General features: G+C 50.8%; 1 protein-coding gene across 1 annotated transcript; it reads left to right on the forward strand.

Moving 5' to 3' along the window:
- Positions 1–12233: 12233 nt before the first annotated feature.
- ANKEF1 (ankyrin repeat and EF-hand domain containing 1) lies at positions 12234–47178 on the forward strand. The gene is made up of 10 exons (XM_048510488.1): positions 12234–12340; positions 15976–16363; positions 17783–17982; positions 20006–20155; positions 23714–23837; positions 26592–27414; positions 32802–33028; positions 39915–40126; positions 44059–44208; positions 46112–47178. Exons 2-10 carry the CDS (start codon positions 16018–16020, stop codon positions 46271–46273), a joined length of 2394 nt encoding a protein of 797 aa, XP_048366445.1. The 5' UTR covers positions 12234–12340; positions 15976–16017; the 3' UTR covers positions 46274–47178.
- The last annotated feature ends 23819 nt before the right edge of the window (positions 47179–70997 follow it).

The raw sequence follows: 70997 nt of genomic DNA on the forward strand, positions 1-70997 counted from the left end.
AGGGGAATCTAACTTGGTTCTCTAGATTAGAATCCACCACTCTAAACTACTACACCACGCTTGGTCAAAGACACTCCATGCCTGAGCTCTACTCTGTATTATGGTGAGGACCACAGGGAGGCAATGGCTGGAGCTGGCTTTTGCAGCTGAATTGGCACCTTTGGTTGCCACACTGGGGATTGGGGAGAAGTTTTTTTGCCAAATTAGAGACCTACACCACATCACTGGGCCTTTCCCCACTCACCGTTTGCTGTGCGCTACTCTTGCCAAGTAGCGTGGGGTCCAGCGGCACTCCCCACTACAGGGGCGGCGACAACGCAGTCGCCCCGACTCTGCCGCTCTCGCGCCCCCTCAGCGCGCGTCATTCCTGGCACTCCTCAAAACAGCGCCTTTTGATGACCCCGCGCAAAGCGCGGGGCAGTGGGGAAGCCGGGGAACACAATCCCCGCACTGAAAAGGTCCATGCCGGATGAAACTGTCGTCATTTTTAAAAGTGGGGAAATGGCCACTTTTAGGCCCCTTCCGCACATGCAGAATAACACACTCTCAATCCACTTTGAAGCGGGATTTTACTGTGTGGAATAGCAAAATCCACTTGCAAACATTTGTGAAAGTGGACTGATAGTGCGGAAGAGACCTTATACATCGACCAGGTGGAGACTGGGGAGTGTTTGGGGAGAAGAACCTCAGTAACATAATACAGATGAAGTCCACCTTCCAAAGCCACCAATTTCTCTGGGAAAAGTACAATAAATCCATTGTTTCCCTCAAGTAACACCAGATACCAGCTTCATTCCTGCCTCTCTGTAGGAGCCCTCTATAGGAACCCCTCCTACAGATATATCTGGCTTGCGTTTTTTTCACCAGGTGAAGTCTTAACTACCTAGCGAATCCCCTGGTAGTTTTCCTGGTTTTTCTGTGGCTTCCCCAAGCTCTATCTGAGGTCATGATGCACTTTCTCCTCTCCTAACTCCACTGTATCCTGCAGAAGGCGCACAGCCTCTCAATGGCTGAAGCCTTCAAGTGTCTTTTCTCCGCCCCCACAGTGTTTTGCTGTAAGGCTGGGAGGGTGGAACTAAAGGAGAAGAAGAGTTTTGGATGTATATCCCCCCCTTTCTCTCCTGTAAGGAGACTCAAAGGGGCTGACAATCTCCTTTCCCATCCACCCACCACCACCACAAGCACCCTGTGAGGTAGGTGGTGCTGAGAGAGCTCCGAAGAACTGTGGCCACACCCAGCTGACATGTGTTGCAGTGCACAAGCTAATCTGGTTCACCAGATAAGCCTCCACAGCTCAAGTGGCAGAGCAGGGAATCAAACCCGGTTCTCCAGATTAGAGTACACCTGCTCTTAACGACTACAACATACTGACTCTCCATCCATCACACCCTGATACAACCAAGTGTGAACCACAGGTGTCCTTTTGAGGCATCAGGTTGACAAGAAGTTGTTTTCTGGTGGCTGCTCCAAGCTACTAGAGGAGGTATGATCAATGCATGCTACTTTAAGCCTTTGGGGGCTGAAGAATCTACAGATACAGGAAGTAGCTTGCGAGCTGCAGCCAGATAATCTGTTCTGCTATTTTTGAATGTTTTTAATTATTGAAACTGGCTCAGGGGGTTGGCTGGGCTGCCTTGAACACAGATCAAAGTAGCAAGCAAGCAAGCTGTTGTGTTGCAACCTCTTAGCTACTGACTGCGTAATTCACTATTTAGCAACCATACTTTTTGGATGGCAGCCAGCCTTCTTCTGCAAGCCTCAGAAGAGGTCCATTTCAAACCTCAGGAGACTGTTCCAGGCAATAAAGAAAGTCTGATATATATATATATACACACACACCCACACACATACTTTTACATATACATACATATACATCTACATATATATATAAGCACTTTTACATATACATACATATACACATATACACATATACACACACATATATATACATGCATACATAAATATATATATATATACACATACATATATATATACACACACATATATACACACACACACATACACACACACACATATATACACACACACACACACACACACACACATATATAAGTGGCACTTCACAATGTGGATCACAATCCAAAGTTAGTAGCCCAGAGTCCCTTTTCCATGTAAACACAGCAATAACCTGCCAACTGCTTTCAGAAAGGGATGTGAGACCCTCTTCCCAGTTTGGAGAAACTTTATAAAAATGGCATGTATGAAAAGGTGGGGGTGAGAAGGATTTCTCGTGTTTGAAGGAAGGTTACGTCTGCTGATGTTCCTCAGTTTGCCGCTGGTTCCTTCTTTCAGAGAGCTGCCCTTTATTCTTTATTTGCTGGTTCCTTTTCAAGATTGCGACATAATTAAAAATGAAAGGATGGTATACTGACATCTGTTCCTGGTAAATTAGTAGAATCTATCATTAAAGATAAAATTATTAAACATGTAGAAAAGTAGGACCTGCTGAGGAAGAGTCAGCATGGCTTTTGCAGAGGCAAGTCCTGTCTTACAAACTTACTAGGGTTCTTTGAGGGTGTAAACAGGCATGTGGATAAGGGGGAACCAGTGGACATTGTCTACTTGGATTTCCAAAAGGCTTTTGACAAAGTTCCTCACCAGAGACTGTTGAGAAAACTCAGCAATGAAGGAATAAGAGGGGAAGTCCTCCTATGGATTAAAAACTGGTTGAGGAACAGGAAACAAAGAGTGGGTGTAAATGGGAAGTTCTCACAATGGAGAGATGTCGGGAGTGGTGTCCCCCAAGGATCTGTTTTGGGATCAGTGCTCTTTAACCTATTCATAAATGACCTGGAAGTAGGAGTGGGTAGCGTGGTGGCTAAGTTTGCGGATGATACCAAATTATGTAGTGTGGTGAGAACCACAAAGGATTGTGAAGAGCTCCAAACGGACCTTGATAAATTAGGTGAGTGGGCTAAGAAATGGAAAATGCAGTTCAATGTTGATCCTCCTTGATCTGAGATTGCAAATGCCTTAGCAGACCAGGTGCTCAGGAGCAGCAGCAGCAGCAGCAGCAGCAGCAGGCCATTGCTTTCACATCCTGCATGTGAGCTCCCAAAGGCACCTGGTGGGCCACTGCGAGTAGCAGAGAGCTGGACTAGATGGACTCTGGTCCGATCCAGCAGGCTCTTTCTTATGTTCTCATGTTCTTAATTAAGTCAAGCATCTAGCTTGTGAAATTGGTATGTTACGGTGTCACTAGGTATTCCTTACCGTGGCAATCCTTTCTGCCACCATTTTCACGTTGTTTGACAAGGTCTGTTATCTCACTCGGATTGCTTGTAGAAAGTCCTGATTGGATTCCTCTTCATATTTCAGATGGCAGAAACTACAGAAGACCTTTATCAGTCTGAGGTCCCTTCTGCACATGCAGAATAATGCACTTTCAATCCACTTTCACAACTCTTTGAAAGTGGATTTTGCTGTTCCACACAGGAAAATCCAGCTTCAAAGTGCAGGAAACACCCTTTTCAGTTTTGTCAGTCTGCTCTGAAATTCAGGGGTCCCTTTTGAGCCGGGATTAATCGGGCATCATCACAACAGGCTTGAATTTGTATGTCATTTCCACTGGGAGAGGGGCCATCTTGTGGAGAAAGATGGGAGCATTTCTCAAAATTGGATTAGCCGTCCAAAGGCACCCTCAGCAGGACTCTGGTGGAGGAAAGGACTACCAAGTCACAGCTGTCTTTTAAAAATAATTTCATTTGCGAAATTTCATAGGATTACAATTGAGAGAGAGAGAAAACTTGTTTACCATTTTAAATTGTCTCTTACATAATTACACCTTTACAGGCTCATTGTTATTTATTTATTTATTTCAATATTATGAAAATCTAATTATCCTGTTGTTTTAATTAGTAATTTTCCAGAGCCCGAGGAGTAGATATATCCTTTTAGCAAATAGCACTAAATCGGGAAGTGCCAGATATTTCCTGGCGTTGGATCTCAACTATAGTCATGTGGTATCTGTTTTACAAATTTGTCTTAGAATGGAATGGCTAATTTGTCTTAGAATGGAATGGCTAAAAATTGTCTTAGAATGGAATGGCTAAAATTTTTTTAATCTATTTTATATCTTGATAAATGAACTGCAAAAACCATAGATGTCATATATGATTTTAAGTTTAATAATTTAACAATAGTGGATAACCACTGTCTAATACCTAATGCCAATAAAGGTTATTGTGATTGTGATTGAATTACACCTTTACATTTCCCTCTATCCCACTAAATTTATTAAGTAAGAATTCAAAATACCCTTTTCCCTCCATTCCCTCCCCTCCCTTCCCTTCCCCCTAACCACCCCCCTTTCTTGTACTGTATGGATACTTTCCCTTCAGAAAAAAAGAGAGAATCCTCTACCTCGTTACTGGTCTGTAGGGTTTTCGCAGCAAGAGACGTTCAGGGGTGATTTGCTGTTGCCTTCCTCTGCGCAGCCACCCTGGACTTCTTGGGTGGTCTCCCATCCAAATATTAACCAGGGCTGACCCTGCTTAGCTTCTGAGATCTAATGTTTTTGAGCTAGCCTGGGCCATCGAAGTCAGGGCCAACAAAATTCTTGTAGTATCTTAATGACAAGCAAAATTGTCGTGTGGACAAATACTTGAGTCAATACAACAACCTTTAGTAGGCATATTAAAATAGGCTCCAGAGCATTACAGACATTTCTGATGTACAAATCAAAAGTACATTCAAAACACAGTCAGATAAACTGTTATCTAGCACTGGACGTTACTTAGAAAATTCTGTCACTTGTAAAAGAAATTTTGCTACTTTTTCCAAGAGCATGGCCTCTCTGTTATTTAACAAAAGCTCCACAACAGAGTTGTCAGAGTCTCTTTCAGATTTGTCTAAGACCCGCCCAGGAGAGAAATTCCAAAAACCCACATATCTCGGACAGTCAAGTATAATGTGAGCAAGAGTCTCCACTTGGTTTTTACAGTGTGGACAGACCCGATCCTGGAGAGGGATAGATAGGTAGCGACCCTTTGTAATGGCCGATGGGAAAGTATTGCATCTGGCCCTTGTAATAATCCATCTCTGTTGGGGTTCAGTTAATAGTTCAAGATATTTGGCTATTTGCCCCTGTTCTGGTACTATTCCGACAGAAAGGGGTGAGAATGATTTATTTGCTTGGCCCAACAAGATATGACAAATACTTAATTAGCAGAGTTAATGCAATACTGAGGCAGAGACCAGTTGCTTTACTGAAATAAAGTTTACTTACTACAGGGAAGGGAAACTTGGAAGAAAAACAATAAACATCTTTCTCACTAGCTAGCACCAACAGCCAGCTTGCTGCTTAGACTATTACATGGCTACTAAGCTATGGATAGAGGGAACTGACCTGAACACGTGCAGAGTGCAACACAAAGAACATATATCTAAAGCCTACGTGCAGACCTGCATGTAGCCCACCCAACCAATAGGTATCAATTACCTGGTCACTGACTTCTGACCTCACTAACTAATTAGCATGCAACAATTAACTCCTTCATTACTGGATTGTGTTACTGGCACTTGCCAAATCCCATCAAAAATGTATTCCAGTACGTTTGTGAGTCGGCGTTCGCTTCTTCAGACACACGTGAGTGTCCGCCCTCTGCAACTGAGGAAGAAAACTCTGCCCCACAAAAGCTGATCTTGGAATAAATTTTGTTAGTCCTTAAAGGAGCTGTTGGACTGTCTCATCTTGCCACAACAGATTTACCACAGTTACTCCTATGGTATTATCAGAATGGATGGATTCCAAAAAGGTAGCCATGCCGTTTTGTTATGGCCATAAAGACGGGTTATTTGTTGAAACAACTAACACTTAATGGAGCATAAATATTTTAAGGACCTCCCACATCAACTAAGGGGTATAAATGGGGTGGGGGGTGGGGTATATAGGAAGGGAAAAAAGAGGTAACCGCATGACCATGAAATGCAAGAGGTTCTCTCTGGCTAAAGATAACCTATGTGGGCAAAATGCTGGCCCTTTCGACACACACCCTTCAAAATGTGACGTTCTGCACTGTTTTTCCCCTCTTCCCTTCTGGAATTTTTTTCTCCCTAGCCTGGAAATATTTTTTTCTGAAAACCCTTTTGCAACTTCCGTGTGAAATGTTTTCAAAGCATCTTCCCTTGCTGTGCGGGCATATTTAAAACATTTTATCTTTCCCACTGTGTTTTTCCATGCTTCTGAAATGTCCTTGAATTTTTCCTTCGCTGCCATTTTCATTGCACGTCTGAACTCATTCCGTTCCCCCTCATCTCTTTATTTTTGTGTATTCTGGTCGATTATCCATCAGTGCTCTGGAGCACAGTGGGACCAGAAAAGCATCAGGACAAGAAATCTTGTCCCGGTGCATTTTCTCTTGTCCTGCGCATGCTTCTCGCTTTCCTCAGCGAAAGCGAGAGCACTTCTGGTGCAACTTTTCGTTCCAGAGAGAGGCAAAGGTAGGGATCAGCTGGCAGTGAGTAATTGGTCCTGTGTATTTTTTTAAAAAATTGGTTACACTTTTGAAGTATCAATTACACACAGCAACAGTCTTCAAATAATCGATTCTACAAATAGCCAAGAGAGAGAGAGAGAGAGAGAGAGAGAGAGAGAGAGAGAGAACCCCTCATGGCAGCGATGGAACATTTTGAGGGGGTGAGGGTGAACAAACGGCAGGGGGATTGAAAATGTTCTGCAAACATTTTGGGTGACTTGTGCAGAAAGAGTCTCTCTTAGGCCGCTTCCATGTTTTCGTCAGCTTCGCCCATCGCCGGGCGCAGAGTTCCACAAGGCGTAGCTTACAGCCCGCTCTCGCGATGAACGGGTTTTAGCAGAGGCCGCCAGACGTCGGGCGGTTCTCCATTAACGGAAGCCGCCTTCTTTTCCCACTTACGATGTCCCCGGTCGCCGCCTGCTGCCCGTGGAAGCCCCTCGCCCATGCTGTCCTCCGACCCCTGTGGAGGTCGGAGGACAGCGGGCGGGGCTTCCACGGGCAGCAGGCTTAAATGCACCGGGGACAACGTAAGTGGAAGGAGAAGGGAGATAGCTGCCTTTCCTCGCTGCGCTGATTCGCGACCGGGGCCAAGTTGAAGACGCTTCTTCCCAAAAAAAACAACAACCCTTTAAAGGAAAGTTGTTTAGGGCGGCCGACGCCGCCTCTGGGGGGAGGGAAGCGGAGTCAGGTCGCCTGTATGTAACGGGCGGCCTGGGGGCGCTGGGCGCTTTTACCGCCCCCAGGCCAGCCAGATATGGGCCGTATGGAAACGGCCCTAGTCTTTGATATAGGTACATTTTCAGGCTCCCTCCAGACTGCTACAGTTTTTATCATCCCCTGCCAGCATAATGCTGGCAGGGGATGATGGGAACTGTAGTCCAAAACATCTGGAGGGCCGCAAGTTTGACACCTGTGGGCTTGAAGATGGAAGACATGACAGAGACAATGGAGAGGAGGTAATCGGTGGGGTCCTACAACCAGTCTGAAATCAACAGGCTGAGACTGCAGTAACTTTGAATCGGACAGCCTTGAAGGAGATCTAAAACAGGTTTCACCTACCTAGAAATACAGTCAGCTAGAACTCTGAATCTGTTATTTGTAATGGCAGCTGGGGGAGGTGACAGGAGCTTTTATTTGCTTTTTAAAGAATCATTTTAATGAACTATCTAAGCGCGACTCTAATGCTCTAGATCGCTGAGGTCAAGAGCTGCCTCAAAATAAGAGAACAAATGCCGCCAGGGTTGCTCTGGGAGACCTGATTGTCAAGCAGAGTAACCAACAAAGGCCCCTTCCGCACCTGCAGAATAATGCACTTTCAATCCACTTTGCAGCTGGATTTTACTGCGCAGAATAGCAAAATCCAGTTGCCAACAATTATGAAACAGGATTGAAAGTGCATTATTCTGCAGGTGCGGAAGGGGCCTGAGATTCTCACTCTGCATATAAGACTTAGGGCCAGAAACTAATATTTTTCAAATCCAGAGGACCCGACGGATAGACCGATTGTTCTAATGTCATAAAAGTATATCAATGTCAAGTGCCAATTCTTAACCCCCCCACCCATGCCCATGCTAGGGAGAAATGGCCACCGTGGGGCATTAGGGGCAGGAAAATAGCATGGGTAGGGCTGGGAGGGTGCAGATATTATTGCCCACATAGCGTTGCTGCAGTCTTTTCCAAAACTTTGCACCAAAGGAGGTTCAGGAAGGATTTCAGGAAAGATGAGGAAAATCTGGGGTGCCAGTTATGTACAGGAGCATCATGATGCTATTGGAAGTGATGTATTCCAGTAGTATCTAAACTGGGGCAAAACACCCATGTCTACCCTGTTTCCCTGAATATAAGACATCCCCTAAAAATAAGACATAGTAGAGGTTTTGCTGAAGTACGAAATATAAGGCATCCCCTGAAAGTAAGACGTAGCAAAGTTTTTGTTCGGAAGAATGCCCGACGAACAGAACACAGAAAAATTAGACATCCCCTGAAAATAAGACATAGCACATCTTTGGGAGCAAAAATTAATATAAGACACTGTCTTATATTCGGGGAAACACGGTAAGATTATGTCCGAGACCCTCAGAATGTGACGGAGGTCCAACCATCATGTGCTGTTATGAGAAAACAGGGCAAGATCTGGTGTGCAAAGCAGAAGCAAGAGTTTGAAAAGGGTCCCGTTTTATCGGCAGAAAGGTTTTACACACTGTCTGGCAAGCTACTTTATTCACCCTGTTGGATTTACAACGTTTTCCGCCGTATTAAACTGAACCATAAATCTACTGAGATTGGCATTTAAAAAAAACGCTTACTTAATTTTAAGGTTCTGAATGAAGACATTGTACATATCGTATTTATTTTGTATGTAATCATGGCTTCCTACTGATTTTGTATTGCATCAGAATTTGAAACCCTTTACTTCATTGCTATGGGGAAAAAACAACTCTTATTTGAAACAGGTTTTGTTTTGTTTTTTTGCAAATCCAAACATCATGGCCCTAACCTGGAATAACGCCAAATGAGTAAGTGATCTTTTGCCTGCATTATGTGAACGTTAAATAAAACCCAGCTACTAGGCTACCACGCTATTTGAATTAGAAACGGCGTCATTAGCACGTTCGGGAATTGCAGGGGTCTTATGCATTTAGTGCGTTGAATATTCTGAAACCTCTCTGGAGACAGAGAACAACTGGAGGGAATTTGTAGACAAACTAACACAAATAGCTGCCCAACAGTCTTTATCCATTACTTATGCCTGCCTGTTCTTTATTCATGCTTTTCTTTCTTTCATGACAAGAGCTCCCAGCCTGCTGACGTGCAGAGCCAGCCAAAATGGGAACAGAGCATCCATAATGTTGGCTGATTTACATTAGATAGCAGATGTCAAGGACCCAGATACCGGCGAGGTGCTAAATAATGTTTCACTAGCTAAAGGAAGGGTAAACATGGAAGAAAACAAACTCTATGCTATACTGTTACATACTGCATGGTGCTGCATGGTCTGGCTGGAATACGGTCTCACCGGCTCAGAGGAAAGGAGCTAAGGCTCATTCCGCACATGCAGAATAATGCACTTTCAAACTGCTTTCAGTGCTTTTTGAAGCTGTGTGGAATAGCAAAATCCACTTGCAAACAGTTGTGAAAGTGGTTTGAAAACACATTATTTTTTTGTGTGTGCGGAAGGGGCCCTAAGTTAACTTTGTAACCTCAGATGTACGTCGTGCGAAACATGTAAGCCGTAGCCACTGCCTAATCAACAGGTCAGCATATTAGAATATGACCTCAACATCTTGTTTACAAACAGATAGTACTTTCATGACTTGTTGCAACATACACATGCAATTCCCAACAGTTTTCCTTCTTTATATCTGCTTTACCACAATGGTTGTAAATATTAAGATTATACCAGCAAGAGTAAGTGTTTCTGTCGAAAATAATGTTTTAAATCAAGTGTTGCTGATTAGTGATTTGATTTTGAGCTTCTCCTATGAGATCACTGAGCATTCTTTTATCAATTCCAAAAGATCTGGCTACACAAACAGCCCAACAGAATGTTTCAGTGCATCACTAAGTACAGAAGGTTCAAACCAATTGTGTTTAAAGCGAACAGATCAGGGTCGGCCAACTCTGGCGCTTCGGATTGGCCATGCCAGCAGGGGCTGATGGGAATTGTAGTCCATGAACATCTGAAGCGCCAGAGCTGGACACCCTTGTAATAGATAAAAACAAGTTTCTTCTTAGTTAATTAGATCGGTTGGAATTCAAAACACAAAAGGAGCTTGAATCCAAAAGGCCATGAACGCAGATTACTCATGGGATGGAATGTTCTTGTCTTGGTTCTTAACACTGCAACCCGTTTCACCTCCCAAAACATAACTACTGCAGAACTCAGGATTTCTGAACTCCATAGAGGAAGGGTGGGATTCAAATGTCCCCAACAAACAAACAAACAAAACCTACACCATAAAGAAGCTTCTATTCTTACCTGAGGAGCCACGTGGCATAGTGGTTAAGTGCTTGCACTACCACTCACACGGTCAGGAGTTCAAGCCCCCTGTGGGTCAGATATCCTGGCTGCTGGCTCATGGTCAACTCAGCCATCCATTTCTTGGTCAGTAAATGAGTACCTAGCTCATAGCTAGGGGGTAAAGAATAGCCGGGGAAAGCAATGGCAAATTACCCCACAAAAACGGCTTGCCTATAATATCACTGCTCGCAGTGGTACCCTAGGGTCGGACAGGACTGAAGGGGAAACTTTACCTTTACTTTATTCTTACCTACCATTTATCTTCGCATAAGAGCCTTTCTTCACTACAGCGTATCATTGATTCAGGGGCATTCACGAACAAGCTCTAAAGTTTTGCTCAGAAGGAGCTGTTGTACATCAAGAAGAAAAGCTAGTTTCACCTTTTAAAAAGGGAAACAAGAAGGGGAAACAGCAATTAGGCCCCTTCCGCACCTGCAGAATAATGCGCTTTCAACGCACTTTGCAGCTGGATTTCACTGTGCTGAATAGCATAATCCACTTGCAAATAATTGTGAAAGTGGTTTGAAGGTGCATTATTCTGCATGTGCGGAAGGGGCCTTGGGATAATTTACCTGTCAGTCTTAGCTTTCTTATGGGGCAATAACGCCATCAGATAACTACATCAACAGAAGGAAGACATATCATTACTCCTCGGGGTCCTTTAGAGTCCTAAATAGTTGACTGAAATCCCTGCTGGGAATTTTCAAGAAGGGAAAACACAACATGTGACATTAAACAGAGCTTCTGCCTGTATCGTTGGAAAAAAAAACCTGTTAGAGTGATGTACGACGTCTCTCCTTGACATTTTGTGGTTGGCTCCAGCTCCGATGGCCGCCTGGGGCCTCATCCCACAACAGCTGTTCTGCAGTTGCAGCTTCCTGGTTCCAGATTTCCAAAGATGCCCACAGGCTCAAAATGTTTGGGGATCCCAGCCTCCTCTGACTAGAATTGCTCTCGAGAAGGTTTTTTGCATCACCTACTTCTTTTCAGACCCAGGTTTTAGCAAAATTTGGAGTGTTGGGGAGGCAGGAGATCAGAGCCCACAATTTTTAAGCTCTACCCCTGCAGGCACCATGCTGGGACCTCTGCAGTAGCCATTACAGATATTCACCAGCCGATTGACTCAAGGTAAGGTAGCTTCTTCGCATGGTGGGCCGGGAATAACCGTATGACAGGACCTGTTTTGCACATAACAGGTCCTGGGTTCGATTCCCGGCATCTACAGTTAAAAAGATCAGGTCACAGGGGATGTGGAAGACCTCAGCCCAATACCCCAAGCAGAGTCACCAATTCTGGACTGGGAAATCCCTGAAGATCTGCAGGTGGAGCCTGGTGAAAGGACGGTTTAAGAAGGAGAGGGGGGCTTAGAAGCGTCCAAAGCCCTTCAAAGCAACCATATCCCCCCGGGAGGACCGAGGCGCATGAGCGGTAGTCCTTGGCGCTCTCCAGGCTCAATCCCAGTCCATGGAGGGCTGCTGCCACTCAGAGCAGGCAATGCCAGAAAAGGGTGAGGGTAGCGGGACCGGCCAGCGTGGAAACTCGGAGCTCTGGCCGCAGTTTGCACAGCACGCGCGCGCTCCTCCCTTTGCATCCCGGGCAAAGGCGCGCGCCATTGTTACGCACGCGCCTGCCGGCCCCAGTTGCTATAGGAGCCTCCAAGCCAACAATGCCCGCCCCCACCCCCCGCCTGTCACTCAGCCTCGGCCGCCGCCCCAGCCCCCAGTCCCGGCTGGCCGCCCCGGCCGCGGGAATAGGCATGCGCTCTGCAGAGGCCGCCCTCGCCTCGCCTCTGGCTCTCCAGGAGCGCTGGCTGCGCGCGGAGGTGAGTTACCTGCCCGGGTGGTCGCCCAGCCGCAGGAGGAGGGACTTCAAGGCGCGCCTTGAGGACTAGCAGCTTGGTGGGGCGGCGGGGCGCATGCGCTGCAGCCCCCTTGGGCGGGGTAGCCCACGCCAGGGTGGGACTCGGTGTAGATTTGCTCGGGATGCCTGGGGAAGGCGCATGCCGTGTCCAGTCTAGAGAGTGGCTGTAGCTCCAGCGGATCTGATGCCTGAGAAGTGGATCAATACAAAGGATTCACCCGATAGATGTCTGTGAAATAGATCCAATGCAGGGGATCCGATAGATGTCTGGGAAGTGATTAATGTAGGAGATCCGGTAGATGTCCGAGAAGTCTGCTAGATGTCTGTTAAACTGGATTAAATGCACCTTTGATTGCACTGTGCTTGACTCTTGTCATTAGAAAACTTGGTAGGGAATAGGTCTCCCGGACCCGCCGGGAGCTTGGCAAACCCTGCTTGCCCACATACACGTGTTGTCAAGTGTGGTGGTGTTATTTTTAAGCAATTTTTTTTAATTGATTTTCTCAAAGAAGGTTCACAAACATAAAAAGGAAATGTAAACAAGAAAAACGGGTGAGGGGAGAAGAGATTCAGCTACCCATAAATTGTGTACATTGGATCCTCACATTGTAATGCTAATATTTAGAGAGAACATGCTATAATTTTAAGATTCATTGCCTTCTAACCGTTAGGTCCGAAACAGCAATAAGCATCTGATAAGCAATTCCCTATATTTTAATTATTTGCCAATTAATAATCTTACTATTATTATTAATCTTACATAACCGATTGAGCCTCAAATAGAAATTGCAGTTCCTATTTCTCATCGAACTCTTGTGTTGTGTGTGGTGCTGTTTTGGTTATGAAAGACTCAACCACAACGTCTGTTGTCTCCCCCCCCCCCCCCTTACCGATGCAAGGTGTTGGGGCAGAGGGGAAGCTCTGCCCTCCATCTAGACCCCTGAAGGCTGCTTTATGCGCCATGTGGATTTGCCAACTGCATGCCCAAACACGGCTCGTGTGGGGCCTTGACTTTGTTTACCTGCATTCCAGACCTCGGCGTGTCAATGAAATGGCCTTGTTTGCCTGCAAAAGGTACCCCATTTCTTTGGCAGCAAATTCTATTCAAACCGAGCCCTTTTCAGCCAATTGGTTTTGCACTGAAACTGTAAAGTGCGCACAGGATGCGTGAACTTCCCGATGGGCACCGTTGCCATTTTGTATGGATGGTATGTTTTCCCGTGCGCCTGCAGCTTTGGTAGGCATGGACAGAATTCCAGATTTTTAAGGGAGCTTTTCTGCTGCACACCGGAGGTGTACGTGATTGGGAAATATACGCATTGCCCCAGTCACACAAAACAGTGCACAGGGCAGTCAGACACATTCTCTCCCCCCCTCCCTTTTCAAATTTTCTCGATGTACACAAGAACAAAAACCAAAAAATAAATAAACTCGTTCACACCACCACCACATCAATACAAAACTAGAACATGAAATGCAAAAAGGAAAAATAACCAAAGAATGACTTCCTACGATCTCATTATTGCATTCTAATCCATTCTAGGTTCGTGCATCAATTTTAAATGCAGCAGTTTATCAGTTACACCCTTTATCATTTCTAATATTCTATTTCAGTCTGCTGTTTTCTTTTCGATCTCAAACCCCACAATTATTTCTCTTCTACCATAGTTTTTCAATAGGTAGTCCAGTTTTCTACAAACATTTCTGCATTACTGTCCTTTAATAAGGACACATTGGTCCCTTCCGCACATGCAGAATAATGCGCTTTCAATCCACTTTCAGTGCACTTTGCAGCTGGATTTTACTGTGCGGAATAGCAAAATCCACATGCAAACAACTGTGAAAGTGGATTGAAAATGCATTATTCTGCTTGTGCGGAAGGGGCCATTAGGACACATTTTTATTGCTTACCACTGACCAAACTTTGGCCGCACCTTTCCCTGAAAATCCCGGAGGACAAACCGTTTCTGTCTTTGGTTCTAGCTGCTGAGTGTTAGAAGCTCCAGAGACTGGATGTATTTCATGTATTTCCATCCTGCTGTCCTTCCAAGGAGATCACTGCGACATGCATTGTTCTGTATTCCTCTATTTTATCCTGACAACAACTCTATGAAGTCGATTCTGCCAGTGGGAGTGAATAGGCCAGTATCCCCTAGCAGACCTCACGGCAAGGATTTGAACACGGTCTCCAAATCTAAATCCTTTTAACTATTACCAATAGCAAACACTGAAATATCTGGTTGGACGGGAAACACTGGATATGTTTTAAAAGGGGAAACTATCTAATTCGGTTGCTGTTGCGTCTGTTGGCATTACTAATTAATCTTATGGGAAAATCTGTTTTTTTGAACTGGAGAGTTTACTGTGGAAAAAAAAATACTAGTGGGAAGTATTTCCCATAACAGATTTTTTTCTACCCCATGTCATAATCTCTTTCTTGGTACATTTCTGGCAGACAGCCTGCAACTTGGCACATATCAAGTGGGCGAAGCCTTTCAGACATTTACGAAAGGGAAGTGGGCGTAAATTTAAAAATCCCTCTAGCTTTGGTTTGGTGGTCCCCTAGGAATGTTTAACTGTTTATCTATTGGACCTAGACAGCATTACAACAGTATATGTTTTTTTAATCGTCCGCCGGTGGAGTTCTTGTTTTTCTTGTTTTTCTTAATGTTCTTTTGTGGTTATTTTTATGGTTTTGATATTTTGGTACTATTTAAGCTCATTTTGGGGGGGGGGGGACGCAACATGACATGATTCCCAGTGTAATGCACATTGGATGTGCTTCTCGGTGCCCACTTACTTCCCCCACCCCTCCCAAAGTAATGAGTCAGCCTGGGCTTTTCTGCATCTCACTGGAGTACAAAGAGCTTCAGAAGATCCCAGGAGGCATAATCTTTGGTTTGCAAGAAGCCCCAATTTAGAAACTACTGCCTTCATAACAGAAGAAGATGTTACATTTATCCCCTCTTTTCCTCTCCTGTAAGGACACTCAAAGGGTCTTACAAACTCCTTTCTCTTCCCTGCAACAGATACCTTGTGAGGTAGGTGAGGCTGAGAGAGTTCTAAGAGAACAGTGACTAGCCCAAGGTCATCCAGCGGGCATCGTGTGTAGGAACAGGGAAACAAATCCAGTTCACCTGATAAGAGTCCGCCGCTCTTTTGGAGGAGTGGGGGATCAAACTTGGTTCTCCAGATCAGAGTCCATCTGCTCCTCACCACTACACCGTGTTGGCTCTCAGGAGGATGTTTGGCTTGAAACTTGCCAACCTTTTGTGATTCGTCCCAGTCCCCATGGCAGCCATTTTGTGATTAATGCCAGTCCCCATGGCAGCCATTTTGTGATTGGTCCCAGTCCCCACAGCAGACATTTTATCAGTCCTGCCTCCCATGATGCTTATTTTGTAGAGGTGGCCCCCAACCCTTTCCCATATTTCCAGTAGCACCTGCAGGCTCAACAGGGTCGAGAAGTCCTATTGTCTTTGGAAGCTGAGAGGCAAATAACTGGAACAGAAAGACAGACAATCAGAAGGGTTTGTTGGTTCAATTGCTTTGTGAAGGGTAATAGCTGACTCTGCTCTGCTCCATTCTATTGTGCAGAAACCATCTCTATGGGAGGAGCCCTTCTTCAGTTGATTGACAATGTCTTTGGCTGATAAAAGGCTTGAAAACCTACAGATCTACAAAGTCCTCCAGTGCGTCCGCCAGAAGGACAAGAAACAGATCGAAAAGCTCACCAAACTTGGCTACCCTGAGCTCATCAACTTCACCGAGCCCGTCAATGGAGACAGCGCCCTCCACTTGGCTTGCGTCGCCAACGACATTGACATGGTCCATTTCCTTTTGGAGCTCGGAGCTCATCCAGACGTCCAGGATCGGATGGGGCGCACTCCGGCCATGAAAGCTGCTGAGCTCGGCCACGACTTAGCCTTAGATGTGCTGGTGCAGGCGGAGGCCGACATGACGATCGTCGACGAGGAAGGAAAAGGTAAGAAGGATCTGGACTGATTGGTGAAAAAAAGGGAGGCGTTGCTTTCTTGAACAGTTAGCCAGCTGTATCTTGAGCCAGACTGTTGCTTTGTCAAGGTCAGAATTGCCTGCTCTGACTGGCAGTAGCTCTCTAGGCTGTGGTCTTTCATGTCAATGACTACCTGATCCTTTTAACTGAAGATGTGGAGGATAGAACCTGCATGCTGAGCAGGTGCTCTACCACTGAGCCATGGCCACTCCCCAAAAGAAAGAACACATGAAGCAGCTTTATACTGAATCAGACCATTATAGCATAAGCATTTATTGTCATTGTGCACGCACAACGAAAATTTACAGCAGCATTCCTCGATGCACACAATTTCAGACTCACTTTCCCCATCCTCACTTTCCCCTTCCTCCACCCATCCCTACACAGCCCCAAACACATCAACACAAAGCCCCAGAGTTCAGCATCGCCACAGCTCTAGAGTAGAAGCTGTCTCTAAGTCTCTTTGTCCTAGTTTTTATAGACCTGTATCGTCTGCTTGCTCTGACTGGCAGCAGCTCTCCGGCTGAAGTTCTTCACATCGTCTATGGGCGATTCCGCACATGAGTAAAATAGGTTCGACCCAGTTCCCTGAGAAGGGTACTGACGTAGGTCAAAGCCATTGTTGTTCCCCACTGCAACCAGCTTGATCCCAGCTCGGAGGGCGGAATCATCCTGTGCCTCTTCGCCGCTCTGTTCCGATTGGCTACTGTTCTACGGCCATGTTCCGTCTATCCCCACACACATTATAAAAAAAACTGCCACAGGAATGGAGGGACGAAGGTGGCGTTTTTTGATTGGCCAGCTGTACGCATGCCCAAAACACTCAGCTGTGATTGGCTGAGTGGGGGACTCCTGGCACCAGAGATTCCGCACTTTACTGGAATCGAGCTGAGTTTGAGCGTGGTTCCCTGAAAAAGTAGTAGTTCCCAAGTGGAGTCGGAAATTTGACCGTTACACGGGGCCAAGCTGGTACAAAACCACGTCAATCCCAGTGGTTGTGCGGAGCACTTAGGTCGAACGCAGCTCGAACTTAGGTCGATAACTCAAGTGCGGAATCGACCTATGACCGACTTCTTTAATTGCACATGCAGGGATTGAACCTGGCTTCACCCTGAATACATGAAACTGAACATAGGCTTGGTGAATCAGACCATTGGTCTATTCAAGCCAGTATTGCCTGCTCTGACTGGCAGCAGCTCTCCAGGACCTCAGCTAGAGACTGCTACCTGATCCTCCCACTTGTGGATGTTGTGGATTGGACTTGGGATTCTTCTGCGTTCAAAATAGATGCGACGCCACTCAGCCACAGCTTGTTCTTCAATGGTTGGTTGAGCCATTCTGTAGTGCAGATGTTTCCTTGGCAAGCCATGCTTCTGCTCTTCCACGCAGGTATTCTGTTCTATTGCATTTTGCCTACCAAGCGTCACTTCCGCTGTGTGAACATGGTGCTGGAGTATGGGGCGGATGTGAATAACGTGACGTTTGATGGGAAGCCGGTGTTCTTGCAAGCCTGTGAGCAAGCCCACGAGATGAAAGACACGTGCATGATCTTCTTGGAAAGCGGAGCGGACCCCAATGCGGTGAACCTAGTAAGGATGTCCTTGCCATTTTATACAGGGGGACAGGCAGGGCCGCTAAGGGGGCCGAGAAGGACCAGGGCAACACATAACCTTGTGGCACCTCCACTCCCCCAAACAGTACTATGTTGTGTATGTGTAAAGTGCCATCCAGTCATAGCCAACCTATGGTGACCCTGTAGGGCACAGGTGTCGAACTCGTGGCCCTCTAGATGTTATGGACTACAGTTCCCATCATGCCCTGCCAGCATCATGCTGGCAGGGCTGATGGGAACTGTAGTCCATAACATCTGGAGGGCTACGAGTTTGACACCTATGCTGTAGGGTTTTCAAGGCAAGAGACTAACAGAGGTGGTTTGCCATTGCCTTCCTCTGTATAATGACTCTTGTCTTCCACAGTGGTCTCCCTTCTGCCTAGGCCAGTGGTGGCAAACCTATGGCACTCCAGATGTTCATAACCTACAATTCCCATCAGCCCCTCCCAGCATGGCCATGCTGGAAGGGGCTGATGGGAATTGTAGTCCATGAACATCTGGAGTGCCATAGGTTCGCCACCACGGGCCTAGGCCCTAGAGCGTAGATCAGAGTTGACATGCAGCTATTTTTTTCCATATAAGATATTATGAGGGAAGTCAGTATGACTGAATGCAGGGGTCCCCAACTATTCTGAACCTATGAGCTCCTTTGGAATGTTGGCATAGTGTTGTGGGTGCAGCCATAGGCGGAGCCGGCCACAAAATGGCTGCTACAGCTTCCTTTCAGCCACACAGTGAAGATTCTTCCACTGTGGTGGCAACTACTGCCAAAGCAATGAATTAAAAATCTGCACAGCCAATCAAATCCCTTGTGGCCTATCATAGTGATAGCGAACCTTTTCGAGACCGAGTGCCCAAATTGCAACCCAAACCCCACATATTTATCGCAAAGTGCCAACCCGGCAATTTTCACCTGAATGCTGAGGTTTTCGTTTAGAAAAAAACTGGTTGGCTCCCTCTTCCCTCGCCCCAGCCACTCAAGCAGGGGCCAGCCTGCTCTAGCCTCCAGCAAGTCCCACGTGCACCACTCTGTGCCTCTCTAGCATCTCTGCCTCCTCTGTGCCCCCCCACCTCGGGCAGCAGCCACCCGTAGCACAAGCACCAGGCTCGACAGCCGAGTCCTCCCTGCTCACCACGGTGCGCACACGTCATGCTCAGTGGCCCAGGCCAGCCTAGGCATGTGTGTGTGTGTGTGGGGGGGGGAATCACCCCCCCCACACACACATACACACATGCCTAGGCTGGCCTGGGCCACTGAGCATGACGAACTCTGTGTGTGCTTGCCCACAGAGAGGGCTCCGAGTGCCACCTCTGGCACCCATGCCATAGGTTCGCCATCACTGGGCTATCAGAAGCCTTACTTGGCTAAAACCCTATCTGGCTCCACCCACTTCCTGAAAACACCCAGCGTGCTCCAGGAGAGTGGACTGCAAGGTGCCACAGATTCCATCTTGAAGACCCTTGGTGTACTGATTACTGGACTCTGAAAGTCCCAACCTCAGTTCCCCACTCTGTCATGAAGCTTGCAGTTCTTCTCTCTGACCCTAATCTTCCTCAAAGATTTTTTGGGGAGATAAAATGAAGGACCACAGATTGTGAACACCATACCAAGCTCCTTGGCCAAAAGCTGTGATTAAAAAAAGAGATAAATAGGAAGTAATTGGGAATTTTTCCTCCAACTGTGTGCACAAATTCTTGTTGGAACTGGACCATCTGTTCGCAGTATCCTGAAAACATGTAATGGATTCAAGGTGCAGGAAAAGAGATTCCACTTAAACATTAGGAAGAACTTCCTGACCGTCAGGGCTGTTCGGAAGTGGAATTCACTGCCTCAGAGAGTGATGGAGTCTCCTTGTTTGGAGGTTTTTAAACAGAGGTTGGATGAACATATGTTAGGAGTGCTTTCATTGTGTGTTCCTGCATGGCAAGGGGTTGGACTTGATGGTCCTTGTGGTAACTCTATGATTCTATGTTTGCAATTGGGTTTCTCTCATTTCCAGGCGACTGGCCGCACTGCCCTGATGGAAGCGTCGAGAGAAGGCGTTTTGGAAGTTGTCCGTGGCATCCTCGAGAGAGGCGGGGACGTCAACATATTTGACAATGAAAGACACCATGCTGCACATTTTGCAGCCCAAGGAGGTTTTTTTGAGGTATTCTTGGTTGTATCCAGAAGGTACCTAGTTGTGGGAAGAGGGGTGCTCAGGTTTATGTCTTGTAGCAGTGGCGTAGGGGGGCAGCAGTGGCGTAGGAGCTTAAGAGCTTGTGTATCTAATCTGGAGGAACCGGGTTTGATTCCCAGCTCTGCCGCCTGGGCTGTGGAGGCTTATCTGGGGGACTCAGATTAGCCTGTACGCTCCCACACATGCCAGCTGGGTGACCTTGGGCTAGTCACAGCTTCTCGGAGCTCTCTCAGCCCCACCTACCTCACAGGGTGTTTGTTGTGAGGGGGGAAGGGCAAGGAGATTAGGCCCTGTTGGAGGGGTCTCCCCTGCAGGAGAGAAAGGGGGTTATAAATCCAAACCTCCTCCTCCTCCTCTCTTCTTCTTCTTCTTCTTCTTCTTCTTCTTCTTCTTCTTCTTCTTCTTCTTCTTCTTCTTCTTCTTCTTCTTCTTCTTCTTCTTCTTCTTCTTCTAAAACAGCACCATTCAGCCTTGCTGTTTCTGTTCACCAATGAAAAGGAGTCCAGAATCATTTTAGCATAGTTAGACCTAGAAATATCAAGAGGCAAGGGGGGAAAAGAAAAATATTGGAGGGAAAAGGGTCCTTCCCTACTTGAGGGGCTTCCATCTGGTTTTCCTGATGGAAATGTTGCGGAAGCACTTAAAAAAATCTTATAGAATATATTTTGCTTCACCCTGGCTGAAATGCTTATAAAGACAAGGTTTTATTAACTCAAAATGCACAGATTAAAGCTGAATGACTCTCCTTCTTCCCAGTTTTCCCTTTTAATGTATTTTTTTAATTTTCTCAGCGTAGAAAAACAAAACATACATACTTTCACGCCACCACCACATCAATACAACACAAAAATATGAAATACAGAAAAAACACACAAAACAATTAAAGCAACTAAACCATACCCCCTAACCCCAAATAAATGACTTCCCACTATCTCACTGTTGAATTCTAATCCAATCTAGGTTTTACGCATCTATTTAAAATGAAACAATTTATCAGTCGCACACTATCATTTCTGCTATTCTCTTTCAATCTGCTGTTTGCTTTTAAATCTCAAATCCTGCCATTATTTCTCTTCTACCATATTTTTTTCAGTAGATTGTAAAAGATTTCCAGTTCTACAAACTTCTCTATATTACTGTCCGTTAATAAACTTATTAATTTTGCTATTTCTGAGTATTCTGTGCCATTCTGTATACCAGTGACGGCGAACCTTTTCGAGACCGAGTGCCCAAATTGCAACCCAAAGCCCACTTGTTTATCGCAAAGTGCCAACACGGCAATTTAACCTGAATACGGAGGTTTTAGTTTAGAAAAAAACGGTTGGCTCTGAGGCGTGCGTTACTCAGGAGTAAGCTTGGTGGTAGTCGTTGGCTCTGCTTTGAAGCAACCGTGCAACTCTTCCAGCGGGTGAATCACAACCCTAGGAGGGTTTACTCACAAGCCTGATTTCCAGCAACCGAGCTTACTCCCAGGTAAAGGATGGCACTTTAGTTCTTCGCATGAAAATCAGTGGGTTATCAGGGTTACCTACACTGCTTCCCCAAAACTAGGTTTAATCCTAATTAGGTTTAATGCTAATAATCGAGCCCAGCAGCCCAGGCCAGCCTAGATGTGGGGGGTGGGGGGTGGGGGCGGGGGTGACTCTGTTTGCATGTGCCCACAGAGAGGGCTCTGAGTGCCACCTCTGGCACCCGTGCCATAGGTTCGCCACCACTGCTGTATACAATCTTCTTTTGTTGAGATTTCCGTGCATACAATGTCCTTGCAGCAGTAGACAAATACATGAAGAGCAGTCTGTTTTTGTTTGGGATGTCATTTTCCATTAATCCCAATAGAAAAAAAATGCACAAAGACAGCGCATTAAAATGAATGATAATTCTCATATTTCTTCGGGATTATATTATAATGTGGAAGCACATAATTTTCTCAATTGCTGTACCTCCACTGACCAAACTAACATCTCTATGTGAAACATAGCGTATAGTAGAAGGAGAAGAAGAGTTTGGATTTATACCCCACTTTCTCTCCTGCAAGGAGATTCAAGGTGGCTTACAAGCTCCTTTCCCCTCCTCTCCCCACAACAGTCACCTTGTGAGATAGGTGGGGCTGAGGGAGTTCCAAAGAACTGTGACTAGCCCAAGGTCACCTATCAGGAATGTAGGAGTGCGGAAATACACCTTGTTCACCAGATAAGCCTCTGCCACTCAGGTGGAGGAGTGGGGAATCAAACCGGTTCTCCAGATTAGAGTCCACCTGCTCTTAACCACTACACCACGCTGGTACTAATTGATCTTCTGCTGAAGACATTGAAAGAGGTTCTTATACGGAAAACTCATTGGTTTATCCTTGATTTTTGTTATATAATTGAGAGAGATCTTTTGCAATTGGAGACTTGCAGGTGGTGGAAAATAGGCTTGATCAATACCCTAGAAATTCGGTAAAATTCGGATTCAGATTTATTCAAACGTAAAATTATCTGTATGCCCGAATAAGACAAATAACATATTTGGATGTACCCGAATATTTGAGTATACCCAAAAAATTCGGGTCCATCTGATTTTGTGTTGTTTTGCATTTAGGCCTGCAGGGGGCACATTTTTAAAGCTAGTGGCACCACAATTTCTGGGTATCATCCATTGATGCTCCAAATGATACCAACGGAATTTGGTGAAGTTTGGTTCAGGGGGTCCAAAGTTATGGACTCCCAAAGTGGGTGCCCCATCCCCCATTGTTTCCAATGGGAGCTAACAGGAGATGGGGGCTACCACTTTGAGGATCTATCTATCTATCTATCTATCTATCTATCTATCTATCTATCTATCTATCTATCTATCTATCTATCTATCTATCTATCTATCTATCTATCTATCTATCTATCTATCTATCTATCTATCTATCTATCTATCTATCTATCTATCTATCTATCTATCTATCTATTATATTTGTATACCGCCCTCCCTGAAGGCTCAGGGCGGTTTCCAACAACATAAAAATTTAAAACATCATATATATAAATTAATTAAAATACATTAAATATTAAACTAGAGATATAGAGATCTATAATTTTGGGGCCCCCGAACCAAATTTCAGCAAACTCAGGTGGTATCATCAGGACAGTCTTTGGATGAGACTTTGAAATGTTGGTGCTAGTAGCTTTAAAAATGTGCCCCTGACAGGCACCCGAAGAAGTTTCCCAAGATTCTCTGCTCTGCAGTGCCTTGGCATCATTGTAGCCAATGGGGAATTTCTGAGTGTGTAAGCAGGCTGCACATTTTTGAAGGTATTTATTAAAGTTATTTTGATTATGGCATCTACCTTGACCATGCCAGCTTCTAATCTAATTCAGATGTTAGATACATACTTGGGCAGTTGCAAGTGACCTTAGAAATTTGGCTTGAACTTTCTCAAGGGGGCTTGAGGGAGAGGAGCCCAGGGGGAGGAGCCCAGGAGAGGGGGAGGAGCCCAGGGGGTGCATGATCTGTTTTTTCAATGTAACAATGTAACAAAATTGACTTGGCTTTCCTTAGATCCTGAAGATTATTTCTGCTTACGATGGAGATGTGGGCCTCATCGCCATGAATGGAAACACCCCTCTTCACTATGCGGCTGCAGGGGGATTCACAGAATGTTGCAAATTTATAGGGCAAAGAGGTGAAAATATATTGTGGTATTCTCTCTCTCTTTCTCTCTTTCTCACCTCCTTTCACTCCTCCCCCTGACCTGGAGAACAAGGCACAATTGTACCTTGAGAACACTTTAAGAAATTCTTATCTATTTATTATTTACATTTATCCCTTCCACATTGCGGGGGTTAAGGATGCAGCGCTCCCGCAATATGGAAAATCCGTGTAAACAATTTTGGCTCTCCCTTCATTTCAGAGAATTCTGAATTTTTTCTTTTCCTTTTAACTTCAAAAGAATTGTGTACATTTACAGTACTAAAAGATAAAATATGTCGATGTTATACATGCATTTTATTCATTTCTGAGTTTCTAAACTTTTTCTGTGCCAAAGTGGGGATGGGGCACCCACTTTGGGAGTCCATAACTTTGGACCCCCTGAACCAAACTTCACCAAACGCCGTCGGTATCATCTGGAGAGTCTATGGATGATACCCTGAAATTGGGGTGCCACTAGCCACGTGTCATCTGCAGCTTCCACAACCCCCCCCCCCCCAATTTAATTTCTCATCCCAACTTGCGTCCAACCAGGAAGGTTTTATTAAATTGTAATATAGTGCCAAAATGTATTTTAATTGTTGGGGATGTTGTTGTTTACATATCAAATATATATTTTTGTATTTGTATTGTATTTGTTTTGTAAGCTGCTCTGGCCCAATCCTTGGGGAGGAAAGAGTGGGATGTAAATCAAATCAAATAAAATAAATAAAAGTAAGGATTGCAGGCAACAGCCGTGCATTTAGATTCTGCCCTTTCAATGGCCTAAATTTCCATGAGGGAGATTCTCGTTGCTCATGAGAACATAAGAACAAGCCAGCTGGATCAGACCAGAATCCATCTAGTCCAGCTCTCTGCTACTCGCAGTGGCCCACCAGGTGCCTTTGGGAGCTCACATGCAGGATGTGAAAGCAATGGCCTCATAGAAGCTTTACTCTGTGACTTCCCAACGCTGCGGTAGATCCTTGTCATCCACTGAGCAAAGGTTGACACCTTTCTTCTGCTTAAAACACCTTCCTATAAATGAGGGATGTAATAGTACCTCTCTGTTCTGCTTTGGTCAGACCTCAATTCTGGGCACCGTGATTCAAGAAGGATATTGACAAGCTGGAACAGGTCCAGAGGAGGGAGTCTTAAATGGTAAAAACTCTGGATTCCAAGCCCTATGAGGAACAGTTTAGGGAGTTAAGTATGTTTAATTTGGAGAAGAGAATGTTGAGGGGTGACAGGATAGCCGTGTTTAAACATTTGAAGGGATGTCACGTTGAAGATGGAGCAATCTTGTTTTCTGCTGCTCCAGACCAAGCTGTGAGGGTCTGTTACTCCAGTCAATAATTGGGACTCAGGAAAAGTTCAAGAGCTTCATAGAACTGTGTCAGGAGCTTAGCTGTAGAAAGCCAGGGCTGAGGGCTCCAGCTTTCCAGCTATCATATATCTCCAAACCTTTCCCGCTTCTAGCCTTCCCCCTCTCACCGGTCCCCACAATAGAATCATAGAATCATAGAGTTGGAAGAGACCATCATAGAGAATCATAGAATCATAGAATTGGAAGGGCCATCATGTCCAACCCCCTGCAATGCAGGAACACACAATCAAAGCTCTCCTGACAGATGCTGATCCAGCCTTTGTTTAAAAACCTCCAAAGAAGGAGACTCCTCCACATAAGAAAAGAACAGTGTGAAACCAGTATTGTTATGTGTTTCAGAATTCAAGGACAGCAGTAGCCACAATCCTGCCTCGGGGGAGGGAGGACTGAGGAAGGCCTATTTCAGTAGTTACAGGCACAGTAATTGAAACAAGAGGAGCCATTAACAGACAGATAATGGCAATGCAGGTGTGGGCACCGCTCTGGAGATGCTAGGCCAGGAGTAATGGATTCAAAGTGCAGAAAAAGAGATTCCATCTAAACATCAGGAAGAACTGTCAGGGCTACCAATCTACCAATCTTGGCTACCAATTTTAATCCTCCTTGATGTGAGATTGCAAATGCCTTAGCAGACCAGGTGCTCAGGAGCAGCAGCAGCAGCAGCAGGCCATTGCTTTCACATCCTGCATGTGAGCTCCCAAAGGCACCTGGTGGGCCACTGCGAGTAGCAGAGTGCTGGACTAGATGGACTCTGGTCTGATCCAGCAGGCTCTTTCTTATGTTCTTATGTTCTATGCCAGGGGTCTTCAAACTATGGCCCTCCAGATGTTCATAGACTACAATTCCCATGAGCCCTACCACTTGGCCATGCTGGCGGAAGCTGATGGGAATTGTAGTCCGTGAACATCTGGAGGGCCATAGTTTGAAGACCCCTGTTCTATGCTGTTTGACAGTGGAATATGCTGTCTTGGAGTGTGGTGGAGGTTTTTAAACAGTGCTTTGGAGGTTTTTAAACAGAGGCTGGATGGCCATCTATCAGGAGTGCTTTGATTGTGTGGCAGGGGGTTTGAACTGATAACCCTTCCAACACTATGATTCTATGATTTTTATATAAATGTCCACCTAATGGGGGTTCACCCCATGCATCTATAGAAATAGATTCTAGTCCGTGAAAACTGATTCTGGAATGAACATATTGTACCAATGTAAGATGCCACTTAACTCTGGTTTTGTAAGAGGTCCAAGAGTAATAGTGTCGAACAATCTATCCACTTTTACGGCAGAATCCCATGCATAAAAACGTTCCTTTTTCCATTAAAAAACTATTGTTTTTGGTGAAATGTATTTTGTTGGACAATTTAGGCACTGACCCAACGTGGAGGAATCTGGAAAAAAAGGTGCCCAGAGCCGTTGCCAAAGATGCTGGATTTAAAGCGGCGGTCAAGGAGATCCGTAAAATCGAGCGGCGTTTTGCCAGATACTCCAAGCCTAAACCTGGGGTCAAGAACCCCAACCCCCCCTGGGCCATTCGACTGCACGACTGGTCTGTGGAGCACCAGGCAAGCCTTCGGGAGGCGTTCGAGCTGATGGATCGAGGTGACGGGACGGTCGCCAAAGAAGATTTCATTGCCGTCATTGAGGAGAGGTGTTCCTTTGTGAACACCGAACAGCTCCCTGCCATTGCTCAGGCTCATGAGAAGACCCGCGCTGGAGGCGTGAACATTGAGGATTTTTTGAAGGGCAACCGGTATTTGCAGAAAGCGTTCCTCCTGTCCTCTTATGGCCCCAAAAAGAAGAAAGGCAAGAAGGCGAAAGGCAAGCCCAAGTTTGCCATCCCCCTACCCATCTGTGTCATCCCAGAAAGCTCGTGGCCACGACGCCCCGATGGCGGACCCCCCAATTACATGGTCCAGACCTATCAGAACGTCACCGACTGCGGCCGGTTCAATCGCGACCACCCCCCTGAGCACCCCATACAGGACGATTCCTGGTGGTACATCGACGACCCGGCGAAGAACTTTTCCAACATCAACTACCTCACGAAGGCTGGAGACCTTTCGTCTTTGAAGAAAGCTTTCGAGTCGGGGGTACCGGTGGATGTGAGAGACCATTTCTACAAAACGCCGTTGATGGCCGCTTGTGCGAGCGGCAATATGGAAGCGGTGAAGTTCCTTTTAGAAAAAGGGTAAGCCGTTTCTTCTCTAAAGACTCAGGGTCTGTACCTGTAAGGCTCTCTTACTCCAGCCAATGATTGACACTGAGGAATATTTCGAGAGCTTTATTGAACTATGCCAGATCTGGCAGCTACCTTTTGCAGGCAGTATAGATCTTCAAACATTCAAGCGTGGCCCATTCAGATGTTTTCCCCTCCCACTGATTCCCACAATAGCCCACATAAGAAAGGATAGTGTGAATACAGTATTGTTATGAGTTAGCCAAAGGCCGCGACAGACATACTCCCTTCTCCAACAACAACACAAGCCTTTATTGGCATACAAAACAGGACAAAATTTTAAAACAAAACAAGGTTAAGAAATGCAGTTAAAATTACTAATTTCCACTATAAAATTTGCAACAGTTTTCACAAAAGAGCACATCAGAGCTGTTCAGGAGATTGGGTATCTTGTAACACTCATGCCACTGGGAACATTGCAAGAAAATGGAATTCATGTATTTCATGCGTATCTTATTGTATTTAGGGCATGGAAACAGAGAATGGTCAAGTGCTTCAACCGTAGTCGTATCACATGAACAAACTCTTTTAGAACGTTCCATATTCTTAAATCTTCCTTCCAGCAGAGCTGATGGCAGCACATTACATCTTGCAGTAGCCGAGGCTCTCCTCTGGGTGGGATTAATCCAGCAGATCGAAGAACAATGCTGCCATAATTCCACGCTCGCATGGGATTAATAATGTAGTTGGAGAACAGGTTGTCTTGGCAGCAAGAGTCAAATAATGAAAATCAAGATCCAAGAGCCTATTCTTAACTAGTCTGAAGGCTTCCACCTTTGTGAGCATAAGGAGTGATTCCAAAGGGAAACCAATAGCTTCAACCTTTCTAAAGATCAAAGTGTACCATTCTGAAATAAAGTGATCTGATAACAGAGAGTGAATATAGCTATTGGATCCCACTAGAAAATGTATATGCAGGCAATATTTTATGACCCTTATCCATGCCAAGGTTTCTAGAGTTGTTTCTAGGCCCATCTCTATGCACAACGCAGCACATCTCTAGGCCCATCTTGATGCACAACGCAGCACATCTCTAGGCCCATCTCTATGCACACTCTATGCACATCTCTAGGTCCATCTCTATGCACACTCTATGCACATCTCTAGGCCCATCTCTATGCACAACGCAGCACATCTCTAGGCCCATCTCTATGCACAACGCAGCACATCTCTAGGCCCATCTCTATGCACACTCTGTGCACATCTCTAGGCCCATCTCTATGCACACTCTATGCACATCTCTAGGCCCATCTCTATGCACAGTGCAGCACATCTCTAGGCCCATCTCTATGCACACTCTATGCACATCTCTAGGCCCATCTCTATGCACAATGCAGCACATCTCTAGGCCCATCTCTATCCACACTCTATGCACATCTCTAGGCCCATCTCTATGCACAACGCAGCACATCTCTAGGCCCATCTCTATGCACACTCTATGCACATCTCTAGGTCCATCTCTATGCACACTCTATGCACATCTCTAGGCCCATCTCTATGCACAACTCAGCACATCTCTAGGCCCATCTCTATGCACACTATGCACATCTCTAGGTCCATCTCTATGCACACTCTATGCACATCTCTAGGCCCATCTCTATGCACACTCTATGCACATCTCTAGGCCCATCTCTATGCACAATGCAGCACATCTCTAGGCCCATCTCTATGCACATCTCTAGGCCCATCTCTATGCACAACGCAGCATAAGGCACACATCTAGGGAGCCCCATTAGTTTCTGAAGGAATTTTATTCCCTTTTCCAGTTAATGGGAGATGGGGGAAGGTTTGCATATTTCACTAGTTACGAGCGAACCTCAAAGAGATGGAACAGAAAGACCCTCGGGCCACAGGTAACAACAAGTACAGGTGGGGCCTTGGCTCCAGCCCTGTGGTGCCAGGCCTGGCAATACCACATGAGGAAATGATTTCCTTGGATTTATGAAAGGTGGCTTCAGATTTTTTACAAGGCAGATTTGGGTGTCGACCGCTGCGTGTGTCTGTCACCTGTTCAGCCCGTGTTTTCTTCACACCGCTCAGAATGGCTGATGCGGCTCTCTGTCTTCTGTTATGTCCTTACACCAACCCTGCGAGTGAGGCTGGGCTGAGAGACAGCGAGAAAGTGATTGGCCTAACGTCCAAATTTCTGGCAGAGCAGGAATTGAACCCAGATCCAAGTCCAATTCCCAAGCTACTGTAGCACACTGACTCAAAGGTTTCCTGGATTTAGCATTCCAATCGCTGTGCCATACTGATTCTCCAGATGCATCTGTTCTGTGTGTGTGTGTGTGTGTGTGTGGGTTGGGTGGGTGGGCGTGTTGGTAGGGCAGGAGATCCGCTGGTCAGCCCTTATAACAGTGGTGGCGAACCTATGGCACGGGTGCCAGAGGTGGCACTCAGAGCCCTCTCTGTGGGCACGCGCAAACAGAGTGCCCCCCCACATCTAGGCTGGCCCCCCCACATCTAGGCTGCGCTCGATTATTAGCATTAAACCTAAGACCTAGTTTTGGGGGGCCAGTAAAGGACCTAGTCCTTTACTGTTCACCCTTTATACATATGACTGTACTCCTGTCTATCATAGTAACACCATTATCAAATTTGCTGATGACACAACGGTGGTGGGGCTCATCTCTGGAGGGGATGAGTCTGCCTATCGGAATGAAGTGGACCGACTGCTCTCATGGTGCAGGGAAAATAACCTGGTTCTTAACACTAACAAGACAAAGGAGCTCATAGTGGACTATAGAAGGAATAGCTCAGAAATTCAGCCCTTGACTATAAATGGAGATCAAGTGGAATGGAAGAAGTTTTGAAATTCTACAAGCGTTAGGATTAAATATACTTGACCTGGGGCGCATAGACTGTCAAGGTGGTTAAGAAAAAGCCCAGCAAAGACTGGGTACTTTCTGAGACTTTTAAGGAAGCAAATAAATCAGATGGAAAACTTCTGGTGTCCTTTTTACCGCTGTGCTATAGAGAGAGTGTCCTAAAACTCTACTGCATCTTTTGTGTGTATACCCTCCAGTTGCACAGTGCATGGCTAATAGGAAGGCGCCTCCAAAGGGTGATCACTACTGCACAAAGGATTATCGGGCTGCCCTCTTCCCTCCTTGGAAGAAATCTATGGGCCCCGCTTCCTAAACAAAGTTTCTCCAAAATATCTTGAGGGACCCGGGTCTCCTCATCCAGCACACTCTCTTTTTAAACTGTTACCATCTGGCGGTGACGACACAGGGCCCTCAGAATCCAGGGGACAAAGAGGCTTAGAGACAGCTTCTACTCTAGAGCTGTGGCTATGCTAAACTCCGCTGCTTCATATTGATGTATTTGGGGCTGTGTAGGGATGGGTGGAGGAAGGGGAAAGTGAGGATGATGTATGAGTCTGAAATTGTGTGCATCAAGGACTGCTGCTGTAAATTTCGTTGTGCGTGCACAATGACAATAAAATGCTTATGCTTATGCTTATGCTTATGCTTATGGGAAGCCGTGTGGGTAATCCTGTCAAGCGCAGTTAAACCCCACTGATTTTCATGCAAAGAACTAAAGCATGATCCTTTACCTGGGAGTAAGCTTGGTTGCTGGCAATGGGGCTTGCTTCTGAGTAAACCCTCCTAGGGTCGTAAGTTGGAAGTAAAGCCACCGACTACCACCAAGCTTACTCCCGAGTAACACATGCCTCGGAGCCAATCGTTTTTTCGAAACTAAAACCTCAGTATTCAGGTTAAATTGCCGTGTTGGCACTTTGCAATAAATAAGTGGGTTTTGGGTTGCAGTTTGGGCACTCGGTCTCAAAAAGGTTCGCCATCACTGCCTTATAAAGTAGGCATGGTGGAGATTTTCAAGTGTACCCTTTGGGGGGGGGGAAGGTAGCTGAACTCCTCTGCTTCCCCCAGCCTCTGCACTCCTTCTCCTTGACAGAGTTTGCTTCCAGTCTTTGAGACATAGGAGGAGAAAAATGGCTTTTTAATGGCCGGTGATAGTGTTACTGACTATAAAGTACCTCTGTTTTATTGTCATTGTGCAGCGGTAGACTGACTGAGTCCACAACTCTTGTAAAACATGGCTGTCCTGTAGACTGAAATGCAGGCCAGTCATGTTTTGAATAAATAAAATTTGCCTTTTATTCATAGTTTGGGTGGGCAGGCAGACTACAGGAGCAGAAGTGGCAGAGTGGTTAAGAGCAGGTGCGCTCTAATCTGGAGAACCGGGTTTAATTCCCTGCTTCCACTTGAGTTGTGGAGGTTTATCTGGGGAACTAATTAGCCTATGCACTCCAACACACTGGGTGACTTTGGGTGAGTCACTGCTCTACGGAGCTCTCTTGGCCCCACCCACCTCTCAGGGTGTTTGTTGTTGGTGGGGCAGGGGAACAGAAAGGAGATTGTAAGCCCCTTTGAGTCTCCTACACGAGAGAGAGGAGGGTATAAATCCAAACTCTTCTTCTCTTCTTCTTCATCTTGGGCAGAAATAGGGATGAAACTTTGTTACTTTTCCTGGTCCTGGGGAAAAAATGTGGGAGCAGCAGTGGCGTAGTGGCTAAGAGCAGTGGCTAAGAGCAGGTGCACTCTGATCTGGAGGAACTGGGTTTGATTCCGCTAGCTCTGCCGCTATCCCATGCATAATTTTATAGACTTCAATCATATCCCCCCAACAGGGAAGTTGTGAGGTGCAGGGAAGAAAGAAGGAGAGTTTGGATGTATACCCCGCTTTTCTCAATCCTAAGAAGACTCAAAGTGCCTTACAAACTCCTTCCCTTCCCCGTAGCAGACACCTGGTGAGGTAGGTTAGGCTGAGAGAGTTCAGAGAGAACTGTGACTGGCCCAAGGCCACACTGAAGGCTTCATGTGTAGGAGTGGGGAAACAAACGTGGTTCACCAAAGGAGAGTCCACCCACCAGAGAAGATCCACCATTATGTTCTTATGTTCATGTGGAGGAAAGGGGAAACAATTCTAATTCACTTGGTTAGGGCCTGCTGCTCTAACCACGACACCACGCTGAAAAGTAAATATGGTTATTTTGGTTGAGGGTCACTGCAAATATAGTTCTTTGCCAACTGCACAACAAGCACCGCTAACCTAATGAGATGTCTGGGACAGAGTCTGTGAAAGAATGCAATATCAGTGGAATATGCTACCTCGGAGTGTGGTGGAGTCTCCTTCTTTGGAGGTTTTTAAAGAGAGGCTGGATGGCCATCTGTCAAGAGTGCTTTTGATTGTGTGTTCCTGCATTGCAGGCGGTTGGACTTGATGGCCCTTGGGGTCTCTTCCAACTCCACGATTCTATGATTCAGTGACTATGTGGCGCGTTTTCCATTCATAAATGAATTCTTGCTCTCCAGGGCTAATGTGAACGCAATGGACAATTTCATGTGGACCCCTCTCCACCACGCCTGCCATGCTGGCCAGCAGGATATTGCAGAAGTCCTCGTGAATGCGGGGGCAAACATCGATTCTCTCTCCATCAACGATGGCACCCCACTTATGAGAGGGATCGAGAGCTCCCGGTTGGACACGGTGAAATATTTAATCAACACTGGTGCTAAAGTTCAACTGGCAAACAGAAAAGGTGAGCATCACAGGAGTGCTAGCTATGAATGAAGGCAACACATACCAAATTGCACACCCCCATACACACCGGGTCTATGCGCATGTATCTAACCCTGGGCAGATGGGGCAGGGAAATACCACAAATAAGTAATTTCAGACTGGTGTACTGTTTGTTTTTCAAATATTGGATTTATATAAGTTGGTGTTATGCTGTTGTCAGAGGCGTAGGGACGGGAAATGGCAGCCAGGGCAACACCTGCTCCAGCACCCCCCCACCGCTCCCGCCCCCCACAGCTCCTGCACACCACTTACCTGAGCCGGCGGGAGCCTGCCACGGGCCACCCCTTGAGCAGCCTGGCTGGCAGAGGTGGGATCCAGCAGGTTCTCACCAGTTCCCGAGAGTGGGTTACTAATTATTTGTGTGTGCCGAGAGGGGGTTACTGATTGGGTCTGCTTTTCCGTTAGAAATTCCATTAGGTCCAAAAATCATAAAGTCCTGTTGCTTCCTATGTGGCTGGTTAGCGAAGGTAGAAAACGGGACAATTCTCCCTGTTGGGCTGTTTCAAAAACATGTTTTAGAAATATGGTAAAGTTCCTTGTTTAAGGAAAGTCTCCTTCTTTTGATTTCGAGAAACAAAATTAAGTATTTGAAAGTATTAAATCAAATCAGTGTTTATTAGCCTTAGGCCATATACACATACAAAGGTACATCAGCCAAAGCCCTCCTCCCCTCAGATTACAAAAGTATAAAACATGTTATGAGAGTTTTTCAAGCATTAGAGTACAGAAGCAATGCAGTTATATAACATTAAACAGAATATCATAAATTTAGTTAAAACAGGATTATAATTTTAGGAATCTTTAACCACCTTTATTACAACTTAGCTTTTGTGGTTTGAACATCAGTTGAACTTTCTCTGATTTTTGCTGCTAGAAACATAAATATTGCTACTTTGGATGTAACCTCAGCATACACATCAGCCATCAGAAAACAAACTTTCTCCTCCTCACTGCCTGTCAGGCCTGTATTTGAAAGTATTACGTATTTGACAGGCAGTCCATTAGAGCAGAAGTGGTTGTTTCTGTTGGCAGTAGACGATAGGACTTGCTATAATGAGTTTAAATTATGGGCAGAAAGATACCAGCTGGAAATTAGGAACTTTTTTTTACAATAAGAGGTTTTTTACAGTAACAGAGAAATTATTAATGCCCCGCCCCGGATGCCCGGCCACGCCCCCGTCGTTCCCCGCCCAGCCCCATTGGCGCTACGCCACTGTTTGAATCCCACCACCATGGGAACCTGTTACTAAAATTTTTGGATCCCACCACTGCTGGCGGGGCCGAGGGGCAGTTTGCGGCGAGCCTCTGGCTGTTGTTATCTGCCTTGGGTCCTGGGATGTTCAGTTACAAAAGAAAAACATTTCTGGAATTTTCAGAGCAGGGCTTCCCTGTTTTCCTGTCCTGCTCAGGCCCACTGAGTCCTTGAAATTTTGTGTGTGTTTGGGGGGGGGGGGTGTCAGCAGACTCTTCAGAACACCACAGGGTACAAAGTGGGGATTGCCAGTGAAAGGGGAACTGTCAAAAATTTCCACCTCTGCTTCCAAAAAAATAACAACAACAGAAACGCCATTCCTTTTGGGCGAACTGCAGGGTTGGCTACAGACTGTTAATTTTTTTTATTTTCCTGTTTTTAAGTGGCATTCAAAACGATTTATGTAATATGTATCCCCTTTGAATAATTCCTTGTGATCAGCAATCCTTTCCTTTTCGAAACATGTCCGCTTGGATCCAGCGATGTGCAAGCAGAAATGTAAATGGAGTTAGAGCAGTTCTGGTTGTGTAACATCATCTGCATTTCGCACTTTCCTCTTCCCTGTACATTATAGTGCCCTAGAAGCTGGTTGCACAAGATTAGGTGCAAATGGAGACGCAATTGGAGTACAATAAGTTTATCCTGAAATAAGCCTCATATCTAAACATATATCCCAACAGTCAGAGACCAGGCGGAGATGGATCATTACTCGAGCTAGATGAAATGCCTTCCCCTCTGCTGTTCTTAAGGGCCGACCAGTGGTGGGATCCAAAAATTTTAGTAACAGGTTCCCATGGTGGTGGGATTCAAACTGTGGCGTAGCGCCAATGGGGCTGGGCGGGGCACGATGTGGGCGTGGCCAGGCATTCTGGGGCGGGGCATTCCTGGGCAGGGCTGTGGCAAGGACGCAGCCACTGCGCCGGTCCTTGGGCGGGAAACGAATGCACGCAGGCGCAGGCTGCCACGCACGCCGGTGCACCTCCTGCTAGACTGCTTCAAGTTCTGCACGCTACTGCTGAGAGGAGGGGCGTAACTAAGGCAAAAATCACATGGCAAAATCACCAATTAGTAACCCCCTCTCGGCACACACAAATAATTAGTAACCTACTCTCGGGAACCTGTGAGAACCTGCTGGATCCCACCTCTGGGGCCATCAGTTGAATATTCCACTTCAAGGTAGAACATGTGCAAATTGTCAGGATACTGTTGAGACCCTGGAGCATATTATGTTTTCTTGCCTGAGCTATGTGTTACCTAGACTCTCCCTACTTGTCCCGGCTCTAGGGAATAAAAAAAGTTGTTCAGAGCATACAAAGACTATTCACCTGCTGAATAAAAGCAACGGCGGGATAACTGGAAAAACCACTGAATTTTTATCAGAAGTGCTCAAGTCAAAGACATAATGGAAGCTTGATCACCTCTTCTGTACCAACCTTACGTGCTTTCTCCAGTTTTATGTCCTGTTTTAACACCCACTCTGTCCTGTATTTTATTTTATTTTTACTAATATGCCCAATAAAGGTCAGTTGAAGTTATTTTAAAAAATTTGAAGTCTGACTTAGCGCCAGCAGCCACAGCGGTCCTATTCTTGGCTTTCTGCCCGCACAAGAGCTCTTGTGCAGGTGGAAATTTTATTCTGGATCCATCCGAAAATGTTTAAATTTTTTTACTGAAAGTCACAGAATACTCAGAAATAGAAAAAAATTAACAGCTTTAATAAGAGACAGTAATAGAGAGAAGTTTGCAGAATACTGGAGACCTTTTACAGATTACCTAAAGTGTTTCCCCGATAAATAAGACAGTGTCTTATATTAATTTTTGCTCCCAAATGCACTATGTCTTATTTTCAGGGGATGTCTTATTTTTCTGCTCCACAGCTGCCTGCTCGGGTCGACGGGCATGCTTCCAAACAAAAACTTTGCTACGTCTTACTTTCAAGGGATGCCTTATATTTAGCACTTCAGCAAAAACTCTACTACATCTTATTTTCAGGGGATGTCTTATTTTCGGGGAAACGGTATTGAAAAAATATGGTAGTAGAGAAATAATTGCAGGATTTGAGATCGAAAAGAAAACAGCAGAATGAATTAGAATATTAGTAATGATATAGTGTGTATTTGATTAATTGTTTCATTTTAAATACATGCATGAACTTAGATTAGAATTCAACAATGAGATATCATGAAGTCATATGGTTTTATAGTGTATAATTTAGTTATCTAATAATACATGAATGGCTAATGATAACTTGAAAATGTAGTTAATGAACATTTGAATTTTTTATTTTGATACAACAAAATATTAAATTTTAAATTTCACGTAATGAACAAGCTGCATTTTTATATAAGAAATTAGATATTTATTGCCAAAATAATCTAATTAAGTATTTTTCACACATTTAATGTATATTATAGTTACAATGAAATCTAATGTTAACAAATACTTTTCATATCTATACAAATAATTGTTAATCTTTTTTCCTTCTTATTCTTTAATGTTTATACTCAAAAATTAACAAGATGTATACAGTGTATTGAATTTAATGTAAAATTTTAAATGTTAAATAAATAAATAAATTTAAAACAATATTAATAAAAAGTTTAGCTACATGTAATAGGTAGTATTTAGATACTGTAAAATTTATGTTTAATTTTTTCCTTTTTGTATTTTTTATTTTTATTTTGCATTAAGGTAATGGGTAGATGCGGGGCTATATAGTGGTATATGGTTTTTTATGTTGAGAAAATAAACATTTATTTTTTTTAAAAAAAAGTTTATATGTTTTAATTGAGCTCTTTCACAATATTGAGTTTTAAATAAAATGATTTTTAGAGTACACAAGAACTCAGCCTCTCTACCATTTTGTGAGGAGGAAATAATCAGATTTTGCAGTTGAATCTGTGTGCCCTCTTTCCAGCAGATCATTGGATCCATGGGCAGATCAGTCTGACAAACTTGTCATAATATTTTTCCAGCGACTGAGCAACCTCCCATTTTATTGACAAAACATATTGATTAGGGCTTTATTGGATGTTGCAAGGCATCGTCTATGTCTTTTGCAGTACTGGGAAAGCATTTTGTATCTTTGTTTGCTTCTTCCCTATGAGGAAATTGGAAAGGCAGAAGGATGTGGGACTTTTCGGTTCTGCAAAGAGATGACTAATTGGGGACGACACGAAATAGGTTTAGAAAACTGTGCTTGGGTGGAGAGAGCTGGCAAAGAGAACTGTTTCTCCCTCTCCCGAAATACTGGAACTCAAGGGAATCCTATGAAGCCGAGAACGGGCAGTAGACTCAGGACCAGAGGTGGGATCCAGCAGGTTCTCACAGGTTCCCGAGAGTAGGTTACTAATTATGTGTGTGTGCCGAGAGGGGGTTACTAATTGGTGATTTTGCCACGTGATTTTTGCCTTAGTTACGCCCCTCCTCTCAGCAGTAGCGCGCAGAACTTGAAGCAGTTTAGCATGAGGTGCACCAGTGTGCGTGGCAGCCTGTGCCTGTGTGCATTCGTTTCCTGGCCAAGGACCAGCACAGCAGCTGCATCCTTGCCACAGCCCCGCCCAGGAATGCCCCGCCCCGGAATGCCCGGCCACGCTCCTGGAATGCCCGGTCACGCCCCCCTCATGCCCCGCCCAGTCCCATTGGCGCTACGCCACAGTTTGAATCCCACCACCATGGGAACCTGTTACTAAAATTTTTGGATCCCACCACTGCTCAGGACTGATGAAAGAAAATACTTCTTTGCACTGCGAGTGATTCAAAAATGGAATTTGGTTGCCAGAGAATGCAGTGAAGTCTACAGGGATAGATAGCTTTAAAATGAGATTATACAGATTCATGGAGGAGGGCTCCATCAGTGGCTACTGGCCGTGGTGGCTAAAGGGACCCTCCATGTTCCAAGGCAGGCAACCTCTGAATCCCAATGCCAGGAGACCACTTCAGGAGAAGGCTTGGGGTCTATGCCCTGTTTTTTGGTCCTCCAGAGTAACTGTTTGGTTACTGGGTGAGTTTGGTTTGGTTACTAGATGCTGGATTAGATGCCGGTCTGATCCAGCAGGACTCTTCTGGAGCCAGTAGTGTGATGTGGCAGCGAAGAAAGCCAGTGCCATTCTAGGCTGTATCAGTAGTATAGTGTCTAGATCGAGGGATGTAATTGTACCTCTCTGTTCTTCAAGCTTGTTTGCTGCTGCTGCAGAGACTAGGATCAGTAGTAATTGGTTCGTGGTGGAGAAAAGAGATTCCACTTTAACATCAGGGAAAACTTCCTGACAGTAAGAGCTGTTCGACAATGGAATGCACTACCTCGGAGTGTGGTGAAGTCTCCTCCTTTGGTGTTTTTTTAAACAGCTGGATGGTCATCTGTCAGGGGTGCTTTGATTGTGTATTCCTGCATTACAGGGGGTTGGACTTGATGGCCCTTGGGTCCAGGGGCGTAACGAGGCAGCCCTGGGAAAACTGTAGCCCTGGGTAAAACCTGAGTTGGATGCCCCCCCCCCCCCATGGGCGGCCACTCCACCATGACCAAAACATTTTTTGCACCAGGACATTGGTGCCTGCAGGGGGTGAAGTTTTTAGACATATCAGCACCAAAAGTTCAGCATATCATCAGGGGACTGTCCTTATGCTACTCCCCAAGTTTAGTGAGGTTTGGTTCAAGGAGTCCAAAATTATGGACTCCCAAAGGGGGTGCCCCATCCCCCATTGTTTCCAATGGGAGCTAATAGGAGATGGCGGCTACAGTTTTGAGGGTCCATAACTTTGGCCCCCCTGAACCAAACTGCACCAAACTTGGGGAGTGCCATCATCTCCAGATGATACCCTGAAATTTTGGTGCCGATACATCAAAAAATGCACCCCCTGCAGGAACATACTAGAAATTTGCCCAAGAATCTTTGTTCTGCATTGAGTTTTCTGCATTGCTGTCAATGGGGGTTGCAGGCTGTGGGGGGCACATTTCTGAAGGCACAGTCTCAAAGCTTTCAGGGCATCATCAGGAGACTGCCCTAATGATACCCCCAAGTTTGGTGCAGTTCGGTTCAGGGGGGCCAAAAATTATGGACCCTCAAAACTGTAGCCCCCATCTCCTATTAGCTCCCATTGGAAACAATGGGGGATAGGGGCACCCCCTTTGGGAGTCCATAACTTTGGACTCCCTAAACTAAACCTCACCAAACTTGGGAGGTAGTATAAGGACAGTCTCCTGATGATACGCTGAAATTTTGGTGCCTCTAGCCTAAAAACTGCGCCCCCTGCAGGCCAAAAATGGAAAACCACTAAAATACCCAAAAACGAACGCAGCATTTTGATGCCCCCCATAAGGTGATGCCCTGGGCAGCTGCCCACCTTGCCCAATGGGCATTACGCCAGTGCTTGGGACCTCTTCCAACTCTATGATTCTTCTGATGTTCTTTGCACTGGTACACAGCTTCAAGAAGGTGAACTGGACGTACCATTGCACACATCTTCAACGAAAAACAGGAAGGGGGTTATTTATCACCCTTGGTCTGGGGGAAAAGGCTCTTTTGGAAAACAGCGTACAGAGAGGAGCTCTGCTTTTCCAGCACTTAATGCGATTTGCCTTTTTTGCAAACAGGTCAGAATGCTCTGGAGATCGCCAGGGCCTATGCCGACAACCGTTTAATCCACTTCGTACAAGACACGCTGGATCAATTGCCCAGGCCGCCCGAAAACAAAGTAGATAAGCAGAAAAAGAAAAAAGGCGCCAAGCCCAAAGCGCCAGCCCCGGCACCGACTCCGAAGCCCAAGCCTTCAGAATCCGTTGTGAAAGAGCCAGGAAAAGAAGAGGTAGGATCCCAGGGCTAGCAAAACTGGGCCCTTGAGCGGAAGGTCTGCCCTGAAGAACGGATGCCAGTCGGCCGCACTGCCACACTGAGAGCAAGCTTTAGGCCCCTTCCGCACGTGCAGAGTAATGCACTTCCAATCCACTTTCATAATTGTTTGCAAGTGAATTTTGCTACTCTGCACAGTAAAATCTAGCTGCAAAGTGCATTGAAAGTGGATTATTCTGCATGTGCGGAAGGGGCCTTAGAGCTGGAAAGCCAAACTGCTTTGTTGCAAGGGTCAAATATAACATAAATGTGACTCGGCTGGGCCCTCGGTGGGGGAGGAGGGTGGCAGCCTGGACCCCATGCAAGGCCATCTTAACACATGGGCACGCTGTTCTCCATGAGTATAGTGCCCCATGTTAATCTATGTATTTTGTGACTGGCTGTCGAAAAAATTAATACAGCGGAACCTCGAATTTCGTCCATAATCCGTCCGAAAGCCATCGACTAAATTCGAAATTGACTAAATTCGAGGCGAATTTTCCCATAGGAATCAACGCAAACCCAGTTAATTCGTTCTGGACACCCCAAAATAATGGCAAAACCGCCATCTTTTGAGTAAAAATACAGTGTTTAGTGAATATTAAAGACAACTTCACATGATGAAAAGACCATTTCAGACATTCAAGATGAACATTCAACCTGAACATGAACATTTAACCTGCAGAAACTTATTCTACGGAAGGAAATTCTGTCTTATGCACACATTCTGGGGTCACTTCGCACACACACACTCTAATTAAAGGAGCCAAAAAGTTCATCCTTTTGGTTTTCCAAAAGCTGCCCCACACAACACTAACTAAAATGAGTCAAAACTTTACTTTCTCCACTACACTTTCTCCAGAAGCCCCCCCCCCGACAACTAACCACTGCACGTCAAAGGAGGCAAAATGAACGTGCCACAAAGCAGGCAAAGGTTGCACCCTCTCCCCCCCCCCCATACACATTGCTTAATTACCTGGCACTAAGTAAGCTTTCTCACAACCGAAACTCTCAATACTGCACAGTAGCTCTGTTCTCTGCAGTTCTCAGCAGTCCCTTTGGCCCCATTACAAAAGGAAAGGGCAATTAGTTTCACTTTCATCTTTTTTGCACCAAACAAAATTTGAGGCGATCGACAAAATTCGAGACAAATTTTCAGGGGGGGAAATCGATGAAATTCAAAACCGACGAAATTCGAGGTCGATGAAATTCGAGGTTCCACTGTACCGTACTATACTAAGCTATAAATATTTGTTCTTGGAAAATGCATAGATAGACAATGAACAACATGACTGTTAAATTTTTATAACAACAAGCGGACATTGGCATCGCCTCTGATTTAGAATCACGGTCACCTCTGCAACTACATTGAAAGCCAGCATGGTGTAGTGGTTAAGAGCAGGTGCGCTCTAACCTGGGTTCGATTCCTCAAGCTCTGCCACTTGAGCTGTGGAGGCTTATCTGGTGAACTAGATTATCTTTTGCACTCCAACACATGCCAGCTGGGTGACCTTGGGCTAGTCGCAGTTCTTCGGAGCTCTCTCAGCCCCACCCACCTCACAGGATGCTTGTTGTTGAGGGCAGGGGAAGAGAAAGAAGATTGTAAGCCCCTTTGAGTATCGTTACAGGAGAGAAAGGGGGATATAAATCCAAACTCCTCCTCCTCCTCCTCTTCTTCTTTCCTCTCACTCCATTTCTTTTTCATTTAATTTCAGAAGAGACAGTGGGGTGTAGTGGCTAAGAGCAGGTATACTCTAATCTGGAGAACTGGGTTTGATTCCCCACTTTTCTGTATGAATGGCTGGGTGTGGTCACAGCTGGGTGTGGTCACAGTTCTTCGGAGCTCTCTCAGCCCCACCCACCTCACAGGGTGTTTGTTGTGAGGGGGGAAGGGAAAGGAGTTTGTAAGCCCCTTTGAGTCTCCTTTCTGGAGAGAAATCCAAACTCCTCCTCCTCCTCCTCCTCCTCCTTCTTATTGTTTTTGTATCTCACACACTACATTTTTATTTCTGTACACTGCTTTGCCAGTGGGCCTACGATACTGTTAAGATGGCCCTGGGCTGGGAAGGTCCCAGAAGGCTCACCAGCCCAGATGAAGGGGGGGGGTGCGGCTACCTCAGCTGGTGGACCTGTAGGAGGTTCGCCAGTCCAGAACGGCTCTGGGGGGGGGGGCAAGCAGTTGCTTCAGCTGGCAAGCCCACAGCAAGGTGAGGTGAGTGCCTGGACTGGCAAACCTACAGCGGGGTGGGGTGCGTGCCTAGACCGGCAAGTCTGCTGCAGGCTCACCAGTCCAGGCACCCACCCTACCCTGCTGTGGACTTGCCATATCAAGAGCGGGATTCCCTCAGCTGACTTGTGGGCCTGCCAGCTACAGACGCAAGCAAAACGTCAGGAGAAAAATCTGCTGGAACACGGCCATACAACCTGGAAAACCAAGAAAGAAGTTATTAGGGAGTGGGACGCTCCTGTTTTTGTTTGTGTTAGGTTTGAGCGGAATATTTTGGTTTGGATATTTCTGTCTGTTTTTTTTTAGCAGCTCAACAACGAGGGGGTCTTTTTTTCTATTCCTGCATAGCAGGAGATTCTGCACAAGGCCCAGAAATCATTTCAGCATACACAGGGATCTTTCCCAATTCCCCCTTTCCATCCCTCGGCATAATCAACACTGTTCTTTCTGCCCTTCTTATACTGCACATCTTGCTCTTCTGACAGTTTTAGGTCCAGCTTCTCTGCTTTAACCTCAGTTAAGTTCTCGGACCTTCCTACCAATGCAAAAATCCCCAAAGAGAATGATAACAAAGAATCTCTTAATAACAGACTGACACAACAAAGTTAAAAAAAACCCAGAACTATCCTTTAGGGTATATAATTTCTACTGTAAAAACTTGGCCACCAATTCACCAACTACAAGATCAGGGTTATTTAGCAAGTATAAGATCTTTTGAGTATTTGAAATCCTGTCACAGTTCAAGGGAAGAGCATTTGCATATTTTCCCCTAATTCCCTCATATTTAGTGCAATAGAAAAGGGAATAGGTTAAAGTTTCCAATTGATTAGAGTTACAGGAGCAAAATCTCTTCATGCCCTCTATTTTTTTAAAAAAAATTCTACCATATAGCAGCGCTGAAGGCAGAACCTAGCCAATGATACAGCTCTCCTAAGGCTAGGATTCAGCATTATGCATATATAATCTGCTACGCATCCCCATTTAAATGGTATCGAGGAGCTAAGGGGTGAACATGTTTTGGATGCCGCTACAAATAGGTTTTCAGATTCTGTTTCTAGTAATCTTTCTTTCAAACTGTTGTAGGTTTCAGCATGGGACAGCATACTCAAGGATTCAATAGTAATGCCAATTTCTTCAATTTTGTTCGTAATTAATGGGAGCCAGTTGTAAAATTTGGATCCTGTTATCATTAGATATAAACAGCTTGAAGGGTCCTGTTGAAAATGGACACGTAACCAGAAGCTAAACATTCTCAACCAGGCTTTTGTTTCTAAGGTTGGTTGTTTAGTTTCTTAACACAATGCCTCATAGGGCCCGCAATTTGGCAGCCCCATGCTTTTGTGTCAAAATTTGAGCGGACCGAATTTAAAGAGTAATTTACTGATTTAATTCAAATGGCGGCCCCATACAAAAAATTGAGATTTTATTTTGGCATTAAAAACTTTCAAAGCAGCCGGAATATACTGGTTTCCCTTGCTGTAGAAGAAGCGCAGTATTGCATTTGAGTTTACTGAGGCCATATCGAGGGCTACTTTCTGTTGGGTAGACCATGATAGATTATGGCTGAATGTTATCCTTTGTGGCATTCCACCCTTGGCCTTTTGGGTGTGTAACAAAAAACCCTGCGCTGTTTATCCTGTCTGCCATGTGGTAATGTTTTTGTTTTGTGTTTTCATTTTAAGGTCAAGGAACTGCCCCAGCCAGAACCTGTCATTGAGAAATCTGTCTTCGAAGAGAAGAAAGAATCTCTCAGGGATAACGTTGTCCACCTGAATTCCTTGATAACGAGAGGAGCCACCAGAAAACTCGATATCACGTTTACGCCAAAGAGGGTGAGTGCTCCTGACGAAACCGGCTTTTCCGTTTACACCGAAATTCTGTGTTTTGTGGGTGCTCAGCCTTTCACCCCCTTTCGGGGGGACCATGACTCAGTGGTACAGCATCTGGTTGGCAGACAGTGCTGCCAGCAAGCAGGGACATGGCTGGGTCTGATCACTCAGGGCAAAGCAGGCAGCAAGCACAAGCGTGGTCAGGTCACAGTCCAATAGGTCAAGGCAGGGGGCAGGCAAGGCGTGGTCAGATCACAGTCCAATGGGTCAAGGCAGGTGGCAGGCAAGGTGTGGTCAAGTCACAGTCCAATAGGACAAGGCAGGTGGCAGGCAAGGCATGGTCAGGTCACAGTCCAATAGGACAAGGCAGGTGGCAGGCAAGGCGTAGTCAGGTCACAGTCCAATAGGACAAGGCCGGTGGAAGGCAAGGCATGGTCAGGTCACAGTCCAATAGGTCAAGGCAGGTGGCAGGCAAGGTGTGGTCAAGTCACAGTCCAATAGGACAAGGCAGGTGGCAGGCAAGACGTAGTCAGGTCACAGTCCAATAGGACAATGCAGGTGGCAGGCAAGGCGTGGTCAGATCACAGTCCAATGGGTCAAGGCAGGTGGCAGGCAAGGTGTGGTCAAGTCACAGTCCAATAGGACAAGGCAGGTGGCAGGCAAGGCATGGTCAGGTCACAGTCCAATAGGACAAGGCAGGTGGCAGGCAAGGTGTGATCAAGTCACAGTCCAATAGAACAAGGCAGGTGGCAGGCAAGGCGTAGTCAGGTCACACAGTCCAATAGGGCAAGGCAGGTGGCAGGCAAGGCATGGTCAGGTCACAGTCCAATAGGACAAGGCAGGTGGCAGGCAAGGCGTGGTCAGGTCACAGTCCAATGGGTCAAGGCAGGTGGCAGGCAAGGCGTATTCAGGTCACAGTCCAATGGGTCAAGGCAGGTGGCAGGCAAGGCGTGGTCAGGTCATAGTCCAATAGGTCAAGGCAGGTGGCAGGCAAGGTGTAGTCAGGTCACAGTCCAATGGGTCAAGGCAGGCGGCAGGCAAGGCATGGTCAGGTCACAGTCCAATGGGTCAAGGCAGGTGGCAGGCAAGGCGTGGTCAGGTCACAGTCCAATGGGTCAAGGCAGGTGGCAGGCAAGGCGTGGTCAGGTCACAGTCCAATAGGACAAGGCAGGTGGCAGGCAAGGCGTGGTCAGGTCACAGTCCAATAGGACAAGGCAGGTGGCAGGCAAGGCGTGGTCAGGTCACAGTCCAATGGGTCAAGGCAGGTGGCAGGCAAGGCGTGGTCAGGTCACAGTCCAATAGGACAAGGCAGGTGGCAGGCAAGGTGTAGTCAGGTCACAGTCCAATAGGTCAAGGCAGGTGGCAGGCAATGCGTGGTCAGGTCACAGTCCAATGGGTCAAGGCAGGTGGCAGGCAAGGCGTGGTCAGGTCACAGTCCAATAGGTCAAGGCAGGTGGCAGGCAAGGTGTAGTCAGGTCACAGTCCAATAGGTCAAGGCAGGTGGCAGGCAATGCGTGGTCAGGTCACAGTCCAATGGGTCAAGGCAGGTGGCAGGCAAGGCGTGGTCAGGTCACAGTCCAATAGGACAAGGCAGGTGGCAGGCAAGGCGTGGTCAGGTCACAGTCCAATAGGACAAGGCAGGCTGGGAATCAACAAAGAACCAAGCACATGGCTACAGTTTGGTGTGAGGGCAAGACTTGTGGGGGGGGGGGCGCTCTGGGTGCCTAGCGCCCCCCACCAGCAGCACCCAGGGCACAAGCACTGGCATGTCGCACCCTAGTTATGCCTTAGGAAGGTTGCCACTGCTGCCTTGAGCTGTCGAATATGACAAGAAAGTCCGGGTGACAACGTGGTGTTACATATATGAAATCCTGTCGCAGTGTAATTTCTGGATTTTTGTTTCAAGATATGGAGTCCAGAATCAACAACCGAAGACCTCTTAAAGAAGAGGGAGCTGCGTCGACAGCGCTTCACTTACGAGGTGGACTTTGAGGACTTCATGATGCCCTTTCAGAAGAATTTCATGCAGAAAGCCCGTAACTTAACCCAGGCTTTGGCCTTACGCTGATCACTGTGCCATTTCTGCACAGATAGAAACGAGATGAGCTTAAGAAGAGATGCCACTGAGGCCTAATCATGTTGCTTCTAACTGTGACAAACTTTTGCTCTCTCTTTTTTTTGGGTTATGCAATTTTAACACGGTGCCTGGTTGAAGTCTCAGCTGAGCTGCGATTCGCTGAGACTTTGGAAATGGGTCCCGCTTTCCCCCCTTAGCAATGAGTTTGAAAGCTAAGGGCCGGGCACTCGCCGGGAATTTTCTCTGGTGAGTTCTGTCAGTGGAGCAGCATAGAGGGAGGTTGCAGGTTTGCACCCCGAGGGGGGATTGGCCGATGAAGCCACCCTTCAACCAGGAGAAATCCTTTGTGAAATCCAAGCTGATAGTTATTGAGTGGCGGGTGTAACGTGGTTGGAAACTGTGCTTTGTTACCCTTTCCCAGTCATCTGAAATCATAATCCAGCTCATTGCTTGGGAACACAAATGTATCCTGCAGCAGGAACTGGGAGGCCAAGTATTTTCAGGTGCTATAAATGTCTGTTCTACTGAGCCATGTTGCTCTGAATCTAGGTCAGATCCAGAACTGATGCGAGGCTGTCAACATTCCCCCGGGAAGAATGCCCTGCTGTTGCTAGCAACGGCTTTCCTTCTGTGCACGTGGGAGCATTTGGGACAGGAAGCAGTCTTTGGTTCAGTGCAGTGCAGCAATGCGGTCTGTGATTTCTGGAGGCTTGATCCAGGGCTTTGCATCGAGGTATTACTAAGAACAACATTGGGAAAAGAGCCAGTGCGATGTAGTGGTTAAGAGCAGGTAGACTATAACCGGGTTTAATTCTCCACTCCTGTACATGAGCCGTGGACTTTTATCAGGTAAACTGGATTTGTTTCCCCACTTCTCCACATGAGTGTTAGACTCTTATCTGATGGACCAGATTTGTTTCCCCACATTCTTCCTGGGTGACCATAGGCTAGTCCCAGTTCTTCAGAGCTCTCTCAGCCCTAGTCACCTCACAAGGGGGCTTTCCCCACTCACCTTCTGCTGCGCGCCGCTCTCGCGCCCCCTCAGCGCGCGTCATTCCTGGCGCGGTCTTGGGGTTCCCCACGACCCCGCAATCCGCGCGGGGTCAACAAAAGGTGCCGTTTCTTCAGCGCCAGGAATGACGCATGCTGAGGTGGTGCAAGAGCGGCAGCGTCGGGGCGGCTGCGTGGTTGCCGCCCTTGCAAGTGGGGAGCGCCGCTGGACCCCGCGCTACTTTCCCGGAGTAGCGTGCAGCAGAAGGTAAGTGCAGAAAGCCCCAAGGTGTCTGTTGTAGGAAAGGAAGGGAAGGCGTTGGTAAAATGCTTTGAGTCTCCTTAAAGGTAGAGAAAAGCAGGATATAAAAGCCAACTCCTCTTCTGGTTGTGGTGGGTTTTCTGGGCTGTGTGGCCGTGGTCTGGTGGATCTTGTTCCTGACGGTTCGCCTGCATCTTTGGCTGGCATCTTCAGAGGTGTATCACAGAGGGAAGTCTGTTTCACACTGTGTCCAGAGAGAAGGAAATGTTTTAGTGGAGTATAAATTTTATGTCCCAGGATGGGGAACCAATCAGTAAGTGTTTGGGTGGATCTTGCTAGGCAAAGGTGTAGTTGATAGCATAGTACTGCAGGTGGGGGTTTTCAGTTGAGGAAGTGAAAAAACCCCACCTGCAATACTATACTATCATATAGCAAGTTCCACCCAAACACTTACTGATTGGTTCCCCACCTGGGGACATGAGAATTTATACCCCACTACAACATTCCCTTCTCTCTAGACACAGTGTGTAACAGACTTCCCCCTGTGATACACCTCTGAAGATGCCAGCCACAGATACAAGTGAAACGTCAGGAACAAGATCCACCAGACCATGACCATGCAGCCTGGAAAACCCACCACAACCAGTTGAATCTGGCCGTGAAAGCCTCCGACAATACAGTGGCGTAGTGGCTAAGAGCAGTGGCTAAGAGCAGGTGCACTCTGATCTGGAGGAACCGGCTTTGATTCCCAGCTCTGCCGCTTGAGTTGTGGAGGCTTATCTGGGGAATTCAGGTTAGCCTGTACACTCCCACACACGCCAGCTGGGTGACCTTGGGCTAGTCACAGCTTCTCGGAGCTCTCTCGGCCCTACCTACCTCACAGGGTGTTTGTTGTGAGGGGGGAAGGGCAAGGAGATTGTCAGCCCCTTTGAGTCTCCTACAGGAGAGAAGGGGGGGATATAAATCCAAACTCTTCTTCTTCTGTTTATCCAAGAGAGCAGACGGCAACCACACATGTTAAAACCAAGTCCTGAGACTTGCAGCTGCATTCTGATGTGGGAACAAAGGGCAGTTGAATTCCACTTTGCCACCAATACGGCATTTGCAGCTGCCTCTTGTCCTTTTCACCTTTTTTGACTACCACATAGACCCAGATCAGATGCTTCCTGTCTCAATCCAGGGAAGATACTTTGGGGGAATCAGGGCCTCAGTTCCACATTACGGAGAACACAAGTTGGGTCCACTGTATCACAGTAAAACATGAGTTCTTCAGTTTCAGTGCTTGCAGGATCCAATTCAGATCACAACTGTAGTTTATCTGACTTGGACATAAGAACATAAGAACAAGCCAGCTGGATCAGACCAGAGTCCCTCTAGTCCAGCTCTCTGCTACTCGCAGTGGCCCACCAGGTGCCTTTGGGAGCTCACATGCAGGAGGTGAAAGCAATGGCCTTCTGCTGCTGCTGCTCCTGAACACCTGGACTTTTAAGGCATTTGCAATCTCAGATCAAGGAGGATCAAGATTGGTAGCCAGAGATCAACTTCTCCTCCATAAATCTGTCCAAGCCCCTTTTAAAGCTATCCAGGTTAGTGGCCATCACCACCTCCTGTGGCAGCATATTCCAAACCCCAATCACACGTTGTGTGAAGAAGTGTTTCCTTTTATTAGTCCTAATTCTTCCCCCCAGCATTTTCAATGAATGCCCCCTGGTTCTAGTATTGTGAGAAAGAGAGAAAAATTTCTCTCTGTCAACATTTTCTACCCCATGCATAATTTTATAGACTTCAATCGTATCCCCCCTCAGCTGTCTCCTCTCCAAACTAAAGAGTCCCAAACGCTGCAGCCTCTCGTCATAAGGAAGGTGCTCCAGTCCCTCAATCATCCTCGTTGCCCTTCTCTGCACTTTTTCTATCTCTTCAATATCCTTTTTGAGATGCGGCGACCAGAACTGAACACAGGACTCCAAGTGCGGTCGCACCACGGCTTTATATAAGGGCATGACAATCCTTGCAGTTTTATTATCAACTCCTTTCCTAATGATCCCCAGCCTAGAGTTTGCCTTTCTCACAGCTGCCATGCATTGAGTTGACATTCCCATGGAACTATCCACTAAGACGCCCAAATCCCTGAAATGATCACCATTTTTGCTGATCTGAAATGGTCCAATTGGAGGGGGGGGGGAGGTGTTCAAGCCACAGGGGTTCACTTGGGTTTGCCCAGTGCATCAAATAGCTGCCCGCTCTGGGACCATTTAAAGTCAGGAAAACAGTGGAGATGCCCTCCGGGTGCCCGTCAGTCATCATCCGAATCAGGCACTGTGTGCATGACAACGGAGGAACGCAAAGTGACTTTTTCACAGGCTGAGGACGCAGACCGAACCTGCGTGTTGTGTAATGTGGAGATCTGAATTTTTCATCCAAGGCTTTCACAGCTGGAATCAACTAGCTGCTGTGGGTTTTCTGGGCTGTGCGGACGTGGTCTGGTAATTTTGGCTCCTGGCCTTTAACCCGCATCTACGGTTGGCGCCTTCAGAAACATGCCACAAATACCATTTCAAGTGCGATAACAACGCAGCTGTAAATGAACGAGTGCCTCGCTCCCTTGCGAATATATACCCCAAATAGAATATATACCCCACCACACCGTCACAGCACACTGTGTCACTGAGAGAAATGCACTTGCTGCAACATGCCTCTGAAGATGCCAGCCACAGATGCAGGTGAAACGTTGGGAGCAAAAACTACCAGACAGTGCCACACAGCCCAGTAAACACACAACAGCCAAATCGGTGCCTATTTATTCCATGTTAAACCTTGGCTCCAGTTTAGAGACTCCACTTGCAGGGAGTAGAATGGCTGCAGTCCACCAGGGCGCCTGCATTCAGATCTGTCAGTGAATTGGAGCGTGGCTGAACCGTGGGAAATGCTCGGTCACACGCCATCTATTGCGGGGAGTGTCTGGAGGTGCCCTCAAGCCCAGCAACAAATGTTCATGCTCAGTAGAGTGTAGTTGCCCGACTGCAGCCTTTGTTTATATACACTGGGTTCTTCTGGAGAGGCGGTTACTGCTCAGCATGTCGGCATTTAGCCATTCCCCCGACGGCCTATGACAGGGGTGTCCAACTCTGGCGCTTCAGATGTTCATGGACTACAATTCCCATCAGCCCCTGCTGGCATGGCCAATTGGGGCTGATGGGAATTGTAGTCCATGAACATCTGAAGCGCCAGAGTTGGACACCCCTGGCCTAGGATGTTTTCAGGTCTGGCTCTACCTCATGCACAGAGAGCGGGGCGTGGTATTGTTAAGCAGAAAGCTATATCAAAGACCATCAAAAGCTCCAGAAATGAAGCTTTATTGTTTGCTGATGAGAGAAACAGGGCTCGTGCCCACTAGGCGTTTCTTTGTGGAACTCTGCCAAAAGCAAGTCTCTTATACACTGAAACAGGTTATTTCGAATCAGGTTACATATTGCCATACCCCAAATTCATTCGTTCATACGCCATCCAGTTGTACTGGACATGTCTGGTTCTTCTTGCAAGTTTTGCAGTCTTTTATTACACCTGCCTGCAGACGTGACGGTCCCACTTAGCACGTATGAATTCCTTAGCATGCAAAGATTACATAAGCTACAACCTTAATGTATGGCCCTTTCCGCACGGGCCAATAACAGTGCCCTAGGGATGGCAAAAACGCCGTCCCTAGGGAGCTGTTTGCATGGGGGTTTGCATTGCCGCCCTCGCTCCCCCCCAGCGGCGCGAAGCCGCTGTTTCCCAACCTCACTCCCCGAGCGAGGTTTTTGGGAAACAGCAGCTTCCAACCGCTGCCGTGCGAACGGCAGCGGCTGGAAGGCGTCATTCCCCGCCTTTCCCAAATGCCTTACTGTGTCCTCCGGCCTCCGGTGCGTCGCACAGGCCAGGAGACACGCCCCCCCTGCCCTGTGACTTCCGAGCTGGCGCGCAGGGCAGAGGGGGGGTGTCCCCTGGCCTGTGCGACGCGCTGGAGGCCGGAGGACACGGTAAGGCGTTTGGGGGACGGCGCAGCCTGCGCAGAGGCTGCGCCATCTTCCCCACCACAACCGGGACTGTTCGTGCGAACGGTCCCGGGGGGGTTGGGTCGGCGGCATGTATGCCGACCCAACCCCCAGCGTGGCCGTGTGGAAACAGCCCATGTTCGTTAAAGATGATCCACAGTGTGCATAACCTGGACGACTTGAAAGCACACTAGGGCTGCGGCCTCTGTTCTCAATCCCCTCTCTCTTGCCTGTTTGTCCCTGACTTCAGAGTAGGAAGTGCGCAGAGTTCAGTCACATGGATGGGACCAGGACTATCATAGAATCATAGAGTTGGAAGAGACCCCAAGGGCCATCAAGTCCAACCCCCAGCTATTGAAGTTTGTTTTTCAAAGGCCATGGTGAAGTTTCACGTGCCTTCTGGGGAATCCATATTTAGAGACATAGCGTTTGTTTATGGAGTTTTAAGCCAAACGTAGGAAACAAACAATGGCAGGACAAGGTACGGAAAGTCATAAATGCCGTGTTCAGAAAGTGTGAGCAGCGCCGGGCGTGCCCTGAAAGAAACCAGGGGTCAAAATGAAAGGTCTCGGTTGGATGGCTCCTCAGAATGAATTTCCTCGTGGAGGCAACCGTTGAGCAAAGGAACAGACTTGCCAAGGCAAATGGTCATGGGGTGTTCATGAGCACGTGCTGTTTTGAATGAGAGACTGAATCTGGAGATGGCTTCCAACACCAGTAGAGATCAACTCAATCCTGAGCTAAGAAGGCTCTTGGCACAAGTTCTGGCTACCCTTGACCAGAGCCAGGGCCTTTCTAGCTCTGGATCCAACCTGGTGAAATGCTCTGAGACCCCAGGATCTTTGGGATACAGTAGAGTTTTGCAGGGCCTGCAAGACGGAGTTGTTCCACCAGACATAAGGTTGAGGCAGCTACAGCTGTTTCATCTAGGCCTCCCCTTTCCCCCTTTCCCCCTTCCCTCCTTTTTTCCATTTTCCTTTCTCTTCCTCTTCCCCTTTTCTCTTCCTTCCTTCCTTCCCTCCCTTTCTTTACCTCTTTTCTCCCTCAGTTGGGGTTAAGGAGTCAAGTGCCATCTTGCATGCCATTTCAAATGCCAGCTGGAGATGAAATGGCTGGATTAAGTTTTAAATAGTTAGAGGTTTTAATTGTTGCGAGGTTAAATTAAGTTATACTTTAATTGGGGTGCTGTGTGGTTTCCGGGCTGTATGGCCGTGTTCTAGCAGCATTCTCTCCTGACGTTTCGCCTGCATCTGTGGCTGGCATCTTCAGAGGATCCTCTGAAGATGCCAGCCACAGATGCAGGCGAAACGTCAGGAGAGAATGCTGCTAGAACACGGCCATACAGCCCGGAAACCACACAGCCCCCCAGTGATTCTGGCCGTGAAAGCCTTTGACAATATATTTTAATTGTTGTGTGGGTTTGTAAATGTTGGAAACCACCCCGAGCTTGTATGGGGATGGCCAGTCTGGGAAACATAGTAGATGTCACAGCAACTGAAGATGTTTTCAAAACATTTCAGCAGAGAATAATTTTAAAGGGGGGGGGTCATTTAAAATGTTTTGAGGTTGGAAATAACTCTCTCCCTCCCTCCCTCCCTTTATTCAGTGCTTCAAAGATCCCCCCCAATAAAAAAACAGAGAAATGCTGCAATTGAACTAGCGAGGGGGAACAGAGTTGGCTCAGAAAATGGTGGCAAAGAGGAGGTTCAGGGAAGCAGAGAAATGTGGGGAGCATAGTAGACAGCACAGCAACTGAAGATGTTTTCAAAACATTTCAGCGGAGAATCGTTTTAAAGGAGGGTTCATTTAAAATCTTTCGAGGCTGGAAATAAAACGTTTGGGGGTAAAAACAATGCAGAACTCCATGGAGGAAGCTTTTATTTTCTGCTTCAAAACATTTTAAAGGATTTGTGTGGAAAGGGCCATCGTCTACCAAAACTGGAAAATATGTGTCTTGCCCCATTCACACCAAATGGCAGCTGCCCATATCAGCAGGATTGTGCGTAATAGGATATTTCTTTACCTGGTTGGATTATCAAAATAGTAGCATTTGTGGGCACGGTGCATTCATTGTAATGTGTATAAATGGTTGAAGCATTCGAGTCCTTGAGTTGTGGACCGGAGGAATTCAATACAAAATATCATCATGCTAGTAAATTAACAAGTCATGCTCAGAATTCCATGTTGTCAGTAAAGCTTCTACTTCTCTATAACACTTTTTATTCCCTTCCCCTGAGGAACTCGAGAGTGGTTTTCCCATCCGCCATTTTATCTTCTTATGCTGAGGGACAAAGACTGGCACAGGGTCACCAAGTGAGTTTCCATGGCGGAGTGTTAAAGATTTCTGTTTGTGTTTCCAGAGGGTTGTGTTGGACCTGAGCACAGAATAGAAAGCCTAAAGTGTATACATTAAAAAAAGTTCTCAAATCTGGACTCATGATTCTTATTTCTGTCTTGATTCAGATGTCACCTGTATCAGATCTGTATCAGATGTCATCTATTTCAGTAGCACAGGATAGTATTTCTTTAAGTTGCAGAAGTCAAAGTCCAGTGTTCTCTTCGTTCTCAGTGTTGAAGCTAAGCATGTGAACGTGAAAACAGGAGAGCACGTTACTTTATCCCAACTGTAACTAACCCTACGTTTGCTGTGTGGATGGGGCCAAAGAGATACCATGACTTCCAAACACTATCTCACAGGCATGTGTCTTTATGAACACATCTAACAACTCCACCACTATGCAATGGATACTGATCAGTTTCAGCAATCATTACAACTTAACGGCTTTAAAAAAAAACGGATGTTTCCAAAATTCCTTTTCCAGGATTTTGGTATTCTGAATAATTTGGTCTTTTTGAAGTGGCATGGATGCACTGGGAATTCTCTTTCTCTTTTATTTTTGGCCCCTTCCGCACACGCAAAATAATGCGTTTTCAAACCACTTTCACAACTGTTTGCAAGCGGATTTTGCCATTCCGCACAGCTTCAAAGAGCACTGAAAGCAGTTTGAAAGTGCATTATTCTGCATGTGCGAAATGAGCCTTTGTTATTTTTTTTTCAGTTTTCTCAATTTTAGCAGGAAAGCAGTCTTGATCTGGCGGTTGTCGGTTTTCCGGGCTGTGTGGCCAGGGTCTGGTAGTTTTTGCTGCTAGTGTTTTGTCTGCACCTGTGGCTGGCATTTTCAGAGGCATGTCATAGATATGGGGAAAAAAGGTTAGGAGCAAAAATAAATACCAGACCGTGGCCTCACAGCCCAGAAAACCCACAACAGCCAGTGGATTCCAGCCATGAAAGCCTTTGACAGTCTTGATTTTTATACTTATTTTATTATTTTAAAACATTTTATCTTTCATACCGTTGTCTGTCATAAGAACATAAGAACTAGCCTGCTGGATCAGACCAGAGTCCATCTAGTCCAGCACTCTGCTACTTGCAGTGGCCCACCAGCTGCCTTTGGGAGCTCACGTGCAGGATGTGAAAGCAATGGCCTTCTGCTGCTGCTGCTCCTGAGCACCTGGTCTGCTAAGGCATTTGCAGTCTGAGATCAAGGAGGATCAAGATTGGTAGCCATAGATCGACTTCTCCTCCATAAATCTGTCCAAGCCCTTTTTAAAGCTAACCAAGTTAGTGGCCATCACCACCTCCTGTGGCAGCAAATTCCAAACACCAATCACACGTTGTGTGAAGAAGTGTTTCCTTTTATTAGTCCTAATTCTTCCCCCCAGCATTTTCAATGAATGCCCCCTGGTTCTAGTATTGCGAGAGAAAGAGAAAAATTTCTCTCTGTCAACATTTTCTACCCCATGCACAATTTCATAGACTTCAGTCATATCCCCCCTCAGACGTCTCCTCTCCAAACTAAAGAGTCCCAAACGCTGCAGCCTCTCCTCATAAGGAAGGTGCTCCAATCCTTCAATCATCCTCGTTGCCCTTCTCTGCACTTTTTCTCTCTCTTCAATATCCTTTTTGAGATGTGGCGACCAGAACTGGACACAGGACTCCAAGTGCGGTTGCACCACAGCTTCATATGAGGGCGTGACGATCTTTGCAGTTTTATTATCCACTCCTTTCCCAATTATCCCCAGCATAGAGTTTGCCTTTTTCACAGCTGCCATGCATTGAGTTGACATTCCCATGGAACTATCAACTAAGATGCCCAAATCCCTTTCCTGGCCATACATTTGGAATGGCTAACAGCATAGAATTAGTATCGGTTACAGAATACATGAGTGTTCAGTTAAGAAAAACACACTGCCTGCTCCAAAATATAAAGACATGACCCTTATGTTAATCGCAGAAAAAATCGATTCTATCCATAAAGCCAATGAAGAAGCGGAGGCCTAATGAAAAAGTCAAGTTCTGCAGGCCGTCATGAAGACCATAAGATTTGAAAATTGAATATCTTCTGCAGGGCTGATCCGGTTTCTGGGGTTCTACATACCAAGTCTGGCCACTGTTCCATCTATCCCAAAATATGATCTGCTGTGATGGAAATTGGCTCTCTGGGGTTTCAGGTACCAAAAGGTCTTTCCCAACCAAAGCTTGAACTTGAGACCTGCATGTAAACTATGGAATCAGCCTCTCTAAGCATGTTCTAGAGAAGATCCACACAAGAGGGGACCTGACGTGCAGGGAAGTCAAGGGATTTCTCATCCAGCACACTCTCTTTTTGAACTGTTACCATCCGGCAGACGATACAGGTCTATCAAAACTAGGACAAAGAGGCTTAGAGACAGCTTCTACTCTAGAGCTGTGGCTGTGCTGAACGTGGCTTCGTGTTGATGTGTTTGGGGCTGTGTAGGGATGGGTGGAGGAAGGGGAAAGTGAGGATGGGGTATGAGTCTGAAACTCTGTGCTTCGAGGAATGCTGCTGTAAATTTCTTTGTGCGTGCACAATGACAATAAAATGCTTATGCTTATTGTTGCTGTTGCTATCAAAGGAGGAAGGGGTGATGATGAGGTTTTTTGGGTGGAAACTTTTCACCATTTGTGTCAGGGTGAAACTGAAAAACCTCTCCCTCTTCAGTGAAGGAATCCTGACCTCTAGTCATCCTACAGAAGAAAACCGTGTCCTCCCCCCAACCTCTGCCACGTATATAATGAAATGCAAACATTTGGATTCCCGTGTTAATTCTGGATGTGAAGAATCAAGGCTGCTTGTTTATGGATATTTTACTAGCCAGCAGAAATTGGCTTGCAAGATCAGTACAGGACTTGATATTTTGTATTAGTTCAATGAGGCACAGCAGATTGAAAAAAAAAACCTTTTAATTGCTTTTGCGAGCACACGAATTTTTGGCTATTGTTTATCCTCCCTGTGCCCTCTTTCCCAACTCTCAAATGTGTTAATTTGAGGATTTGATCGAGTCTTAATGTGTGGAAAGGAGCAACTGAAGTGTCTCATTACCTGGGAGTAAAGACCATCGACTGGTAAGCGACATCCCATTCAGCTGCTATTAAGTGGATTTCTCCAGGCACTTCGCAACCTGAGTTAACTTTAATATTTGCAACGACAGCGAAAAAGCCAGCGTGTAAAATGCTGTCCATTGATACAGCAGGACACTCGGGGGATAAATTGGACATTCTTCGAGAGCATCCAGGCAAAAGGACAAGCGACTCTTGATATCCGAACTGTCACTAAAGAGAAACCCCTGAACGTCACTCATTTAAGCAAACACTTCTCAAAAGGTTGCTAAGTGATTCTGCTCCCAAAAATGTGGGGGTTCTGCTAACATTTATTTTTATTTTTATTTATTATTGTATTTTTATACAGCCTTCATGGGAAAGAGTTCTTTACCCAGTCTTGTAAAATTCTGTCTGAGGGGCATGGGGAAGCAGAGAAGGACAAGTGGTGGGATTCAAATAATTTAACAACCGGTTCCGGTGGGAGATTCAAATAATTTAACAACTGGTTGTCTACAAGCACCATTTTAACAACTGGTTCTGCTGAAGTGGTGCGAACCTGCTGAATCCCACCACCGAGAAGGACCTATATTTGGGTAGCCTTTGTTTCTCCAAAGATAGTTACTGGAAACTGGAATGGGAGAAGATCTCTTTTAGGCACCTTCACGCAGGAAAGGTGAGGGTGGCTCAGGGCAGAGCAGAATATCTCAAGTTCAGCCCTCAACATCTCAATTTCAAAGAACCTGGAAGGAGATGAGGTGAGGGTCACTCCCATGGAGATCTGCCACCAGCCATAGTAGACACTTCTGACCTCGATAGACCAATTTGTCCGAGTCAGCAGAAGGCAGCTTGATGTCTTCATAATATTTGGGCCAATGGCCATTCTGCAGTTACAATAATCTCATGTTGAGGCTTGCTGGCATCTTAGCAGAATAGAACTGAAACGTGCGTTTCTCACAGGATACGATTATTGAGAGCGGGGAAACAAACAAACTGGAACCACATCATCAACCCTCTTAGGGCAACCCTCACTTAAAACTCCAAACTGTCCCCCATCAGTGGGAGCCATCTTAGCAGCAGAGGTGTAGCTAGGGAAAATGGAGCCTGGTGCAAAATCTGAGTTTTTTTGGGGGGGGGGGCAAACGTTTGTGGTTTTTTGTATTTTAAAGTGTTTTACAGTTTTTGGCCTGCAGGGGGCGCAGCTTTAGGCTACCAGCACCAAACTTTCATCTTTAGGAAGCTCTCCTGATGATACCACCCAGATTTGGTGCAGTTTGGTTCAGGGGGTCCAAAGTTATGGACCTTCAAAAGTGTAGCCCCCATCTCCTATTAGCTCCCATTTGAAACAATGGGGGATGGGGGCACCCCTTTTAGGACTCCATAACTTTGGACCCCCTGAACCAAACCTCACCAAACCTGGGTAGTATCATCAGGAGAGCCTCCTAAAGTTGCCCTGAAATTTTGGTGCTGCTAGCCTAAAAAACTGCACCCCCTGCAGGCAAAAAACTGAAAAAAACCCCACTTAAAAATACAAAAAACACAAACCTGAATTTTTGCGTGCCCCCCCCCCAGGCATGCGCCCGGTGCAACGCGCACCCCCCAGCCCCCTTGTAGCTTCACAGGCAGGAACACCAAAGTCTTTTACTGAGGGACTCTATGCCCATGTTCCTGAATCACGAGAGAGATGGGACAGTGCTGTTTGTTGATAGCTGCTCTGTCTGTGTAGAGATTCAGATTCAGGCTATGTTATGGAGGGATTTATTCATATGGATTTTGTGGCTTCAAATGATGCCAGGGCGGTGTAGTGGTTAAGAGCAGGTGGACTCTAATCTGGTGAACCGGGTTTGTTTCCCCGCTCTTCCACAAGAAGCCTGCTTGGGTCACCTTGGGCCAGACACAGTTTTCTCAGGGAGGGGAAGGGAACATGATTGTAAGCCACTTTGAGACTCCTTAAAGGTAGAGAAAAAGAGGGGTATGAATCCAAACTCTTCAGTGGCGTAGGAGGTTAAGAGCTCATGTATCTAATCTGGAGGAACCGGGTTTGATTCCCAGCTCTGCCGCCTGAGCTGTGGAGGCTTATCTGGGGAATTCACATTAGCCTGTACACTCCCACACATGCCAGCTGGGTGACCTTGGGCTAGTCACAGCTTCTCGGAGCTCTCTCAGCCCCACCTACCTCACAGGGTGTTTGTTGTGAGGGGGGAAGGGCGAGGAGATTGTAAGCCCCTTTGAGTCTCCTGCAGGAGAGAAAGGGAGAATATAAATCCAAACTCCTCCTCCTACTCCTCCTACTCCTCCTCCTCCTCCTCCTCTTCTTCTTCTTCTTCTTCTTCTTCTTCTTCTTCTTCTTCTTCTTCTTCTTCTTCTTCTTCCTCCTCCTCCTCCTCCTCTTCATCTTCATCTTCTGTAAGGCCCCTTCTGCACATTCAGAATAATGCACTTTCAATCCACTTTCAGTCCACTTTGCAGCTGGATTTTACTGTGAGGAATAGCAAAATCCGCTTGCAAACAATTGTGAAAGTGGATTAAAAGTGCATTATTCTGCATGTGCGGAAGGGGCCTAAGGGTTGTATCCAAATGCAAATGGATCTTATTGTCGAACCTGACCGTACCCCAGTTTCCAAAGGGCCTTGGGTCCGCAGCGAGTTAGTAGCACAGTTCATTTCCCCTAAGGATTTGTTTACCTCTACAAAACACAGGGCGGGGCTTGCCGTTATCACTTCTGAGGGGTTGTGATTTTGTGCAGGCCGACAGAGATGGGGCTGGAGCGTGCTCAATTACCAGGGACGACAGGAAAATTTTCATGGCAGATCAAAGGCTGTGATGGACGCAGTGTAAAAGATTAGACATAACCAGGTTAATGGGTGAGTAGAAATATCAAAGGAATCAATCATGTCTGTTTTTTTAAAAAAGCAGCCGCTGCTTGGCGTCTGACAATTATAATATCACTAGACAGGGTAGCTGCATGTCAACTTCTTAGCGTCAACCTAAGGTGAATTTTAATTTTTTTCAAAAAACAAAATGTAACAGCAAGCTTGGGATTCAGCATTTGCCTTGTTCGCAAACCTTCTTCGCAGCCCTTGCCACACAAGTCAATGAAGACGTTTGCAAAATGTTTTCCATCCCCCTGTTTGTTCACACTCGCCCCCTTGAAATGATTCCTGATTGCCATTTGTGCTCTGTTCCAGTTTTAAAACTTCTCCGGGTCCGATGCTTAAAGCCTCGTGCTGCGATTCTTCATGGGTTGTGCACTCAAAGTTTTGAAGATATCACATCCCCCAAATAAACATTGAACAAACCTGACAAAAATAAACAGGAGAGACAACAGAGAAAACTCAGAAAATGGTGCTGAGGAAATCTGGGGACTGAAGAGAGGGGCGGGAAACATTTTAAAGAGACCGCACAGCCACGTGAAAACATTTTGGAAACACTTTCAGAAAAAGAATCGCTAAAACTGAGGATGCATTTAAAACGTTTTCAGGCTGGAAATAAACTGTTTTGGGCTAAAAACATTGCAGAACTCCCTGGAGGAAACGTTTTGTTTCCTGCCTCAAAACATTTTATTTTGGTGAGCAGGGAAAATATCCCGGTGCGGCTGAGAATTCCGCACGGTTCCCAAAGCTGAAGCGAACCCGCCCCGGTGCTGCCCTGAAAAATTTCCTTTGCCCGGCGACTTTCAAAAATCACCAAACTGGTGGTTCTTTTCAAATATCCCTGTGTGACCCCGCCGCCATGCAAACGTCATGGGAGCAGAACTGGAATATTTTCCCGCCTTGCCGCTCTGGGTCGATCAATCAATAGCAGCTGCATTTTTGCGGGGGTGGCCATGACCCAGGCCGGCCCTTGGGTGGGAAATTGGCAGTTTGAATCCATTGGTGTTAGGGAGCGGTAGGTAGAGTCTGCAGTTGCTATTGTGGTAGTGTTTGTGGAGCGGGGATGACTGGCATGAATGGCAAAGCTATTTCTGGAGCATCAGGAGGGAGCTCTGCAAAAGGAGCAGGGAGAGGTGTTGCATGGAAGGAGGACAAAACAAGGGACCTGACAGGGATCCGGGGAGAGCAGACAATTCAGCAGGCCCTGAAAAAATGCCCCAGGAACATGGCCGTGTTCGCGAATTTGGCTTGCAGTGTAGAACATTGAAATGGCAAGGTTGGGACGTCCATTCAAGCTGCTCCCCAAAAAAACTACAGCCAATCAGAATGCTGGAAACGAAGGGTGACCGCGCATGCGCAGATGAGATCGCGGTGCAAATACAAAAGCTCTGGGTTGATGTGGAAACAACTGGAGCATAACCTCCAAGTCCTAACTCGAAGAAGAAGAAGTGGGGAGCTGTGCGGAGGCAGAAACAGGGACAAAATAGCCCCAGTGTGTAAGATCCCGGTTCTACCCAGGGATATTTTGACTGTGCGGAAATGGCCTATGAAATGTTTTAAAGGAGCCAAGGTGGCAAATTAAGGTAAAGCATTTTTTATTTTGGGAAATGGTTTATTATATATATATTTTAATTCCTACTTCAAGCTGATGAAGATTTGAATTGCAGTCCTACTAAATCAGATCTGGAATTGTTAACAATTCAGGCACCCCTTTGCCTGTAGATCATGGGAACCAACCCCTAGCTCATATGGATCAAAAGATTGCAACTAGAGTCTGGCTCCACCTCTTTATGGCCCTTTGGCCAAGAAGCAGACTCTCCGGCTCTCATTTTCTCCTAGATGTGGACAAGTGGAAGTGAATATGGTGCATAGGCACCGTCTCAAAAAATTGCAAAACCAAGGGACCAATGGCTTTCCCTCCAGCTGCAGGTCTCTGACCTCATCCCACACTTTCTCTGAGAGTCTATAGCTTCTGGGATGGTCCCTCTGGGAAACAGAGGGTGGCAGAGATCCAGAGGCATAGCTGGGCCAGAGTGCACCAAGTGTGCACTCTGTGTTTCACACACACACACACACACACACACACACACACACACACACACACACACACACACACACCGTGGTGCCCTGCCCCTCCCCCACGTACCTTAGTTCAGCCTGGAAAAGTGACCTGTTCCCTTCTGGCTGAAAATAGCCTGGTGGGAGCTACACTTCACGTGAGACCTTGGGGCTCGCAACGTCTCCTGGGAAGTGTAGTTCTCACCAGGCTGTTTTCAGCCTCAAGTGAACAGGCCGCTTCTCCAGCCTGCACCCTTTCAATAAGGTAAGTGTGGGGGCAAGGGGGCATCAAGGGGACAGGGGAGTGGGGTGCTGCCAGGGCAGAGGGCAATTGGGCAATGCAATGTGCACCCCTTGGTCCCCTGGTAGCTCCACCTCTGCAGAGATCCCTTCCAGGAACTCAATGCTTTTCACAGTTTGCAGGATGCCATTCTAAGGGCTGAGGTGGTGTGAAGGGATGGGAACATTCTGCTTGTGGTGCTTGCAAACAACAGAAGTCAGGCTCTGCCCAAGCTGCAGTGAAAGTCATTGGCTTCCTTCAGGAGGGGCTCACAAGCTCCGGGACTGCAAAACACCCAAGTTTCCTGGCACTTTGCCTTGCAAGCCAGTTAACAAGATGCGGAGTTGCCCAAGGTCTTAACAGACCCACCTTTTCTACTGCACTATCTCTACCGCAGTTGGTTTCCAGGGACCAGCCAGAAGTCAGAGAAACCCTTTCAAGTGATTTGCCAAGTGACTTGGCAAGGCTGTGCAAATGTCAACAAGGAGCTCTCGAAAACTTGGCCCGGCAGTATTGATGTGTGTGAACAAAACACAGCTTTTCAGGCCCAAAAGCGGCATGTGTGTGTGTGGAGGGCATGCCATTGAGATGTCGAAAAAACAAAAAGCGAGTCTCAATGACAAGGGAGTCGGGCACAGCCTGCCTGGCAGAGATTCAACATTGTTTACGCAAGTTCTTCAAATACCTGCTGGGTCATTCCCATCTTCTGCAGCACCAGCACTGGCAGAAGGGAGAGGTGGTTAGTGCTGGAACATTTTCTGGAAGAGAGAAATGACACCACATTTTTGTGCAGCCAAGATATTTCCTCGGGGAGGAGGGGGAAGGAAACGCATACTTGGCTCCGTCCCTGCATTCCTGAGATGATTCAGTTTGTCCTCCCTGCCCCCCCCCCCATTTACCTTCATTGCTTTCAAGTTCTATGGCTGACTCAAATGAGATTCCTGAAAGGTCGAGAAAAGCAGGTATAAAAGAAAACCCCATCTCTTCTTCTTCTATTAATTTCTTAGTTTGCTTGCTATTTTTCTTTTCTTTTTTTTCTTGGCTACGGCTAGTAAGTTCCCTCTCATATAAGACTTGCCCGTTTCCCAAATCATTGCGATGGGGATCTCCGCTGGATTGTTTAGTCTAAAACATTCTTCAGTGTCTTTTCTACATTTTTTAAAAAATCATGTTTTCTTGTAGCGGAAGATGATCATTTCATCTCCATCTTCCCCTTCCGCCTCTGTTTTGGAGCCGAGTGGCTACAACAGGTTGCGGTCTGCAGAATTCTTTGTTTATATATTTGACGCTCTCTGGACTGATGACTAAGGCTTTTAATATCCAACACATCTCAATCCTTGACTGTTTTTTATTGGAAAAGGAAGTATAGTCTCGAGTATTTGGATTTTTGATCCTCCTGGCATCTTCCAGTTGTAACATTTCCGTATAATGTAATAAATTTTTAGGAAGTTTCCCAGCTTTGGTGGTTGTTGTTTTTTAACCCATTGCTCCATTCATGTCTCTGAAGACCATTATCTCTCCTTGAAAATCTAAAATGGATTGAGAAAAAAAACATACATTTTTTTCTCTTGTGTTGTTTGGGGCATGTATCATTACTAGAGTGTAGCTCTGTGCCTTCTGAGAGCCTGCTTTTCAAAATGGCATTTCTTCAGAGCCTCTGTTCTTCTGAAACATTGATATGTACGTTGTTTGTGTAAACAGCAACTCTTTGTTGTTGCTATTGTTGTTGTTACTCACTAAGGCCACATATGCTTGATATGCATTTCTTAAATGCAATCATACCTCGGGTTTTGCCGGTAATTCGTCCGGCGACACTCGGCGAAACCCGAAACCGGCAAAACTGGAGGTTACGCCATACGGGCATGCGCTACGCAAATGGCGTAGCAAATTTACGCAAACAGAGTAAATTTATGCCATTTGCATAAACGAAACCCGAGGTCATGCCCAGAGGCGCATGGCCCAATCGGTGGCTGGTCAGGACCGCCACAGATCAGGCTGCGCATGCAGCGTCATGGGATTCAGTTGATTTGTTACCGGTTCAGGAGAACCGGTGCGAACCGGCTTAATCCCATCTCTGGTTGTAAACCTGGGAGATCTCAGCCCCCACTTATAGCGTGGTAACCCTAGTTCCGTGGTGGCGAACCTTTGGCACTCCAGATGTTATGGACTATGATTCCCATCAGCCCCTGCCAGCATGGCCATGGGGGGGGGGGGGTGGGGGGGGGGGGGGGTGGGGGGGGGGGGGGGTGGGGGGGGGGGGGGGTGGGGGGGGGGGGGGGTGGGGGGGGGGGGGGGTGGGGGGGGGGGGGGGTGGGGGGGGGGGGGGGTGGGGGGGGGGGGGGGTGGGGGGGGGGGGGGGTGGGGGGGGGGGGGGGTGGGGGGGGGGGGGGGTGGGGGGGGGGGGGGGTGGGGGGGGGGGGGGGTGGGGGGGGGGGGGGGTGGGGGGGGGGGGGGGTGGGGGGGGGGGGGGGTGGGGGGGGGGGGGGGTGGGGGGGGGGGGGGGTGGGGGGGGGGGGGGGTGGGGGGGGGGGGGGGTGGGGGGGGGGGGGGGTGGGGGGGGGGGGGGGTGGGGGGGGGGGGGGGTGGGGGGGGGGGGGGGTGGGGGGGGGGGGGGGTGGGGGGGGGGGGGGGTGGGGGGGGGGGGGGGTGGGGGGGGGGGGGGGTGGGGGGGGGGGGGGGTGGGGGGGGGGGGGGGTGGGGGGGGGGGGGGGTGGGGGGGGGGGGGGGTGGGGGGGGGGGGGGGTGGGGGGGGGGGGGGGTGGGGGGGGGGGGGGGTGGGGGGGGGGGGGGGTGGGGGGGGGGGGGGGTGGGGGGGGGGGGGGGTGGGGGGGGGGGGGGGTGGGGGGGGGGGGGGGTGGGGGGGGGGGGGGGTGGGGGGGGGGGGGGGTGGGGGGGGGGGGGGGTGGGGGGGGGGGGGGGTGGGGGGGGGGGGGGGTGGGGGGGGGGGGGGGTGGGGGGGGGGGGGGGTGGGGGGGGGGGGGGGTGGGGGGGGGGGGGGGTGGGGGGGGGGGGGGGTGGGGGGGGGGGGGGGTGGGGGGGGGGGGGGGTGGGGGGGGGGGGGGGTGGGGGGGGGGGGGGGTGGGGGGGGGGGGGGGTGGGGGGGGGGGGGGGTGGGGGGGGGGGGGGGTGGGGGGGGGGGGGGGTGGGGGGGGGGGGGGGTGGGGGGGGGGGGGGGTGGGGGGGGGGGGGGGTGGGGGGGGGGGGGGGTGGGGGGGGGGGGGGGTGGGGGGGGGGGGGGGTGGGGGGGGGGGGGGGTGGGGGGGGGGGGGGGTGGGGGGGGGGGGGGGTGGGGGGGGGGGGGGGTGGGGGGGGGGGGGGGTGGGGGGGGGGGGGGGTGGGGGGGGGGGGGGGTGGGGGGGGGGGGGGGTGGGGGGGGGGGGGGGTGGGGGGGGGGGGGGGTGGGGGGGGGGGGGGGTGGGGGGGGGGGGGGGTGGGGGGGGGGGGGGGTGGGGGGGGGGGGGGGTGGGGGGGGGGGGGGGTGGGGGGGGGGGGGGGTGGGGGGGGGGGGGGGTGGGGGGGGGGGGGGGTGGGGGGGGGGGGGGGTGGGGGGGGGGGGGGGTGGGGGGGGGGGGGGGTGGGGGGGGGGGGGGGTGGGGGGGGGGGGGGGTGGGGGGGGGGGGGGGTGGGGGGGGGGGGGGGTGGGGGGGGGGGGGGGTGGGGGGGGGGGGGGGTGGGGGGGGGGGGGGGTGGGGGGGGGGGGGGGTGGGGGGGGGGGGGGGTGGGGGGGGGGGGGGGTGGGGGGGGGGGGGGGTGGGGGGGGGGGGGGGTGGGGGGGGGGGGGGGTGGGGGGGGGGGGGGGTGGGGGGGGGGGGGGGTGGGGGGGGGGGGGGGTGGGGGGGGGGGGGGGTGGGGGGGGGGGGGGGTGGGGGGGGGGGGGGGTGGGGGGGGGGGGGGGTGGGGGGGGGGGGGGGTGGGGGGGGGGGGGGGTGGGGGGGGGGGGGGGTGGGGGGGGGGGGGGGTGGGGGGGGGGGGGGGTGGGGGGGGGGGGGGGTGGGGGGGGGGGGGGGTGGGGGGGGGGGGGGGTGGGGGGGGGGGGGGGTGGGGGGGGGGGGGGGTGGGGGGGGGGGGGGGTGGGGGGGGGGGGGGGTGGGGGGGGGGGGGGGTGGGGGGGGGGGGGGGTGGGGGGGGGGGGGGGTGGGGGGGGGGGGGGGTGGGGGGGGGGGGGGGTGGGGGGGGGGGGGGGTGGGGGGGGGGGGGGGTGGGGGGGGGGGGGGGTGGGGGGGGGGGGGGGTGGGGGGGGGGGGGGGTGGGGGGGGGGGGGGGTGGGGGGGGGGGGGGGTGGGGGGGGGGGGGGGTGGGGGGGGGGGGGGGTGGGGGGGGGGGGGGGTGGGGGGGGGGGGGGGTGGGGGGGGGGGGGGGTGGGGGGGGGGGGGGGTGGGGGGGGGGGGGGGTGGGGGGGGGGGGGGGTGGGGGGGGGGGGGGGTGGGGGGGGGGGGGGGTGGGGGGGGGGGGGGGTGGGGGGGGGGGGGGGTGGGGGGGGGGGGGGGTGGGGGGGGGGGGGGGTGGGGGGGGGGGGGGGTGGGGGGGGGGGGGGGTGGGGGGGGGGGGGGGTGGGGGGGGGGGGGGGTGGGGGGGGGGGGGGGTGGGGGGGGGGGGGGGTGGGGGGGGGGGGGGGTGGGGGGGGGGGGGGGTGGGGGGGGGGGGGGGTGGGGGGGGGGGGGGGTGGGGGGGGGGGGGGGTGGGGGGGGGGGGGGGTGGGGGGGGGGGGGGGTGGGGGGGGGGGGGGGTGGGGGGGGGGGGGGGTGGGGGGGGGGGGGGGTGGGGGGGGGGGGGGGTGGGGGGGGGGGGGGGTGGGGGGGGGGGGGGGTGGGGGGGGGGGGGGGTGGGGGGGGGGGGGGGTGGGGGGGGGGGGGGGTGGGGGGGGGGGGGGGTGGGGGGGGGGGGGGGTGGGGGGGGGGGGGGGTGGGGGGGGGGGGGGGTGGGGGGGGGGGGGGGTGGGGGGGGGGGGGGGTGGGGGGGGGGGGGGGTGGGGGGGGGGGGGGGTGGGGGGGGGGGGGGGTGGGGGGGGGGGGGGGTGGGGGGGGGGGGGGGTGGGGGGGGGGGGGGGTGGGGGGGGGGGGGGGTGGGGGGGGGGGGGGGTGGGGGGGGGGGGGGGTGGGGGGGGGGGGGGGTGGGGGGGGGGGGGGGTGGGGGGGGGGGGGGGTGGGGGGGGGGGGGGGTGGGGGGGGGGGGGGGTGGGGGGGGGGGGGGGTGGGGGGGGGGGGGGGTGGGGGGGGGGGGGGGTGGGGGGGGGGGGGGGTGGGGGGGGGGGGGGGTGGGGGGGGGGGGGGGTGGGGGGGGGGGGGGGTGGGGGGGGGGGGGGGTGGGGGGGGGGGGGGGTGGGGGGGGGGGGGGGTGGGGGGGGGGGGGGGTGGGGGGGGGGGGGGGTGGGGGGGGGGGGGGGTGGGGGGGGGGGGGGGTGGGGGGGGGGGGGGGTGGGGGGGGGGGGGGGTGGGGGGGGGGGGGGGTGGGGGGGGGGGGGGGTGGGGGGGGGGGGGGGTGGGGGGGGGGGGGGGTGGGGGGGGGGGGGGGTGGGGGGGGGGGGGGGTGGGGGGGGGGGGGGGTGGGGGGGGGGGGGGGTGGGGGGGGGGGGGGGTGGGGGGGGGGGGGGGTGGGGGGGGGGGGGGGTGGGGGGGGGGGGGGGTGGGGGGGGGGGGGGGTGGGGGGGGGGGGGGGTGGGGGGGGGGGGGGGTGGGGGGGGGGGGGGGTGGGGGGGGGGGGGGGTGGGGGGGGGGGGGGGTGGGGGGGGGGGGGGGTGGGGGGGGGGGGGGGTGGGGGGGGGGGGGGGTGGGGGGGGGGGGGGGTGGGGGGGGGGGGGGGTGGGGGGGGGGGGGGGTGGGGGGGGGGGGGGGTGGGGGGGGGGGGGGGTGGGGGGGGGGGGGGGTGGGGGGGGGGGGGGGTGGGGGGGGGGGGGGGTGGGGGGGGGGGGGGGTGGGGGGGGGGGGGGGTGGGGGGGGGGGGGGGTGGGGGGGGGGGGGGGTGGGGGGGGGGGGGGGTGGGGGGGGGGGGGGGTGGGGGGGGGGGGGGGTGGGGGGGGGGGGGGGTGGGGGGGGGGGGGGGTGGGGGGGGGGGGGGGTGGGGGGGGGGGGGGGTGGGGGGGGGGGGGGGTGGGGGGGGGGGGGGGTGGGGGGGGGGGGGGGTGGGGGGGGGGGGGGGTGGGGGGGGGGGGGGGTGGGGGGGGGGGGGGGTGGGGGGGGGGGGGGGTGGGGGGGGGGGGGGGTGGGGGGGGGGGGGGGTGGGGGGGGGGGGGGGTGGGGGGGGGGGGGGGTGGGGGGGGGGGGGGGTGGGGGGGGGGGGGGGTGGGGGGGGGGGGGGGTGGGGGGGGGGGGGGGTGGGGGGGGGGGGGGGTGGGGGGGGGGGGGGGTGGGGGGGGGGGGGGGTGGGGGGGGGGGGGGGTGGGGGGGGGGGGGGGTGGGGGGGGGGGGGGGTGGGGGGGGGGGGGGGTGGGGGGGGGGGGGGGTGGGGGGGGGGGGGGGTGGGGGGGGGGGGGGGTGGGGGGGGGGGGGGGTGGGGGGGGGGGGGGGTGGGGGGGGGGGGGGGTGGGGGGGGGGGGGGGTGGGGGGGGGGGGGGGTGGGGGGGGGGGGGGGTGGGGGGGGGGGGGGGTGGGGGGGGGGGGGGGTGGGGGGGGGGGGGGGTGGGGGGGGGGGGGGGTGGGGGGGGGGGGGGGTGGGGGGGGGGGGGGGTGGGGGGGGGGGGGGGTGGGGGGGGGGGGGGGTGGGGGGGGGGGGGGGTGGGGGGGGGGGGGGGTGGGGGGGGGGGGGGGTGGGGGGGGGGGGGGGTGGGGGGGGGGGGGGGTGGGGGGGGGGGGGGGTGGGGGGGGGGGGGGGTGGGGGGGGGGGGGGGTGGGGGGGGGGGGGGGTGGGGGGGGGGGGGGGTGGGGGGGGGGGGGGGTGGGGGGGGGGGGGGGTGGGGGGGGGGGGGGGTGGGGGGGGGGGGGGGTGGGGGGGGGGGGGGGTGGGGGGGGGGGGGGGTGGGGGGGGGGGGGGGTGGGGGGGGGGGGGGGTGGGGGGGGGGGGGGGTGGGGGGGGGGGGGGGTGGGGGGGGGGGGGGGTGGGGGGGGGGGGGGGTGGGGGGGGGGGGGGGTGGGGGGGGGGGGGGGTGGGGGGGGGGGGGGGTGGGGGGGGGGGGGGGTGGGGGGGGGGGGGGGTGGGGGGGGGGGGGGGTGGGGGGGGGGGGGGGTGGGGGGGGGGGGGGGTGGGGGGGGGGGGGGGTGGGGGGGGGGGGGGGTGGGGGGGGGGGGGGGTGGGGGGGGGGGGGGGTGGGGGGGGGGGGGGGTGGGGGGGGGGGGGGGTGGGGGGGGGGGGGGGTGGGGGGGGGGGGGGGTGGGGGGGGGGGGGGGTGGGGGGGGGGGGGGGTGGGGGGGGGGGGGGGTGGGGGGGGGGGGGGGTGGGGGGGGGGGGGGGTGGGGGGGGGGGGGGGTGGGGGGGGGGGGGGGTGGGGGGGGGGGGGGGTGGGGGGGGGGGGGGGTGGGGGGGGGGGGGGGTGGGGGGGGGGGGGGGTGGGGGGGGGGGGGGGTGGGGGGGGGGGGGGGTGGGGGGGGGGGGGGGTGGGGGGGGGGGGGGGTGGGGGGGGGGGGGGGTGGGGGGGGGGGGGGGTGGGGGGGGGGGGGGGTGGGGGGGGGGGGGGGTGGGGGGGGGGGGGGGTGGGGGGGGGGGGGGGTGGGGGGGGGGGGGGGTGGGGGGGGGGGGGGGTGGGGGGGGGGGGGGGTGGGGGGGGGGGGGGGTGGGGGGGGGGGGGGGTGGGGGGGGGGGGGGGTGGGGGGGGGGGGGGGTGGGGGGGGGGGGGGGTGGGGGGGGGGGGGGGTGGGGGGGGGGGGGGGTGGGGGGGGGGGGGGGTGGGGGGGGGGGGGGGTGGGGGGGGGGGGGGGTGGGGGGGGGGGGGGGTGGGGGGGGGGGGGGGTGGGGGGGGGGGGGGGTGGGGGGGGGGGGGGGTGGGGGGGGGGGGGGGTGGGGGGGGGGGGGGGTGGGGGGGGGGGGGGGTGGGGGGGGGGGGGGGTGGGGGGGGGGGGGGGTGGGGGGGGGGGGGGGTGGGGGGGGGGGGGGGTGGGGGGGGGGGGGGGTGGGGGGGGGGGGGGGTGGGGGGGGGGGGGGGTGGGGGGGGGGGGGGGTGGGGGGGGGGGGGGGTGGGGGGGGGGGGGGGTGGGGGGGGGGGGGGGTGGGGGGGGGGGGGGGTGGGGGGGGGGGGGGGTGGGGGGGGGGGGGGGTGGGGGGGGGGGGGGGTGGGGGGGGGGGGGGGTGGGGGGGGGGGGGGGTGGGGGGGGGGGGGGGTGGGGGGGGGGGGGGGTGGGGGGGGGGGGGGGTGGGGGGGGGGGGGGGTGGGGGGGGGGGGGGGTGGGGGGGGGGGGGGGTGGGGGGGGGGGGGGGTGGGGGGGGGGGGGGGTGGGGGGGGGGGGGGGTGGGGGGGGGGGGGGGTGGGGGGGGGGGGGGGTGGGGGGGGGGGGGGGTGGGGGGGGGGGGGGGTGGGGGGGGGGGGGGGTGGGGGGGGGGGGGGGTGGGGGGGGGGGGGGGTGGGGGGGGGGGGGGGTGGGGGGGGGGGGGGGTGGGGGGGGGGGGGGGTGGGGGGGGGGGGGGGTGGGGGGGGGGGGGGGTGGGGGGGGGGGGGGGTGGGGGGGGGGGGGGGTGGGGGGGGGGGGGGGTGGGGGGGGGGGGGGGTGGGGGGGGGGGGGGGTGGGGGGGGGGGGGGGTGGGGGGGGGGGGGGGTGGGGGGGGGGGGGGGTGGGGGGGGGGGGGGGTGGGGGGGGGGGGGGGTGGGGGGGGGGGGGGGTGGGGGGGGGGGGGGGTGGGGGGGGGGGGGGGTGGGGGGGGGGGGGGGTGGGGGGGGGGGGGGGTGGGGGGGGGGGG

Source organism: Sphaerodactylus townsendi, linkage group LG01 (assembly GCF_021028975.2).
Source record: "Sphaerodactylus townsendi isolate TG3544 linkage group LG01, MPM_Stown_v2.3, whole genome shotgun sequence".
NCBI lineage: Eukaryota > Metazoa > Chordata > Lepidosauria > Squamata > Sphaerodactylidae > Sphaerodactylus > Sphaerodactylus townsendi.

Bases quoted from the DNA above. Each gene is read 5' to 3' on its own strand.
- ANKEF1 (XM_048510488.1), top strand. From the start codon at position 16,018: ATGTCTTTGGCTGATAAAAGGCTTGAAAACCTACAGATCTACAAAGTC. The intron at 17,983-20,005 runs GTAAGGATGTCC...TCTCATTTCCAG, and splicing joins ACCCCAATGCGGTGAACCTA to GCGACTGGCCGCACTGCCCT. The intron at 44,209-46,111 runs GTGAGTGCTCCT...TTTTGTTTCAAG, and splicing joins TCACGTTTACGCCAAAGAGG to ATATGGAGTCCAGAATCAAC.